This window comes from Mobula birostris, chromosome 5, assembly GCF_030028105.1.
Source record: "Mobula birostris isolate sMobBir1 chromosome 5, sMobBir1.hap1, whole genome shotgun sequence".
Lineage (NCBI taxonomy): Eukaryota > Metazoa > Chordata > Chondrichthyes > Myliobatiformes > Myliobatidae > Mobula > Mobula birostris.
In genome coordinates this window covers 162,542,241-162,614,329 of record NC_092374.1, presented here as the reverse complement: position 1 = coordinate 162,614,329, position 72,089 = coordinate 162,542,241, and positions in this window count along the sequence as shown.

Below are 72,089 nucleotides of genomic sequence, written 5' to 3'. Positions count from 1 at the left end.
AGAAAGGAAAGAGAGTGTCTAAAGTGGGAGGGGTCATTGATAATGCTGGCTGCTTTCCCAAGGCAGTGAGAAATATAGACAGTGTGCCTGGAGGGGAGGCTGCTTCCCATGACAGCTATACTGGCCTTGGTGAATTTCAGAAGTGGTAAGCAAAAGGACATTACAGAATCAGGTTTAATATTGCTGGCATATGTCATGAAATTTGTTGTTTTGCAGCAGCAGTGCAGTGCAATACATAATAAAAAAAACCTATGAATTACAATAAAGCCTCTGGCCTGGCACTTGAATCAGTCAAACATCATCTTATTCCTTGCTCTAAGACAATGGGCCCTGCCACTTTGATTCTGCTTTGCCTTGGATCTGACGCTTCGAATTGGCTCCAAGTCTGCTCTCGGGCCAAGCCGCACTGTCAATTCAGCCAGTACAGACTATGCTGCAGCCATCCTGCAAATTCAAGGCTTCAGTTCACACTGCAAAAACGCCAGGTCACACAGGCGATTCAAAGGCTAACTCCAAAAAGGAAGTGACAGGTTATTGTAATAATTTTCCAGAAAAAGTGTGATTAATAAAGAAGTTAGTAGTTTTGTTTGCTGCCAGTAAGTTGTCACTGTGTTTCACCAGCCCAGCGTCATTTAAACTGCCATATTAAAAGTGACTGGACTGTTCATTCTGTGTCTGTGTCTCTCCCCCTGTACTAGGGCTGCCATTGAACTGTTGTCACCTCACGTAGGCATAGTTATTGTTCAGGTAGTCCAAGGCAAAATGGAGAACCAGTGAGATTGCATCTGCTATAGACCTATTCTAGTGATAGACATATTGAGAGTTGATTCCAGCCATGACCAACCTCTCAACGCACTTTATTACAGTGGATGTAAGTGCAACTGGATGATAGTCATTGAAGCAGCTCAACTTGCTCTTCTTGGGCATGGTAATGATTGCTGCCATAATGATGCAGGTGGAACCACTGACCTCAGCAATGAGAGGCCGAAGGTATCCTTGAGCACTCCTGCCAGTTGGTTGGCAGAGGTTTTCAGTGCCCTATGAGGTGCACCATCATTGCCTAACATCTTGCGAGGGTTTATCCTCCTGAAAGATGTTTGAACATCGTCATCTGAGACAGAGATCACAGGGTCACCAGATGCTGCAGGGATTTAGAAACATAGAAAATAGGTGCAGGAGTAGGCTATTTGGCCCTTCGAGCCTGCACCGCCATTCAGTATGATCATGGCTGATCATCCAACTCAGAACCCTGTACCAGCCTTCCCTCCATACCTCCTGATCCCTTTAGCCACAAGGGCCATACCTAACTCCCTCCTAAATATAGCCAATGAACTGGCCTCAACTGTTTCCTGTGGCAGAGAATTCCACAGATTCACCACTCTCTGTGTGAGGAAGTTTTTCCTAATCTCGGTCCTAAAAGGCTTCCCCTTTATCCTCAAACTGTGACCCCTCGTTCTGGACTTCCCCAACATTGGGAACAATCTTCCTGCATCTAGCCTGTCCAATCCCTTTAGGATTTTATATGTTCCAATAAGATCCCCCCTCAATCTTCTAAATTCCAACGAGTATAAGCCTAGTCAATCCAGTCTTTCATCATATGAAAGTCCTGCCATCCCAAGAATCAATCAATCAATTTGCAATGGTACAGTTTTATTCTCTATATGAAAGTGTTTATTGAAGGCATTGATCTCATCTGCCATTCATGATGTTAGCTTTCATCTTGTAGGAAGTGATGGCCTGAAAACCCTGCCAGAGTTGATATAAATCTGATTCCATTTATAATTTCAATCAGAATTATTTCTATCACTGTTAAAATTTCTTCAGCAGTCGAACGGGGCACGACTGCGCAAGTACGTGTAAGTTGGACTGTGAGGCAGCGGGAGTGTTTAAACGTGAGAAGATTAACTGACTGGGCAATGTTGTAGCAGGCGATGGAGTAGAGGGAGACAGGGTAGGAGGGCTTTGGTTCGAGAGGCTTCGGTGAACAGAGGCTAGAGTACGAGCTTCACTCCAAGTGAGGTAAGGCCGGGTAAACAACAGGAAATCTGCAGATGCTGGAAATTCAAGCAACACACATCAAAGTTGCTGGTGAATGCAGCAGGCCAGGCAGCATCCGTAGGAAGAGGTGCAGTCGACGTTTCAGGCCGAGACCCTTTGTCAGGACTAACTGTCCTTCAGTTAGTCCTGATGAAGGGTCTCGGCCTGAAACGTCGACTGCACCTCTTCCTACGGATGCTGCCTGGCCTGCTGCATTCACCAGCAACTTTGATGTGTGTTGCTAAGGCCGGGTAAGTTCCTTTAATAAATCTAATTACCTTAAGAGTAGGTAATGGAGGCAGCAGTTAGGGCAGTTGAGTGCTCTGTTTGCAGTATGTAGGAAGTCAGGGCGAGCACAATCATCCCTGATGACTGTACCTGTAAAAGGTGCATCCAACTGCAGCTCTTGACAAACCGAGTTAGGGAACTGGAGCTGGAACTGGATGAACTTCGATCATTCGGGAGGCAGAGGCAGAAATAAACAAGAGTTACAGGGAGACAGTCACCCCTAAGGGTCAGGAGACAGGTAGTTGGGTGACTGTCAGGAGAGGGAAGGGGAATAGACAGAATGAGCAGAGCACCCCTGTGGCCGTTCCCACCAATAATAAGTATATCATTTTGGATACTGTTGATGGGGACGACCTACAAGGGACAAGTTGCAGTGGTTGCATCTCTGGCACTGAGACGGGACCCTCAGCTCGGAAGGGAAGGAGGGAAAAGAGGAGAGCAGTAATGATAGGGGATTTGATAATTAGAGGGACAGATAAGAGGTTCTGTGGAAGAGATCGAGGATCTTCGGATTGTCTGTTGCCTCCCTGGTGCCAAGGTCCGCGACATCTCAGATCGAGTTCTCAGTATTCTCAAGAGGGAGCAGTCAGATGTCGTGGTCCATGTAGGGACCAATGACGTGAGTAGGAAGAGTGAGGAGATCCTGAAAGATGAGTTGAGGGAGTTAGGTGCCAAGTTAAAGGACAGGATCTCCAGGATAGCAATCTCAGGATTGCTACCAGTGCCACACGCAGGTGGGTTTAGAAATAGTAAGATAGCGCAGATCAACACACGGCTGAAGACATGATGCAGGAGGGAGGGCTTCAGGTTTATAGATAATTGGGCAGTTTTCCAGGGAAGGTGAGACCGGTTCCGGCGGGACGGTTTAAATCTGAACTGGAGAGGGACAAATATTACTGCAGGTAGGTTTGCTAGAGAGGCTCCAGTGGATTTAAACTAGATGGGGTGGGGGGTGGAACCAGAATGTAGGAACAGATGTAGGGGAGAAGGAAGAAAAAGAAAATAGTAAAGTTGTTTGCACCGTTAGTGATAAACAGAGAATAAGAGGTGGGAAATTTCTTAAATGCATTTATTTTAATGCTAGGATCATTATAAGGAAGGTGGATGAGCTTAAAGCATGGATTGATACCTGGAAGTATGATGTGGTAGCCACTAGTGAAACATGATTACAGGAGGGGTGTGATTGGCAACTAAATATTTCTGGATTTCATTGCTTCAGGTGTGATAGAATCAGAGGGACAAGAGGAGGAGGTGTTTCATTGTTTGTCAGAGAAAATATTACAGCAGTGCTCTGGCGGGATAGATTAGAGGGCTCATCTAGGGAGGCTATTTGGGTGAAATTGAAGGATTGGAAAGGTGTAGTAACACTTATAGGGGTGTATTACAGACCACCAAATGGGGATCAAGAATTGGAGGAGCAAATATGTAAGGGGATAGCAGATATTTGCAGTAAGCACAAGGTTGTGATTGTGGGAGATTTTAACTTTCCACACATAGTATGGGAAACCCATACTGTAAAAGGGCTGGATGGTTTGGAGTTTGTAAAATGTGTGCAGGATAGTTTTTTGCAGCAAGACATGGAGGTACCAAATAGAGAAGGGGCAGTGTTGGATCTCCTGTTAGGGAATGAGATAGGTCAGGTGACGGAGGTTTGTGTTGGGGAGCACCTAGGGTCCAGTGATCACAATGCCATTAGTTTCAATATAATTATGGAGAAGCATGGGCCTGGACCCATGGTTGAGATTTTTGATTGGAGAAAGGCTAACTTTAAGGAGATGCAAAAGGATTTAGAAGGAGTGGATTGGGACAATTTGTTTTATGGGAAGTATGTAATAGAGAAATAGAGCTCATTTAATGGTGAAATGTTGAGGGTACTGAATCTTTACATTCCTGTTAAGTTGAAAGGAAAGGTTAAAAGTTTGAGAGAACCATGGTTTTCAAGGGATATTGGAAACTTGGTTCGGTAAAAGAGAGATATCTGCAATAAATACAAGCAGCAAGGAGCAAATGAGGTGCTCGAGGAATATAAAGAATGTAAAAAAGAATCGAAAGAAAGAAATTAGAAAAGTTAAAAGAAAATATGAGGTTGCTTTGGCAAGTAAGGTGAAAATAAAACCAAAAGGTTTCTACAGCTATCTTAATAGTAAAGGGATAGTGAGGGATAAAATTGGTCCCTTAGAAAATCAGAGTGGACAGCTATGTGTGGAAACAAAAGAGATGGGGGAGATTCTGAACAATTTCTTTTCTTCGGTATTCACTAAGGAGAAGAATATTGAATTGTGTAAGGTGAGGGAAACAAGTAGGGTAGTTATGGAAAGTATGACAATTAAAGAAGAGGAAGTACTGGCACTTTTATGGAATATAAATGTGGATAAGTCTCCAGGTCCGGACAAGATATTCCCTAGGACTTTGAGGGAAGTTAGTGTAGAAATAGCAGGGGCTCTGACAGAAATATTTCAAATGTCATTAGAAATGGGGATGGTGCCGGAGGATTGGCATATTGCTCATGTGGTTCCATTGTTTAAAAAGGGTTCTAAGAGTAAACCTCACAATTATTGGCCTGTGAGTTTGATGTCAGAGGTAGGTAAATTGATCGAAAGTATTCTTAGAGATGGTATATATAATTATCTGGATAAACAGGGTCTGATTAGGAACAGTCACATGGGTTGGTGCGTGGAAGGTCATGTTTGACAAATCTTATTGAACTTTTTGAAGAGGTTACTACGAAAAGTTGACGAGGGTAAAGCGGTGGATGTTGTCTATACGGACTTCAGTAAGGCTTTTGCCAAGGTTCCACACGGAAGGTTAGTTAGGAAGGTTCAATCATTAGGTATTAATATTGAAATAGTAAAATGGATTCAGCAGTGGCTGGATGGGAGACACAAGTGAGTAGCGGTGGATAACTGTTTGTCAGATTGGAGGCCGGTGACTACTGATGTGCCTCAGGGATCTGTACTGGGTCCAATGTTGTTTGTCATATACATTAATGATCTGGATGATGGGGTGGTAAATTGGATTAGTAAGTATGCTGATGATACTAAGATAGGTGGAGTTGTGGATAATGAAGTAGGTTTTCAAAGTTTGCAGAGAGATTTAGGCCAGTTAGAAGAGTGGGCTGAAAGATGGCAGATGGAGTTTAATGCTGATAAGTGTGAGGTGCTACATTTTGGTAGGACTAATCAAAATAGGACATACATGGTAAATGGTAGGGCATTGAAGAAAGCAGTAGAACAGAGGGATCTAGGAATAATGGTGCATAGTTCCCTGAAGGTGGAATCTCATGTGGATAGGGAGGTGAAGAAAGCTTTTGGTATGCTGGCCTTTATAAATCAGAGCATTGAGTATAGGAGTTGTGATGTAATGTTGAAATTGTACAAGGCATTGGAAAGGCCAAATTTGGAGTATTGTGTACAGTTCTGGTCACCGAATTATAGGAATGATGTCAACAAAATAGAGAGAGTACTGAGAAGATTTACTGGAATGTTACCTGGGTTTCATCACCTAAGTTACAGAGAAGGGTTGAACAAGGTGGGTCTTTGTTCTTTGGAGCGTAGGAGGTTGAGGGGGGACTTGAAAGAGGTATTTAAAATTATGAGGGGGATAGACAGAGTTGACATGGATAGGATTTTTCCATTGAGAGTAGAATGATATTCAAACAAGAGGACATGAGTTGAGAGTTAAATGGCAAAAGTTTAGGGGTAAAGTGAGGGGGAACTTCTTTACTCAGAGAGTGGTAGCTGTATGGAATGAGCTTCCAGCAGAAGTGGTTGAGGCAGGTTTATGTTGCCATTTAAAGTTAAATTGGATAGCTATATGGACAGGAAAGGAATGGAGTGTTATGGTTGAATGCAGGTCGGTGGGACTAGGTGAATGTCAGCTTTCGGCACAGACTAGGAGGGCCGAGATGACCTGTTTCCGTGTTGTAATTGTTATATGTTTATATGGTTATATGGTAAAATAGCATACCATAAGTTATACCTGGACTTCTTGTATAGTTCTGGATCACCATTCTTGAATGCCACAGATATAGCCCTCAGCATAGAACATAGAAAATAGAACATAGAAATCTACAGCACATTACAGGTCATTCGTCCCACAGTGTTGTGCCAACCATGTAGCCTACTCTAGAAACTGCTTAGAATTTCCCTAGCACATAGCCCTTTAAGCTCCATGTACCTATCTAACAGATTCTTAAAAGACCCTATTATATTCCCACTGAGGTGGTGAGAGTCTGCAACTGGAGGTTATGGGTTAAGGGTGAAAGGTGAAATGTTGAGGGGGAACTTCTTCAGTCAGAGGGCGGTGTGATTGTGTAGCGAGCTGACAACAGAAGTGGTGGATGTGGGGTCGATTTCAGCATTTAAGAGAAATTTGGATAGATGTCTGGATGAGAGGGATATGGAGAGCCATGGTCCAGGTGCAGATTGATGGGACTAGGCAGATTAATGGTTTTGAACAGACTAGATGGGCTGAAGGGCCTGTTTCTGTGCTGTGGGGTTCTATATCCTCATCCACCACCGCCATCAGCAATGCATTCCACACATCCTCCACTCTCTGTGTGAAAAATTTACCCCTGACATCCCCTCAGTAGCTGTTTCCAAGCACCTTAAAACTATGCCGCCTCATGTTATCCTTTTCAGCCCTGGGAAAAAGCCTCTGGCTACGCACACGGTCAATGCCCCTCATCATCGTATACACCTCTATCAGGGCACCTCTCATCCTTGATCACTCCAAGGAATAAAGCAGACTGAGAATCTCCAGGATCAGCTATGGTCTTGGTTTGGCTAAGTCTGGGATGTTCTCAAAGGCACACATGCATTCATAAAGGACTTGATGAAGAAGGTAACATCTGTGGTGTATTCAATCATATATAATGTTGAATCCCTGAATATTGTCCTGTCCACCAATTCAAAGCAGTCCTCTAAGTCCTCCTCCACCTCCTTTAACCTCACCACTGGTGCTGTGCTCCTCAGTCTCTACCTGTACGCCTGAAGTAAAAGTACAGCCAGGTGATGAGACTTTTCAAAGTTTGGGGGTGTGATGGCACAATAAGTGTTCTTAATGGTGGTGTAACCATAGTCAAGTGAGTTGACTCACCTGCTTCTGTAAGTGATATGTTGGTGGTAGTTGGTCAGATACTTCTTCAAGCTGGCCTGGCTGAAAGACCCTACAATGATCAGGGAGACATCAAGATGCACTGTTTTGTGTCTGCTCATCACAGTGCTCAGCTGCTTCAGTGTCTTCCTGATGTTGGGCAGGAGTGGAAAGTACATCGCTATTGGGATGATAGTGGAAAACTCTCTCAGCAAATAAAATGGTCAACACTTGACCAGTAAGTGTTCCAGGTTGGGTGAGCAGGACTGCTATAAAACCACCTCATCTGCGCCCCATGATGAGTTATCCATGAAAGACGATCCACCTCCTCTGATTCTACCGTCTGGTTTTTACAGTGGATAATGAAGTCCCTGGGCTGCAGCACTGCACACTGCATCCAAAATGTTGGGGGTGAGCCAAGTTTCCGTGAAGCAATGTATACAGCAGTCCCCGACGTCTCTCCGATACTGCAATCTTGCTCTGTGGTCTTCAATTTTATTTTTCAGAGACTATATTCGACAGAGGGATAGTAGGAAGTGGGTATCTAAGGGCCTACATTTCAATCTTACCTGCAGCCAGCAAGTTTTGTGCATTTCTTTTTATATCTAGAAGCTGAGGATTTCTTGGTCGGTGTTATTATGAGCCTGTAATAATCACATTGATGTAAAAAGATCAGTCAGGTCAGGACACTGCTGCCAAAGACTGTGAAGACATTTTGATATTAAAACACATATTGGTAGCAGCCCTCCAGGACGGCTACTGCAGAGCTGCTGAATTCTACAACAGTAACATCACAAAATGCTGATAGCACTGATGATTAGATTTTTATTATTTCACATTTACATTTGTAATTAATTTACAAGTAGTAGACACATGCTTAATTATGATTGAAAGAGTCAGAAATGCCACAATTACTCATGAGTGGAATAGTCAGAAATACCTAAAGGTCTGCTGCATTTAAGAGAAATTGCAAATAATTCAACTTAATGTATTCCATTTGCTTCTGGCTTCAGTGACACAGTCATAATTATTTCAATGCTAATCAAGGATCAATTGGATCAATTCCAAGGTACTTACATACCAGTGTACATCCTTGAATATATTTCAGTGCTAGGTCCATTATATTAGCTTAACTCATTTTAAATATTTATATTTATAAAGAGGCCATTCAGGTTATCTTGTCCTTGCCAGCTCTCAGTATCCCATTTTTCTCTTCCTTTTCTTACTTTGCAACCTATTTTCCTTCTCACAGATACCCATCAAACCTCCTCTGATTACACTTGCAACTTACTTCTCCTAACAAGTAACTGGCAGTAGTCAATTAAGCCTTCAGTCTGTCTTTTTGGATGTGTGTGGAAAGCAAGGGACTCAGCAGAAAACCATGTAGTCATGGGGGGAGCAGGTAAACGCCACACAGACAATACCCGATGTCAGGATCAAACAGGTTCAGTACAGCTGTGAGGAGCAGTGCAAACAGCTGTCAATATCTTGAGGTATAAATTACTGGCAGATATTGAAAAAAATCCACAATTCAATTTTATGCCAAATTTAAGTCAGAGAAATATGAATCAGGAGAGATAGAATCTTCTCCAGTTCTTATTATAGAACAGTGCATGTACAAATGAAATGAAGGTCATATCTGAATTCAATTATTTATTGAATAGGACAGTCTTATAAGTATCCTTAATACAATTATGTTTCACATCTAGAACATTATGGAGACAGAGGAAGCTACTGCCAGTTTATTACAAGGAGACGTCTGCTCTTATTTCAGTATCATGATCCTTATTAATTATCTAAAAGTTCAGGGAATCAGATATTGGAAAAGAAGAGAAGTATTTGTTTGGAGAGTATCCTATTTGATGGAAAATCAAATACCAATTCCAACATATTGTCATTTTATTGTGACAACAGCGTTAGTTCTTTAATATTATCTTAATGTATCTTGAATAATTATATCTGTAAAGAAGCCTTCAGCTCATTTGATCCATATCAGCTGCCAGAGGTTTGGGGGGTTGGAGGCACAATAATCCCTTTACTCTCTCTTCTTTCTCATTATTTTTCTGTGCGTTTGCAACCTATCTCTCTCACATATGTCCATCAAACCCCTTTTGATCTCCCATTCAACTTACTTGCTTACTGCCCAATACTCCACTGGCGTTTAGGGCAGCAGTGCAGGTCCTCCATCTCTGTCTGTCATTGGCTCATTTTGATCTTGGTTTTGGTGGTGTCTAGGGCTTCCTTCATTGTGCCAGTAGCTTCCTCTCAGTTTTCACTACTGTCAGTCATACAAGTCTTGGGTGGAGCCTCAGGAATATCGTCAGGAGCCTCAGGAATATTGAAGGATTCTTTACCTATTTTTCCATAACAGGTTTGTTTGACCAGTCGGGGTTGTTAGCCCAGAGCTGAATCCTGAACCCAGCAGACTGATAGATCACTCTTAGTTTGGCCTCTACCCTTTGACTTGTTTGGCATGGGTGACCCTACCAAGAACCAAAGCACAAAGTTCCGACTCCAGCCTACATAGTTCTCTGGGTCATTGAGGCATGCAAGCTTCCAAATCCTATGACAAGGCTGTGGTTTCTTACACTAACAAGCAATTTACAGTAGCTAATTTACCCACCATCCTCTTTCTTGGGATGTGGGTGGGAAATGGAGTAATGTTTCATGAGATCATTAAAGGGAGGCCACTAAGATCATGGTAACTCAATTTGTCCCAAGATTCCTTTTTAGCCCATTTGTTTCCTTAAGTATTAATCCAAATATCTTTTGGAAGTTACTTCGATATAACTTAATTTGATCACCTAATACAATCTTAAAATGTGATTGGCAGAAGTATGAATAGAAGGGGTGCCTATTAGTGGCCATGGAAACAGAATGGCAGACATTCCCTGTCATGCAAGGTTGTTGACCCCTATTGCTGTAAATGACTGAGATTGATTTATTCCACAGAATTTGGATGTTAACTATTCTCCACTCACTGCATTTTTTACTGCTGAGGATAACTGTGAGAGAAAGTGCTATCACTTCTGACATAAGCAATGTTCTTTAAACAGAACTGCTCTGGATAAATTGACCTGGTTTGCCATATAATTACAAGTTACAGCAAGCCCAGCCCCACTTTGAACACCTTAGCAATACCTACAAGGAGTGTGGTTAACTTCAGCTGTATTAACAGAGTTGCTTGGCTGCACAGAAAAGCCAGTTTGAGACCCAGAAGTCCAAAAGGTGACGAGATGTGTAATATTCCAGCTTGTCGTGTATGACCTGTAAATGTACAAGCTTCAAGAACACTGAGCAGAGGGACATATAAATTGGTTTATTGTTGTCACGTGCCAAGGTCTTGCATTCTATTCATATACATGTAGGTCAATTTATTACAATGGTGCATTGAAGTAGTACAAGGTAAAATAGCAGTGTGCAGAATGAAGTACTACAGTATGGAGAAAATGCAGGTAGATGTAAGGTGCAAGATCACAATGAGGTAGATTGTAAGATTGGATTCACTTTATGGCACTAGGGAAACATTCAACTGCTTTATAAGTGTTTTGTTTTCACTTTCCACAAACTATAGATTTCACAATAGGTCATAAAATAAGCTAATTCAATAAAATAGCCAGAAGCTGTTGCAAAAAAACATCAGAAGAAGCATTTGAGTCAACAAGCAAACAGCAGCCCTGTTGCCTGCCTGAAGGACTTAATTTGTTTAAAATTCTGCATTTCATGTTTGTATGTGGTTAGCTTCAACAGGCAGACAGTAGGTTTTGCAAAGATGTAAACTTCATATTTTCTCAACCTGAAATAAAATTGTAGTTATATTGAAACTAACTTCCCACTTGAAACCCTAGTGAAAAATGCTTTCCCATTAAAATTGAGGAAATTATGATTGACCACAAAGAACACAGAATTGACTTCATAATATAGTTGAAGTGCATTCAATAGTTGATGCAGCAAACAGCAGAGAGAAAATGATATGAGTTAAGTCCTGTTTGTTCAGGTCAGAAAGGGCATGGAGTGTAAAGTGCAATGTTAAATCAAAGGGAAGACTTAATATAAACTAGGAGCACATGAGAATGCAAAGGCTGTTTCAGAAGGGGTAAGGTTAGAGTGGTTGAAGAGAGTGCAGCATTTAAATAGGTTAATATCACAACGATGTCCTGATGCAAGGTTTCAACCCAAAATGTTAACAATTATTTCCCCCAATAAATATGACTCGACCTACTGAGGTCTTCCAGCATATTATTTGTTGATGCAATTTAAACAGTTTATGCTCATGGGATTATACCTAGGAAATAAGATGCCTCAGCAGTAAAGGTACTGTAGTCTGAATAGGGTGACCTAGTCAGTCACTGCATTTTATCAACTGAGAACTGATTCCAGGAATGTTCATAATTAGGCAAGAGGGTGGAAAAGAAAGCAACATTCACTAAAGTTAATCTAATTGCTGACACTGGTCTCATTACCTCAAGTCAAAGTATTTTACATAGGATAAGAAACTGTGCTACTAAGAGGATCTTAACCTTGTTGTGGTATGGAGGCTTGATGCCTCGATGGCCTGAAGAGCTATGTTGGCTAGAGGTGCAGCTTTATGTTCTGGCTCTTTGCAGGGCCACCCTCACCAAACAGGTCAAATGGTAGAGGCCAGACTAAGCAAACATGAGGAAATCTGCAGATGCTGGAATTTCAAGCAACACACATAAAAGTTGCCGGTGGAACGCAGCAGGCCAGGGAGCATCTATAGGAAGTGGAACAGTCGACGTTTCGGGCCGAGACCATTCGTCAGGCCAGACTAAGTGTGGTCCACCGGTCCTTCAGGTTTGGGGGAGTCAGCTCAGGCTAACAACCCTGACTGGTAAAACAAAATTATTATGAAACAACATGAAGAATCCTTCTACATCTGCATGTGGCAGCTTCCTGAGTCTCCACCCAGGACTTGCATAACCGGCAGTAGTGAAAACCAAGAGGAAGCAACTGACACAAAGATGGAAGCCTTGAACACTGTCAGAGAGATGGAGGACATTCATAGCTGTCCTAAACGATAATGGTGTAACGAGCCGTAAGTAAGTAAGAAACTTTGGTTCCTCAGGCATCAGCCAGTCCAGATGAAGAGTCTTGTCCTGAAACATTGACTGTCCATTCCTCTTCGTAGATGCTGCCTGACCAGCTAGGTTAATCTGGCACTTTGTGTGTTCCTCAATATTTCCAGCTTCTGTAATTTCTCTTGTATGTCTGATTCTCTCACTTATGCAATTCCTTGGTCAGGATAACTGCACAAACAGTGGCATTAGGGAAAGACACACCTTGACACACCTCTGCTTACATTACTGTTGGCAATTACTCATTACAGTTCACGTGCTACTGCAGTTAGGAAACATTTTTTACAAGCTGTTTATCTGTGAAAGGCAGAGAATTAGTCAACAATTTTGGGATAAAAGAGGGAGCAAAGCGTATGCCTATAGAAGATTATTCCAGAAAGAGCAGTGTTGAATTAGTATTAGGAATCAAAGATCCAAATTAAAGCTAAAACTAGGAGGTCTGCACATACGTGTGTGTGTCTCTCATTGCATAACAGTTTTCATCATTTATTGCATATATGTACATGCTTGTATACATTTGCTGTTATGTACCTTTGTGTGTGTGTGTGTGTGTATGCATGGATATGCAAATGAGCATTTTATTCACTAAGTGTAAGTATGCATCTGTTCTGTGCGTGCACATGCAAGTGTGTGTTATGTGTACTTGTGCACGTTTAAGCTTATGTGTTGGACAGATTAATATGGAACTACATAGCTACTTGTCTACTCACATGTGCAAGTACAGATGTGCATGTGAGTGCGCAGACGTGCTTCCCCATGCACATGCAAGTTTGTTTCTGTGTGTGTGTGTGTGTGTGTGTGTGCGTGCATGCTCGTGCATGCGTGCACGCGCGCGCACAGGATTATGTCAATTCTGTTTGGAGATAAGCAAAGCCAATGCATTTGGCTTCTCATTCATATCAATATATTCCTCATGTCTCATCACGTATAGTTGTTAAAACCTGTCTTTTTATATGGTGTGAAAAGCCTTCAGACACAAATTTAGATTTAGCTCCAGTACCAACTACTATGCTGCGTAGTTTACTCCAAGAGGAGATAAAGTAATATTAAAAGTCATTGCCACATTGTTCCCTGAAGGCACATGTCCAAAAACTAATAATAGAATGCTTGGTGAAAGATTTCGATGTTGACATTAATAAGATTCCATGGAAGCATCCCTGGATTAGGGGCTATGCAGGTTGCTTAAATGTACAAGTGCAGTTAATGCAATTGAAATCTAATGTGGAGCCAACAGCAGTCTCTCTAAACTTAAGCAATTTGAAAAATGCATAAACTGTTGAGCATCGAATCCTTGGGACAAAAGGTTAGTTGTTAGACATACAGTATACATTGAAGAGGAACCCAGTCTTCAATCGACTCTCGCAAAATGGAACAAATTATTTGTGCTGCCTCTTTAGGCATGAGAGAATTACGTGGACTAAAACTGTGAAATGGAGAGGATCAAAAGGAATACTAATGCTCCTTCTGCTGAGCCTTAGAAGAGGCATATGGATTATTATGCAGCCTGTGAATGATAACAATCTTCAAATTACAATGAATAGCTTTCACTCTTCATAATTCAAGACAGATCATAATTGGATTGAAGCCATTGACTTCATGATTCCCTGGTACATTTCTCTATCTGCTGTCAGTGTTTCAATCTGATTTGTGGAACCTGTCAACATCTACACATATACATCTTGGGTGCCATATATTCTTAGCTAAAACTAACAAAATTTGATTGCAGATTTAGAAACAAATCTTATTACAACTCTGCAAAGAAAATTTGTATTTCTAATTGGAATTGAAGATGAAATATAAACTCATTGTTACAGAAATTTGTGTGAATACTCTGATAAATTTATGCACAGATAATATTAAAGGAAAAGATTGAAACATTTGCTTTATGCATTGTTGCAGCTAAATTGTAATTTAGTTCTTTTAAAACATTTATATGAGTTTATTTTTGTAGGAAACAATGGAACTCTTCCACTATTGTTAATTAAATATTTCATTATAGATTTCATTGTCATTTCATTTAAAATAGTAACTCCTTTCTGCACAGATCCAAAGGAGTAATTGGAACAATCTAGAGTAGGACATGACCTCAAACTTTAATTGAGTTTGTATTCATGAATTTATTAGGAGATAGTAAGAGATAAATGTTGTCTTGCCAATGCAGTGCAGTTTGGAGAGAGTAACATTAGTAAAACCGTTAGTAGACAAGATCTTGCAGCCATCAGTAAAGGCAAGGCATTTGTTTTTAATGTGAGTTCTTGTGCCAATTAATGGTGTAAGGAGTTCCCGTTTCAAAGTGGTGCTGTACACATAGAATTGTGAAATGAATGAGTATCTAACCAGCAAATTCCTGACTGAGGTTTGCAGAAGCTGAAGGAGAAAGTAAAAATTATAATATTCCATTGCAGGAACATATTATATATCATGAGGCATTCAATGTGATGTCCAGCAGTGAAAACAGAGAGAGAGAATAATATGATAGAGATTGATAAGACATGTTATTTCCAGTTCATGAACAATATTTGAATTCTGAACATATGAGAAACAGATAGAAACATTTTGATATTGAAGATATCTGTTCTCCTCAAGTACATATCAAGATATGTGATGAGGATTTCTGCCTCTTCCTCATTTCAGACAGTAAGCATAGGACCAGAGCCATCAGCTAGGTTAAAAAAAGAGTTTTCCAAAGATCTCTCCTAAATTTTAGGACTCTTAATTTGGATCCATGCATCCTCATTGTTCACAAATTACCAAATGGAAATACATCACTCCTACTCACACTTTCCTGAACACTTATAATTTGCTATACTACAGTTTTCTCTGTTCTGTCTTCTTTGTTCCAAAGAGACAACTGTGGTACTTCCAATGATTCACAGCAGTTATAGTTTTTACTCTTCTTCATAACATTTTTCTGCATTATTTCCAGTGTATCAAATCTTTCATGTTATGTGAAAGTGTGTATATATAGAGTAGTTGTTTACAGTTCAAGTATAACTGCATTTTTTAAAAAAATTACATTTATTTTTAAATCTGAGTGTCACTTGTAAGGCTATATATGAAGTCCTTCTGGTGAGGGTATCCCACAGTTGGGTAAGAAATTCCAGGATTTTGACCCAGCAATGACACTGGGGTTGTACAGGATTTCAAATCAAGATGGTGTGTGTCTCTTATACTCCCAGGTACCTGTTGCCCTTTTTATAAGGTCATAAAGTAGTAGGGAACAGCAGCACAAAAGCAGGTCCTTGGCTCCTTCTAGTCTGTGCAGACTATTATTCTGCCTAGTCCCATCGACCTGCATCCAGACCATAACCCTCATTATCACTCCTGTCCATGCACCTGTTCATTTTTTTCTTAAATGTTGCAATCAAACTTGCATCTGCCACTTCCACTAGCAACTTGTTCCACACTCTGCATGAAGAAGTTCACCATCATGTTCCCCTTTAACCTTTCACCCTTAACCCAGGATATCCAGTATCACCCATCCTCAGTGGAAAAAGTCTACCTGCATTTACCCTATCGACACAACTCACAATTTTGTATAATTCTATCAATTTCCCCTCATTCTCCTGCTTGCTGGTAGGGATTGCAGGTTTGGGGTCTGATGTCAGAGCAGTCTTGGTGAGTAACAGCAGTGCAATTATTGGATGCTAGACATTGCAGATGGAGAGAATAAATATTAAGGTGGTTGCTGGTTTGCAAATCAAGAGGGTTGCCTTGTCCTAGAATGGTATTGAGCCTTGTTGCTAGAAATGCAATGGTCCACGTAAGTGGAGTGTTTTTCATCACATTCCAGTTGTGCACTTTAGATTACAGAAAGGCTTTGGTGTGATGGGAGCAGAGTCATTCACTGCAGAATAATGTTCTTCTAGTCAAAGGATTAAGCTGGCTAGTCAGACTGCATTTCCAGTTAATGGAATCTAAGAGTAGTGACAATGGAGAACCTGGTAATTATATCACAGTTGAATATCACAACTAAGGTATTGGAGTCACTTTTTCAGAAACTGATCATTATTTGTCACTTCTGTGGCACAAATCTCATTAGCCATTTCCAGATCTTACTGTATTTGGGATGAGCTCAAGACACAGTCCAGCTGCTGGAGATCCAGAGCAACACACACAAAATGCTGGAGGATCTCAACAGGTCAGGCAGCATCTATGGAGATGAATAAGCAGCTGATGTTTCGGGCAAAGAGCCTTCTTCAGGACTGTGAAGGAAGAATGAAGACACCAGAATAAATATGGGGGGGGGGAGGGGAAGGAGGATAGCTAGAAGATGATAGGTGAAGCTGGGTGAGTAGGAGAGGGAAAGGGCTGGAGTAGATGGGGCGAGTAGACCATTGGAGAAAGGGAAGAAGGAAGGGCCCCTGGGGTAGGAGATAGGCAGGTGAGGAGAAAAATTTTGAGGACAGAGTGGAGAATAAAAGAAAAAGGAAGTGAGAGAGAAAAAAAAAAACTCCCAGAAGGAGAAATCAATTTGGAGAACCCTAGACAGAATATGAAATGTTGCTCCTCCATCCTGAAAATGGCTTTATTGGTGCAAGTGAGGAAGCTATGGACTGACATGTCGAAACAGGAATGGCGGAGGAATTAAAATGGGTGCTCAGCAGGAAATTCCACTTTTAGTGGATGCAGTAGAGGTGCTCAACAAAGCAAACCCCAATTTATGCTGGATCTCACCAAGGTAGAGGTGACGGCATTGAGAGAACCAGATACAGTAGACAACCACAACTGATTTGCAAGGGAAGTGTTGCACTGCTTGGGGTCCTGAATGGAGGTAAAGAAGGAGGTGAATGGGCAGATGCGGTATTTCTGTCACTGGCAGGAATATGTTTCAGATGTTTCAGGAGACAGATTAATGGGGAGGGATGAATAGACAAGGGAATCATGAAGAGAGAAATCTCTGCAGAAAGCATGGCAGTAAAGATATGTTTGGTGGTAGGATCCCATTGAAGATGGAGGAAATTGTGGAGAATGATGCATTGGATGCAGAGGACCATGGGGTGGTAAGTGAGGCAAAACAAACTCTTTCCCTGTTAAGGTGGAGGACAGCGAGAATGTCTGGGAAATGGAGGAGACATGAGGGAATCATCAGTGGTGGAGGAAGGGAAACCCCACCCTTTCAAGCAGCAGACATTTCTGATGTCTTGAAAAGGAAACCCTCATCTTGGGACAGGCTTGCTGAAGATGAAGGAAGTAAGAAAAGAGAATAGCATTTTGTTCAAGACAGGGTGGGAAGAGGTATATCAAGAGATCCATGGGAATCAGTAGGTTTATAAAAGATGTTGGTAGACAGTTTGTCTCCAGAGATGGAGACAGAGAGATTGAGAAGGGGGAGAGAGGTGTCAGAAATGGATCAAGTGACATTAAGAGTAGGGTGGAAGTTTAAGGCCAAGTTGATGAAATTGATGACCTCAGCTTGGGTGCATGAAGCAGCACCAATGCTGTTATTAATATAATGCAGGAAGAATTGGATAGCGTTATCAGGAAAGGCTTGTAACATGGACTATTCTAGCTTGCCAATAAAAAGGCAGGCATAGCTGGGTCCATTCAAATGCCCATGGCTACCCCTTGGGTATGGAGAAAGTGGGAAGATCCGTTACAGGTGAGGATCAGGTCTGTCAGCTGGAGGAGGGTGGTGGTGGAGGGGAATTGGTTGGATCTTTTGTTGAGAAAGAATCAACGACCTATAAGGCATTCCTTATGGTGGAAAGAAGTGTGTAGGGACTGGACATCTATGGTAAAAATGAAGCAGTCAGAGCTAGGGAATTGAAAGTTAGTGAGGAGATCAAGAACGTAAGAATTGTTGGTGATGAAAGAGGGAAGGGATTGATCCAAGAGGGATAGAATGGAGTCAAGCTGTGAGGACACTAGTTCAGTGGGGCAGGAGCAGATGGACACAATGGATCTACCCAACGGGTCAGATTTTCATATCTTGGGTAGAAGAAAGAAGCAAGCAGTGTGGAATAAGGAAACGATGAACTTGGTGGCAGTGGATGGGAGTTCTCCTGAGTTGATGAGGTTGGTGATGTGTCGGAGACAATTTTCTGATGCTCCAGGGCAGGATCCTTTTCAAGGGGTAAGAGAATGGAGGGAAGTGCATTCAGAGGGGTAGGGCTTGAGGAGAACAGAGGAGTGCTGAAGTCAATCTGGTTGATGTCTTGTCGGCAATTAGAGATGAAAAAATCCAGAGCAGGCAAAGAACCAGAGTAGGGGTGTTCAAGAAGAGGAGGAAGGTTGGAGATGGGAGAATAGTTCATTGGAACAAGGTGGGGAACTCTTGCCAAACAAGTGGACTTGGAAATGGAGGTGATAGAAGAAGAGCTCAGTGTCATGGTAGGCACAAAACTCACACAGGTGTGGGTGATGGCTAAAGGCAAGGCCCTTTCTGAGGATAGAACATTCTGCCTTAGAGAGAAGAAGGTCATAGGGAATGGTGAAGAAATATTAGAGACTAGAGCTGGGATCAAAGGGAGGAAGATAGTTGGTGGCATCAGAGGAGAGGGGAGGGAGGGTTGGGCTGTACAGGAAAGGGAGGGAGGGAGGGAGATGGAGGCTTTGAGGACCCAGGAAGCGACAAGGTAGCCTGAGAGACACAGGGTTTGAGAGAGCTGGGGGGGGGGGCGCGGGGAGGGGGGGGTAGGGAGGAAGAGGAGCTTGGGGGCCCAGTGGTAACGAGGAAGATCTTGGCCTGAAGGCGATGGTAGCTGAGGTCCGGGCTGGAGCTGGAGGTAGAGGCTGCATAATTTGTGGTCCGAAGGCATCCAGGGTCATTGGAACCAGAGTTAGTGATGCTGGGGTCCGCAGTTTGGAAACACCTGAGTTCATTGAATCGAACGATGGTATCCACAGTCTGGAGACATCCAGGACCATCAGAACTGGAGTTGGAGACAGTGTGATCCACATCCTGGAGGCATCTAATCAAATTGACATCTGAGTGTGAGACAGCAGGGACCAGTGTCTGGAGACATCTAGGACTTGGAGTTAGAGCCAGAGACCCACAGTCTGGAAATGGGCAATCTTCCAATTCTTGCAGGACATGAAGAAGGTGAAGAACTGGCAATTGAAAATGTGAATCCAGCAGAGGATGAAATATCAGGGAGGTTCATGACAGGCGGAGGAGAGAGAGGCCTAGAGCAGTGGCAAAGTCTGTGACAAGGCCCACAGGTATCTGGGTGTGAACTGCTTTATTTACTGAGGAATCTGCAAGTGGAATTGAGCATTGTGCAATCATTAACAAACATCCAGTCAGAGCTTATGATAGAAAGAAGAACATTGATTCAGCAACTGAAAATGGTTTGGCAGAGGACACTGTCATGAAGAACTCCTGCAGATATTTCCTAGGACTCGAATAATTGACCATCAACATCGATATCCACAACCATCCGGGGTCAGCTGACAAAGAGCAGGAGGATTGGCTAATATCAAAACCTTTTTAAGGAAGCAGGATCAGAAAGGGACATAACCATCACAAAGGGTAATTGAAATTCCAGGTAAACTGCTCTCGCATTGTGTTTACTTTGTTTATGCCTCTTTCTTATAATTTGAATCTGCTCATTGTTGGGCCTTGGAGTAGAAATTTGAAAGAAGCTCTTGCTATATGTACACTGTCATATACAGTAAATCTTATGGAAGTGTAGAAAATCAGGAAGAACATAGATAGAGTGAACAAACCCAATAGTTTTCCCTGGGTTGGGAATCAATAATGAGAGGGCATAGGTTTAAGGTGAAAGAGGAGAGATTTAATAGGAGCATAGAGATTAGAGGTAAAAGGTTACATGAAACCAGACAGAGAGGAGCAAAGATGAATTTTAAGGATGTGATGTGCAGAAGTTCAGAGCAGTATGCTTGGCTGGCACCATGGCATAGCCATACCACAATGCCATTATAATGTCACTGGCATGGATTCAATTTCACCACTGTTTATACAGAGTTCATACATTCTCCCATAACTGCATGGGTTTCCTCTGGGTGTTCTGAATTCCATGCATATTCCAAGGACCTATAGGTTAGTAGGTTAATTAGCCATGTGGTGTAATTGGGTTGTGTGGGCTAACTGGGCCAGAAAGGCCTGTAGCATGTTAAATCTCTAAATAAATTAATAAATGATAGATAGATTAATAATAGATAGATACATAAATAAATAATGAAGAAAGAGATAGACAGACAGATAGATAAATAGATAGATAAGTGTAGAGATATGATTGGTAAAGGTTTAAGGGTTACTGTGAAAACAGTGTTGAAGAAAAAAATAATCAGCCATGATTGAATAGTGGAAAAGACTCGATCAGCCAAATAGCCTGATTCTCCTCCAATTTGTTCTGAGGACAATGAGCAATTAAATATAAGAAAGAATCAAAATATGAAACCATAGGCACTGGGAAAGTGTGGGGATACTGGGTAAACAGAAGGGTGTGAGGCAGGTTGCAGAATTTTGAATCACTTTGAGTTTATGCAGGGTTGGAGATAGGAGACTATTCAGAAGAAAGTGGGAAAGGTGTAAATTTTGTGTGCACAAGCATGATGGAGATTCCAGCAGAGAGGAGCTGAGGTGGGGTGGAATTGCATAATGTTTTGGATGAGTGGTTATCTAAATACAGGGGTGCCATTAAGTTGGCTACTTGTGCGAGCCCCTCTGATGGAAATCATCAGATATTCCTATTTTCGACTGCTACAGCTGAAATCTACAGCTATAGACTATACAGGAAGTAACAATGTTTTAAGGAGCTTAAAAAACCTATCGCCACTCAAAGTCAATAAATCTTGGATGGATTCTAGTCACTGATGCAGTTCCACTTTAAGAAAGCAGAAGAGAGGATGCCACTTTGGTTTAAAAGTTTATTTAAGGAGATGAAACTTCGAGCTCCCACTATCGATTATCCTGCTGGCAAACATACCTCGTACAGTCTCTGGCAAATAAAATCGAAGAGCAAATTTGCTGTACCAGAAGGACATTAAGACCTGTTGTGTTTTACAAAAACTTGGGCGTTCCCCCGCCATTTCCAGATGGAGCAATACAGCTCATTGGCCTCACAATTCACCGCCAAGATAGGACTGCTGAATTTTTCAAAGGCAGAGGAGGTGAAGATGATCAACTCCTTGTGGTATACAAATGTGGTGGTTCTGTCTCAGTCCTGCTCACCCGACTTTGTGATCAAGTATCCCCCATTTTATCTTTCACGGGAGTTTTCAGCCATCATCTTGGTAGCGGTTACAGCCCATCTCTGGCGCTTGACAAACAGACTCGAGGTGAATTCAGCGACATAATCAGGCATGAAATAACGTCTCCTAATTCCTTCCCCATCATTTTGGACAATTTTAACCAGGCTAGTTTGAAAAAGTCTTAAAATAATTATTACCCACATATTGCTTGTGGAACCAGAGGAATCAACACACTGGACTCCTCTTACACTACCATCAAGAATGCCTACTGTACCATCCCATACACGCACATTGTAAAGTCTGATCACCTGGTTCTACTTCTACTCTCTGAGTATAGGCAGAGACTGATGACTGAAGCACCAATAATGAGGAATTTATGGACAAGGGAGGCACAGGAGCGCTTACGGGACTGCTTTGAGTCGCTGGACTGGAGTATATTCAGGGATTCACCTTTGAGTCTGAATGAGTGGGCCACTATTTTCACTGACAGGAGCGAGATTTGTCAGCTAGTTGAATGATGTTGCAGCAACAACCTTGCTCTGAATGTCATTAAGACCAAAGAACTAATTGTGAACTTCAGAAAGGGCACGACGGGGAACACACATCAGTTTTTATCAAGGGATCAGAAATGGAAAGAGTTAGCAATTTCAAGTTCTTGGGTATCAACATCTCTGTGGATCTATCCTGGACCTAACATATTGATGCAGTTAAAAAGAAGGCATGACTGCGGCTATATTTCATTAGGAGTTAGAGCAGATTCACACTCACAAATTTCTACAGCTGTACCACGGAGAGCATTCTTATTGGTTGCATTCCCATCTGGTCTGGGGGAGGGATGCACTGCCCAGAATCGAAAGGAGCTGCAGAAATTTATGAACTCACTCAAATCCATAACGGACATTGGCCTCTGCAGCATCCAGGATCTCCTCAAGGAGTGATGCCTCAAAAAAGATGCCATCCATCATTAAGGACCCTCTTCACCCAGGGCATGCCCTGTTCTCATTACTATCACCAGGGAGAAGGTACAAGAGCCTGAAGCCACACACTAATGATTCTGGAACAGCTTCTTCGCCACCGCTTTCTGATTGGACATTGAACCCATGAACCCTATCTCACTACCAGATTAATACCATCTACAAACACACAAGGAAGGTCAATGGGTCAAAGCCAAGCTAATGGCTTTTGAGACCGCCTGGTGAAGGAGGCCATTAAAATAAAACTAAAGGAAAAGCACTTTCATCAAGATGAAGGTGTCACTCTAAGTAAGAACTGGAATTCAATTGTAAGCATGGTGGGACAGCAGAAACCTGATTGAATGGAGATTAACCAATCAGAAGGGATGGACAACGTGGATTTTAAATACCACTGGACTGGACATGCCAGACATGATCCCTGATGAAGATGACAGGGTCTGTCATAGAAACATCAGTTAAAATCCATAGCTGTACCCGGATGAAACCCTACAGCTTCCATTGTTGCGTATTGCAATATGCTGCTGCTGCATCACCACAAATTTCATGACAGATGCCAGTGATATTAAATCTGATTCTGATTCTGATACATGGATGAGAATTAGGAAGGAGGACCGAGGAGTGAACAAATATAACAGTAGATGGTAGAATGAGATGAATAAGAATCAAACATTACCATTATTAAGTTGAACTCATGATGGCTAATGTGTTAGGCCTGGCTTATTGATTTCCAGATTGGTCATATGGTCAGATTATTAAATTGAAAGATCAATTACAATTGGATCACTTGGCACTTTCGAAGGTTGAGAACTAAAGCCATAGTCAAGGTTTAGATACCTGCAGTTTAGGAACATAATAGCACTGGTGAGACCTCACATAGATTTTTGTAAGCAATTTTGGGCCCCTTATTTTAGAAAGGATGTGCTGAAATGGGAGAGGGTTTAAAGGAGGTACACAAAAAAGATTCCAGGTTTGAAAAGCTTATCATATGAAGAACATTTGATGGCTCTGGGCCTGTAATCACTGGAATTCAGAAGGATGAGGGGGTGATGAAAGACCTTGAAAGAGTGGATGTGGAGAGGATATTTTCTATGGTGGGACAGTCTAAGAGCAGAGGACACAGCATCAGAATAGAAGGACATCCTTTTAGAATGGAGATGAAGAGGATTTTTTTTAGCCAGAGAGTAGGGACTCTGTGGAACTCATTGCCACAGCAGTGGAGGCCAAGTCTTTATGTATATTTAAGGCAGATTCTTGATTGGTCAGGGCATGAAGGGATGCAGGGAGTAGGCAGGAGATTGGGGCTGAGAGGAAAAATGGGTCAGTTATGATGAAATAGTGGAGATGACTTGATGAGCCAAATAGCCTAATTCTGCTCCTATGTCTCATGGTCTTATAGTGCAGAATGTACAGAAGCACAGGCACCAAATCCAAGGAAGTTCTAGTTCCTTATTAAAACCATTATTCCTTCCTGAATAAAGAGATGAGTCTTTGGAGAAATGCTTAATATGATTTTGTTCTGCAACTAGATTTATTAAATATCACCCTTTAATGTTTGAGAAAGTACAACAACTCAATGAACCACTTTGAGAAACAAAAGACTCCATTTGAAACCTATTCCTCTGCCCATAGAGCAGGTTCAAGCTCATGGTGGAGATGTGTTGGTTCTGTGCCAATGCAGTGCAATAGATTGACAAATGCAAGATGGCAGAGCTTCATTCTGGACTTCCCATTGGCAATACTTTACAGACATCACCTGCACTTGCTCCATTAAATTAGCAATGATAATAACTTAAGTATGCCAGCATTGAAATATTCTTCAATCATCGTTTCTCTCATTTCACGAGCCACTTACTTGAAGGGCAATTAGTTTCAGCCAGATCTTGCAAGCACCCAATGAAAAATATAGTATACTTTAATAAATTGAAGTGGTGCGCACTGAGAGCAGTGTTATTCATTATTTTCTGTCTTGCATTTACTTTTATGTTGGCGTTTGATAGTTTATAGACTGTTAAAGCATCCTTTCCCTTATGCATAAGGGGACTTAGGGTCAATAAAAGGAATAAAATATCAGTGTTCGAATAAGTACTCTATTAAACTCTTTCTGCAACCTAAGACAGAAATGCAGTAAATCTATTCACAGTTGCTGTCCATTGTAGAAAAAGCAATAATGCAAAGATAACCATAAATACAAGAGATTCTGCAGAGATGTCAGCTGCTGACTTTCCTCTTTAGATGCTTCTTGCCTTGTTGAGTTGCTCAAATGTTTTTTGCATGAAGCAGTGATAATCTTAACATTTACTTTTGAAAATATTAGCCACACCCTCCACAACCTGCATTAGAGATAAGAATGTAAAGGATGTTGTTCGTCCATCATCGTCAATGAAGACCTCGACACCATTAATAATGATGATGGTGTCGAGACTAGCGCTTGATTTGGATTTAAGTGAGAGAAAGTTGCGCAGCGTCAGCCTCGCTCTCTCTTCCAATTCCCATATCGATCTAGCGGCAAGACAAGAGTCGAGCCGGCTGGAGATGGGACTAGGCGCAGTAGATGACCAGGACATCCTCTCTGTCTTGTCTTGCTCTACACGTTCCACAACACTCGCAGAGACTGCCTTCTTGACCGTTGGACCTTCCGTTGGTCTCATTCGCTTAATCTGCCGGAGTCTGTCTTCACATGCCTAGATAGACAACTCCCTATCTCACCAAGGGTTTGAGACCCGTCGGCTACCCTCACCTGGTTTAACCAGCTTGTCAAAGCCGTTGCCTGGGGCATGCAAACAGCTACGGGGAGCCACAGGTGAGAGCTGAGTGCCAGGTGGGGACCAAAGGTGGACAAACCGCCTGAAAAAGATGCGATATGTTCCACCACCAGAGTTGCTACCCCTCCCTGTCACCCCATACACCCCAAGATAGCCAGTATAAACAGAAGAGAGGGAGTAGTAAGACAATAGCTTCTGAGTGATAGGTGGATCTGTGTGAGGAGAGTTAATGGGCATATGGAGCTGGTGTGAGGAAAGAGGGATGGAGTTAGTGACAGAGGTTGGGTGGTGTTAGTAGAGGCAACAGACATTGTGGAATTTAAGAAGTGAAGGCTCTACTTCATTCAGACTTTAAGGGGATCTGGTCTTTACAAATTGTTATAGGTATACAGTGGAGAGCATTCTGACTGATTGCATCACACCCTGGTATGGTGACTCCAGTGTACAGGATTGCAAGAAGCTGCAGAGGGTTGGAAACACTGCTGGCTCTATCACAGAGGACCCTCACTGCCTGGACATGCCCTCGCCTCTTTGGGGAGGAAGTACAGGACTCTGAAAGCCCACATTCAAAGATTTAGGAGCAGCTTCTTCCCCTCCGCCATCAGATTTCTGAATGGTCTATAAACCCATAAACACTATTTTGTTATTCCTTTTATTGCACATTATTGTTATGATTTACTGCAATTTTTATGCCTTTACACTCTACTGCTCTCACAAAACAATAAATTTCACACATGAGACTGGAGAGCGGAACCAGATAAGGGGTGGGGGTGGTGAACGGATGGGAATAGTGAAGATGGATAGGGATATGAGTGGATCGGATCTGTGGCGGAAGCTGAGGGCCTGGAAACGCAAGGTGTGTGCTAAGAAGGGAGTGTGCATAAAGAGCTGGGTGAGTCAGCAGGCCAGCGAAAGGGACAGAAAAAGTGAACAGAAATTTGGTATTTTCAGTTCAGTTTCAAAAGGGTTGCATCAGATTCATCCAAATACCACCATATATGAACAGTTTATTCATAATGAGTAAACCCATTTCTGCATGATAACATAGTGAAAACAGTACCATTTGTGTGTTTCTTTTTGGGAACTTAATTGTGAAAGATGGGCTTAAATAGAAGAGGGAACAGATGCAAGGAGGATTCTCAAATCTACTTTTACCTGCTATCAGCTATAATGCATGGAGACATTGCCACATCCAAATACAGTGACTCCAAGTAAATAAAAAAATAAATCTTAAGAAACTTAGAAACCGTTATAGGCCACACAGTCCTTCAAACATGATTCATGGACACTGTGATTCACCCAGATTCCCATTCAGTTCCCTTATTCTTGATTTCCTTAGACTCCAAAAAAAACTGCATGGTCAAATCTACTCAATAAGTGAATATCTGAAGTAAGGAATCATCAAAATTCACAACCTTCAGAGTGAAAATTTCTCCTCATCACAGAGCACTGGATCTTAGCTCTCTAGCAAGGGGATAGTTTGCAGTTCTATTATCTCTCATTATCTACTTTGTGTTAAATTCTTTCAGAAATCTGTATATCTCAATGGCACTATGCATCTAGCAAACTCTAATGAATACAAAAAAAAAGCATTCTTTGTAACTTAACTGGCAAAGTGATGCGCTTGGATGCAGTAAAAATCTCACATTGTCTAGAAAATTGAAGGTGAGGTAAATTCAATGAAACTACAAACTGTATTTAATTAATTGAAAGTTGAATATTGTTGACAAGAGTGACATCTAAAGTTGGGAATCAGCAATGTTTAGGTCCAAGCAGAGTGACGTGTCTGAGAAGATGGAAATAAAACAAATTATATTTCAGGGCTGTGTTTGGGTATTTGTTAAAATTCAACAGTATACTACTCCCAATTTTCCAAAAGAACTGTGAAATCAAAATTAATTGATACAAGCTTGCACAACATTTTATCAGTAAATGCACACTTGAAAATAATGCTTTCATCTCTTATTCACTCTCCATACGTTTGGATTATGTATGCCGCAGTACTGCATAAAACCCATTAATTTAACTGCTAAAGAGGGTCTTATTTGTCCTGGCAGTTTAGTTTCAATTCCGTAGGGTACCAGGCTTTTATTCTAATCTATATTTATTCATAGAATGAAGCATATTTTAAAATTCAGAGAGTATTTTTTGAATCAGAAGTTGAATCATTAACACAATGTGGAGAGGAATACATAGTGAAACAGCAAGGCATTATTTTGATATTGAGAGCATTTAAATATTATTGCAGCATAGATAATTGAACTGACATATCTAATGTTTTTTCTTGCATCACTAATATTGCTTTCATCTAATGGATGATTTCATGGCAATAAGATGGCAATTACAAAGACATTTATGTGGCAGGTGCATTAACCTCATATACCGAACGCTACAGGTAGCTAATAGAGTAAAGCAGTGTTCTTCTAACTTAACGGATGGAAGTAATAAGTTATGAACAGAATAAATACTGGAGGATATTTAGCAAATGCTCCTGAAGTGAAATGTTTTGAGCTAAAGCATCAAAGATACTGCAGAGGATTAGGCCATGTAAAATCCCTACAGCACGCACTGCGCCAAATTCAAAGTTCAAAGTTGAAAGTATATTTATTATCAAAGTATGTATAAATTATACAGCCTGAGGATTCACCTGCTTACAGGCAGCCACAAAACAAAAAACCTGAAAGAACCCAATTAAAATAAAAGAACAACATCCAATGCACAGAGAAAGAAGAAAACAAAACATAAATCATGCAAACATTAAAAGCAAACAACAGTATTCTGAACCAAATTGAGTCCAAGGATCTGAGTATGCTGTTGCAAGGCCTGGGCCCAGTGCTTGGACAATTAAAATGCTGAGTGATGTCTGTGAGTTTCACTGTGATTTGCCCCGCTGCATGATGAACTGAGACCGAGGCTATGGGCCTACTCTGCCTACTCTGGAATTCAGCTTGTGGTATTCCTCAGTTTTCACTAGGATAGGAATAAAAGGGGTGTGGCCTGGAAGGAAGTCTGCCGTATTCCCAAGCACCAGAGATTTATGAACAGGTGCAATAGCAGATTGCCTACAGTGCCTCAGTTAGGGCTGTTGGATGTGGGCTGATCTGATTTAACACAGTGGTTGTGTGGTATACAACGTGACCGAGGGACTCAGTGTGAAGAAGGAAATAAATTAAGGCTGGTGCTGTGATGACTCACTTCAACCAGTCAGGCACAGATGCATCAATCTCATATTGATTGCTAATGATAAGGTCAAGTACTCTTGCCCCTCAGCCAAGCCAGGCCCAAAGTCATAGCTCTGGCTCTCAGATGTGAGCTGGCAGGGTCGATTGTGATATTAATGAGCCAATCTTGATGATGAACAGGTCTTATGCCAGTGCTGGTCTCAGAGCTTCTTCCAAATGATTCAAGTCAAGTCAAGTCACTTTTTATTGTCATTTCGACCATAATTGCTGGTACAGTACACAGTAAAAACGAGACAATGTTTTTCAGGACCATGGTGCTACATGACACAATAAAAAAACTACAGTGAACTACGTAAAACAACACAAAAACTACACTAGACTACAGACCTACCCAGGACTGCATAAAGTGCACAAAACAGTGCAGGCATTACAATAAATAATAAACAAGACAATAGGCACAGTAGAGGGCAGTAGGTTGGTGTCAGTCCAGGTTCTGGGTATTGAGGAGACTGATGGCTTGGGGGAAGAAACTGTTACATAGTCTGGTCGTGAGAGCCCAAATGCTTCGGTGCCTTTTGCCGGATGGCGGGAGGGAGAAGAGTTTGTATGAGGGGTGCGTGGGGTCCTTCATAATGCTGTTTGCTTTACAGATGCAGCGTGTGGTGTAAATGTCTGTAATGATGGGAAGAGAGACCCCGATGATCATCTCAGTTGACCTCACTATCCACTGCAGGGTCTTGTGATCCGAGATGGTGCAATTTCTGAACCAGGCAGTGATGCAGCTGCTCAGGATGCTCTCAATACAACCTCTGTAGAATGTGGTGAGGATCGGGGTGGGAAATGGACTTTTCTTAGACTTTGCAGAAAGTAGAGACACTGCTGGGCTTTCTTTACTATGGAGCTGGTGTTGAGGGACCAGGTGAGATTCTCTGCCAGGTGAACACCAAGAAAGTTGGTGCTCTTAACGATCTCTACGGAGGAGTTGTTGATGTTCAGGGGAGAGTGGTTGTTCTGTGTCCTCCTGAAATCAACAACCATCTCTTTTGTTTTGTTCACATTCAGAGACAGGTTGTTGGCTCTGCACCAGTCCGTTAGCTGCTGCGCCTCCTCTCTGTATGCTGACTCATCGCTCTTGCCAATGAGACCCACCACGATCGTGTCATCGGTGAACTTGATGATGTGGTTCGAGCTGTGTATTGCAGCACAGTCGTGGGTCAGCAGAGTGAACAGCAGTGGACTGAGCACACAGCTCTGGGGGGCCCCCATGCTCAGTGTGATGGCGTTGGAGATGCTGTTCCCGATCCGGAATGACTGAGGTCTCCCAGTCAGGAAGTCTAGGATCCAGTTGCAGAGGTAGGTGTTCAGGCCCAGAAGGCTCAGCTTTCCAATCAGTTTCTGAGGAATGATTGTGTTGAATGCTGAACTGAAGTCTATGAACAGCATTCGAGCGTACGTGTCTTTTTTGTCCAGGTGGGTTAGGGCCAGGTGGAGGGTGATGGCAATGGTGTCGTCTGTTGAACGGTTGGGACAGTACGCAAACTGCAGGGGTCCAGTGAGGTGCCTCATGACAAACCTATCAAAACACCTCATGATGATGGATGTGAGTGCAATGGGACGGTAGTTGTTGAGGCAGGACACTGAAGACTTCTTCGTGATGTTCCATTGGGAGGGGTACTAATTCATTAACCAAGGATGGATGATAGGGGAAGGAATTTTCTTCTCCATGAGACTTTGTAGGAGTTTCATAGAACAGACATTATGGGGCAACTGCATTGTTTCGATGATGTCAGGACAATCTCCAAGCAGCTGCTTAATGCCATCCAAAGACTCGTCTCATTTTATTCTCCCCACGTGCCCATCAATTGCTCTCACCTACACTCTAGAACAGGGGCTCCCAAACATTTTTATGCCACAGACCCCTACAATTAATCAAAGGGTCCATAAGATCATTAGACATAGGAGCAGAATTAGGCCATTCGGCCCATCGAGTCTGCTCTGCATTCCATTATGACTGAACCCAGATCCCGCTCAATCCCATACACTTGCCTTTTCACCATATCCTTTGATGTCCTGATCAATCAGGAAACTAACAACTTCCACTTTTAATATACCCATGGACATGGTCTCCATCACAGTCTGTTGTACAGCATTCCACAGATTCACTACTCTCTGGCTAAAAGAATTCCTCCTGATCTCACTTCTAAAAGGTCACATTTCAAATTTGAGGCTTTCATTTGTGATAGTATTTTGAGGTTTTCATTGTGATAGTATTTAACTCCATTCTTTTCATCATAGTGCTTGTTGAGACTTGGACACAGCACAGCAATGCTTCGCTGCCTGCTTGCATTCGGCCTTGCCTGAGAAATTGGATTGTCAAATCAACTGACTCTGAAGACTAGTGGTATTCATTTTATATTTAATTGTTCTTTTCAGCTGCACTGTAGACTTCATTTTCCATTTGAGAGCTTTAGTTAATGGCCCTGTTTGGCCTAGCGTTTATTGTTTTCTTTTCCCTTTAACACTGTTCACATTAAAGTCTGTGAACTATTGACACGCTTCAATGTCTCTCTCTCCTAACTTGGGCCATATCCGAACCAGATGACACATTCAATTTATCTAGTCTTTTCAACATTCAGTAGGTTTCAATGAGATCCCCTGCATTATTCGAAATACCAGTAAGTACAGGCCCAAAGCTACCAAATGCTCCTCATATGTTAACCCCTTCATTCCCGGAATCATCTTTGTGAACCTCCTCCAGACTCTCTACTTTCTGAGAGCTGGGGCCCAAACTGTTGACAATACTCCAAATGCAGCCTAATCAGTGTCTTATAAAGCTTCAGCATTATCTTCTTGGACTTATATTCTATTCCCCTTGAAATAAATGCCAACATTGCATTTGCCTTCTATACCACAGACTCAACCTGTAAATTAATCCTCTGTGAGTCTTGCATGAGGACTCCTAGGTCCTGCCCCTCTGATGTTTGAATTTTCTCCCCATTTAGATAACAGTCTGCACTATTGTTCCTTTTACCAAAATGTATTATCATCCATTTCCCAACACTGTATTCCGTCTGTCACTTTTTTGCCTATTCTTCCAATTTGTCGAAGTCCTGCTGCAGTCATTTTGCTTCCTCAGCACTACCTACCCCTCCACCTATCTTCGTATCCTCCACAAACTTTGCCACAAAGCCATAGGTCTGTTGACTACAGCCTGGTAACCCCTGCTCTAAGGATAATTCACAGTAACAAATTAGCCTGCCAACCTGCGAATAGGATGTGGGAGAATTAGAATCAGTTTTATTATCACTGACTTATGCTGTGAAATTTATTCTGTCATAGCAGTACAATTCAATAAGTGTACTGTAAGTTAGAACAAGATATATATATACACCAAATCGGAGCATCTAGGTGAAGCTCACATAGTCACAGTGAGAGCACGCAAATGCCATACAAACAAACTCTGGCCATCAGGACTGAGAGCAAGTCTTTGGAGCTGAATCGCAGCACCACTGTCCACACCAATACAATATAACTGAGCTGGCTGGAGAAAATATATCCTGGGATTGTAATAGATGGTCCTATGACATTGGCTAGTTTCTCAACCTGAGAGAGAAACTGCTGCTTGTTAAGTCAGTAACACATTTGTCATAATAATTCCATTACTGCCACGACTGACACTGATTAACATACAATGAGTGCTTGTTGTCTCTGAGACTTGTACTTAATGGAGCTCGGAGTATGAGTGGGTGATCTCATTGAAATTTTCCAAATACTGAAAGGTCTGGAGACACAAAAGATTCTGCAGATGCTGGAAGTCTTGAGCAACATGCACAGAATGCTGGAGGAAGTCAGCTGGTCATGCAACATCTCTGGAATGAATGCCAAAATATCAACTGTTTATTTCCCTCCATAGATGGTCAGCATGGATTCATTGTGCCAAAGGACCTGCATCAGTGGTATATTGCATTATGATCCTATGATTCTGACATCCCCAAAATGAGTTCAACTGGCGAATGTAAGTTGTATGTAATGTAAATATATGTTGTATAAAGTACACGCACTACTAAAATATACTTTGAACTTTATCCTTTTGTATTAGCAAGTGACAAAAAATTAAAAAAGAATGTTGATGAATATTGAACCATAGAGTCAGACAGACCAGAAATGGACCTTTGAACATTAATCCTCACAAAGCACTGACGAGGTCCCAGAGGCACTTGCAAGTGGCTAGTGAGGACTGCATGCTCTGTACCTTCCCCATTTAAGTGTCTGCTTAAATGCCTCTGAATCATAGTGAACATACCCAAAATATATGAGAAAGCAGGGCTACAAGGAAATAGGAAAGGAGGAAATGGAACTGATAAAATTAAGGTACCAGAAGCTAGCATAAACTCAGCAGACTGAATAGCCTCCTGTTGTGTCATAATATGATAGGAAGTGGTGAAGTATGAATGAAGAATCTATCTCCTATATTCTAGAAAGAAAGTGCAGGAGGGTATCTGCTGGGTGGCATTTTCATTTTCATTCCCTTGTGCATTCCAATCTCTGGAGTAAGGTATCAGGAAAATTGTCCTAATAATATTACCACGCCCCTCCGTTTTGATGGATGAATGTTTGAAATTGCATAAATTACAGAAAACTTAGAAAACACATAAATGCGTCAATAACCCACTGTAAATCTGTAAATTGCATAACTGCAGTCTAAAACAACATAGAGTAAGTTGTAAGCTAAAGAGATTCAGCAGATGCTGGAAATCCAAAGTAGCACACACCGTAGTTATGACGGATCTCAGCCCAAAACTTCGACACTTTATTTTTCCATAGATGCAGGCTGACCTTCTGGGATCCTGCAGCACATTGTGTGTGTTACTGAATGAAGTTGAAAAGTGACCCTGCTTTTGAAAAGCTGAAATTGCTCCAGAGTCCTTCCGTATAAACATTGTATTTCTACGAAAAGTGAGCAGAAATAACTACTTGTAATCGAATCTACATGTAATCAAAAATAGATTTTTTAATCCAAACTATGTTTGTATTGAGAAGAAAATGCAATTGTAAACCACTAATTAGTTCTATGTCAACTGAATGGAAAGGTTTATGACTTAATCTGATACACTTGTCAAAAGGATTGTAGTAAAATTTATTGAATCCAGATCAATATTGGTAAGAGCAGAAAGGAACTACCCTTTAAAATTTGACGTAATACACTACAGATCAAATGGTAATTATGGTGATTAAAATTAATTATAGAGTTCACGATAATTCAATTGGTACATGAATTAAACAGAATAGTTTTATTTGTAAAATATAAACTTTTATCCCCCATCCTTGTTTAATATATCAATTTGTATTTGATTACAATAAACATTCTGCCCCTACCATCAATGCAACTCAAAGATATTAAAAACCTTCATTTATATTATCTAACATATGAACAATGAATAATAATAAATTCTATTCTATTCAATCACCAACAATCCCTGTCGAGAAATTTAACTAAAATATCTTCAACCAATAAACAATTAGGAGTTCAGAACAACAAAAAAACAGTTGCAGTAAATGCAAATAGAGAAACATAATAAATAGGAGTAAGGGGACATGATATGTCCACAGTTCCTCATCAGTCAATCTGATAAAGACTGTTGATCTCGGCTTCTTTTTCATGGAAGATTGCCACAATCCTCGATCAATGATGAATGAGTCTCCAAACTCAGTTGAATGGGTGTCCTCAAGGGAAAGGGAGAGGAAAAGTACAAGAGAAAAGTATTCTGATTGAGAAAAGTAAGGAGATCTAAAATAGCTTAAATGATTGTTCAATTGCATGGTCTAATGGCCTGTTTCTATTTTGGAAAAATGCTTTACAGAGTTTGCAGAGGAACTTTATCATGATGCAGTCTGGATTAGACAACAGGTCTAAGGAAAAGTGGAATAAGCTAGGGCTTTTCTTTTTGGAGCAAAGGAGGATGAGAGGTAACTTGATAGAGGTGTAAAAGATGATAAGAGGCATAGATAGAGTCAGCATCCTTTTTCCCAGAGTGCCACAATCAGAGGATATCCTTTTAAGGTACTGGAGGGTGAAAGTTCAAAGTTCACTTATTATCAAAGTACTGTATGTATGCTATATGCATCCTTGAGATATGTCCCTGTACAGATAACCATAACACAAAGAAACTCAATACAACCCATTTAAAAAAAAAGACTGTCAAACACACAATGTGCAGAAAAAGAAACAATTTGTGCAAACAATGTGAGTAAGCAAGTAACATTCATATCTGAAGTTCATGAAGATGAGTCCACAGTCGTGAAGCTAGTTACAGCCGATCCAGGAGCCCATTAGTTGCAGGCTACACCCTCAGGTCAGTGTTCATTTCAGGTGGCAGAGTGTTTTGGAGAGATGTCAGAGGTAGGTGTTTTACACAGTGAATGGTATGTGCCAAGATAATGGTTGAATCTGATTCATTAGGGTCATTTAAGAGTCTCTTCATTAAGTGCATAATTGAAAGAAAAATGGAGGGTTATGGGCTGTGTAAGGAGAAAAGGATTAGATTGATAATTGAGTACATGAAATGGTTGGCACAATATCATGGGCTGAAGTGTCTGTACTGTGATGTACTGTTCTATATGTTCTATGTAAGTCCTCCGATCCCACTATAGACACTGACATCCCATCATCTGCCAACTCTCACTTCTGGCCTGTCATTTTAAAAAAGAGCCAAGATTTAATCCAACCAATGCTTTAGAATGAAGTTCCCTCTGAGAATTCCCTCATTAAAAGCCGACAGGATGGTGGGAGATTAGTTAGTTTTGTTGCAGATTTGCGCTTAGACTATGTTAGGTAACTGGAATTTAAATGTGCACAAGAGAAAATCCTTTGTTCAAATTCCCCCACGGAACTGACTTCCAGTGTTATAGAAGACTCCATTTCAGGATCTGAGACCAAAAAGTATATCAGCGTCTCGACTTCTTCAGGAAGCTATGGAAATTTTGCCTGCCTCCTTTGACTCTCACCAATTTTTACAGAATGTTCAATCATGCTTGATCTGGCAACTCAAATTTCAAAGTTTAAAATTCAAAGTAAATTTACTGTACACGTCACCACATACAAACATGTGATTCATTTTCCTGTGGGCATACTCAACAAATCTATAGAATGGTAACTATAATAGGATTAACGAAAGATCAAGTAGAGCATGGAAGAAAGCAAACTATGCAAAAGCAAATAGAAATAAACAGCAATAAAAAAACAAGAGAATAAAATAACAAGATAAAGAGTCCTTGAAGAGAATCATTGATTGTGGAAACAGCTCAATAGATAAGTGTAGTTATCCACTTTTGTTCAAGAGCCTAATGGTTGAGGGGAAGTAACAGGTTTTGAACCTGGTGGTGTGAGTCCTGAGGCCTTTGTACCTTCTACCTGATGGCAGCAGTGAGAAAAGAGTATGGCCTGGGTGATAAGGATCTTTGATGATGGGTACTGCTTTTCTGCGACAGTGTTTCATGTAGATATGCTCAAAAGTTGGGAAGGCTTTACCCATGATGTACTAGACCGAATCCACCAACTCTTCCTGGAATTTCTGTTCAAAGGCATTGGTGTTTTCATACCAGGAGGTGATGCAGCCAGTCCATACACTCTCCGGTACACATCTATAGAAGTTTGACTAAGTATTTGATGTTATATCAAATTTCCACAGCCTTCAATGGAAGTAGAGGTGCTATTATGCTTTCTTTGCAGAGGTCCAGGACAGGTTCTATTAGATAGTAATACCCAGGAATTTCATTATTGACGCTCTCCTTCTCTGATCACCTGATGGACCTCTAGTTTCCTTCACCTGAAGTCTATAATCAGTTCTTTGATCTTGATGACATTGTGTGAGATGTTGTTGTTATTACACCACCCAGCCAAATTTTCAATCTGCCTTCTGTATGTTGATTAATCACCACCTTTTATATGGCCCACAATGGTGGTGTCATCAACAAACCTGAGTATGGTGTTGGGACTGTACTTAGCCACACAGTCATGATTGCAAAGTGAGTAAAGAAGGGGGGCTAAGCACACAGCACTGTGGTGCACTTGTGCTTATGGAGATTGGGAAGGAGATGATCTTGCCAATCCAAACTGACAGGGATCTGTGAGTGAGGAAATCCAGGATCCAATTACTCAAGGAAGTATTGAGGCCCAGGCCTTGGTGTTTACTAATTAGTTTTGAGGTGATAATGGTATTAAAGGCTGAGCTATAATTGATAAACAGCATATCCTGATGTATGCATCTTAGCTGTCCAGATATTCCAGAACCACAAGAAGCAGCAGACAGTTGTGGACACAAATTTGCACATCACTAAAACTAGCTGCCCCTATGTAGACTCTGTCTACACTCCTTGCTGCCTTGGTAAAGCAGCCAGTGTAATCAAAGTCCCCACACACCCTGGACATTCTCTATTCCTCTCACTCTCATCAAGTGGAAGATATAAAAGCCTGAAAGCATGTACCACCAGGTTGAAGGATGGTGACAGACTAATAAATGGACCTCTGACCTTACAATCTATCTCATCATGGCCTTGCCATTTATTGTCTTCCAACACTGCACTTTCTCTCCAACTGTAACATTAATATCAATCAGAAGTTATGAAAGATAATGCAAAGAATGAAAGGCTGGCTGAGAAACAGTGATGGTGGCTTAACAGTATGTTAATTTATCAAATATGCTTGATTCATCAACAATTACGATCATATAGTGAACTCCACTCACATATAAGTTTACAAAATTAGACAAGGGGTGAGTGGGGAGGGACAGAAGGCAAAAAGAAGGAAGAAGGGAGGAGAAAAAGACTGGGAAGGGAAGAATATAAAGGGAATTCTCTAAAGGAGAGGAAAGGGTAAGCAAAGGGAAGAGTGGTAAGGGAAAGGTTAAGGTGAGAGGCCAAGGGAGACAGGGTGTGGCTTTGTTTTAAGGAACATTTTAGAGAAGAATGGAAGGATTGAGAGGCAAAGGTTTGATGAGCAAAGGAAGAAGAAAAAGCAATGACTGGATGGATAATATCTATTAGAACTTATGAAAGATAAAACACAATGAAGGGCTGGATGAGAAACAGTGATGTTGGCTTGAACTGAACAATGAGTTGATAGTAATTAGGAGGAAGCTGTTTATGTTGTTTCTAAATTACAGTGCATTCAATCACAACAAAACATAAAGTAATAACAAATTACAATAGCATTAATGCTTAATAACATTTTCTATTAAAAGAGCTCTGGATGGAAAATCAATAGAAAGTGTATTTCCAATGATTGATCACATGTTATTTACAACTAATGGTATAAGTGATGATTGGTCACTCTTTGGTAAATTTCACACAAGTAGTCCTGCATCAATTATTCCTTTGTCTCCCTTCCAAATAGTAGCATCATAATTTGCATCAAGCTGTGTACGAAATCTCTTCAGATTGATATTCAAGCGCCATCTGCAAAGTATGACATGTCCGAAACCCAGTTTAAAAATTTCAGTTAGTCTACAGTAGGGCCTGTTACTGCACTTGACTTTAATCCAAGCACAAGTGACTATTCGCCTCTTGGTTCTGTACAAGTGAAATAAAGCAGATCCTCAAACCGCTGAACTGAATTTTTTGAATGTTTTCTCAAGTTTTCTTCACTCCCATTTAAGCTTCTCTCATGCAGTCTAGATAGAACTCTTGTATTTCAGGATAAGCCAATTTATACATGAATGTCTCCACAACTCTGAGCACAAGTAATTTTCAGAGCAGAATAAAAAAAATGGATAGTTTCCCACTGTGATTTGTATCCGTCGGTTTTAAATAAGCAACACTTAATCACTGATATGAAAGACAAAAGTGGTTGGTTATTCCTGTAATCCAATTGTTTTGTGTGGGAGAAAAATAGCACAATGACATTCACCACCATGAATAATGGGCCACAAATCTCTCTTGTCTTTCCATTCTATTGCCATGGATTAAAAGCAAGAGTTTGTGTGCAGTTACATGAAATTAAATGTGTTTTTGTAGAGATGAATCAATTGGGGAACAAAAAAAAGATTTAGTTGGATGAAGTACAATATATATACAAAGAAGACAATCTTCTGCTCTTGAAGGAAATGACAGTTTATTTTACAGCTGTAATTATGCATAAGTTTTTATAAAGGTATGACAGTTAACTCTTTCTCCACCATATTTTGTGAGGAATTTTGAGGCAGCACTGTAGCATAGTGGTTAGCATAATGCTATCACAGCACCAGTGGCCCCCGTTTAATTCTCGCCTGTAAGGCGTTAGCACATTCTTCCTCATGAACGTGTGGTTTTCCTCTAGGTGTTCCAGATTCCTCTCACATTCAAAAGACAACCAGTTCAGCAGGTCAATGGGAGTAATTGGGTGGCTTGCGCTCACTGGGCTGGAAGGACCTGTTACTACACTGTATCTCTAAATCAAACAACCTAAAGTATTGGGCTGAGTTATGGTGGCTGAAGCTAGCCACAAATCACTTGTAGTAGTCACAGGCCAGCGTGAAGTATTCGCCCTCCTCATCCTGAAGTTGGGCAGTGAGCTGGAACAAGGCCCCAATGGCAACTCAGCCTCAGGCCAAGGCCTCAGCTCAGGAAGCCCAAAGCAACTTACGGGCTCCAGGGTAGAGTAGTAGTTAGCGCAACGCTATTGCAACTTGGTGCATCGGAGTTCAGAATCATTTCTGACATCATCTCGAAAGAGTTTGCACGCCATCCCTGCGGGATGTATGGGTTTTCTCAGGATCCTCCGATTTCCTCTCACATTCTAAAGATGTACTGCTTAATTGGTTATTGTAAATGTTCCTGTGATTAGGCTAGGAGTAAATTAGGGGCTGTTGGACAGTGCAGTTCAGAGGGAAGGAAGGGCCTATTCTGCACTGACAATCTAAGCAATAAAAAAATTTCATCAGAAGGTGAGTCCACAGGTCCCTGGTTGCTGCAAATGACATTTGTCATTTCATCTGTCACTCAGCTCATTAGTGTCCAGGTAGAATCCAGCATTACTTTGGGAAATTCACCTCTCTCCACACAAACCAACCACTGATAGTTTCAAAGTCCACAAGTGTGGGGATACACCTGCTGATTAGGAAGAATAAAATCATTTCAACTGATTATTGTTTATTTTAGATACTCTAATGACTTATAAATTATAATCAGCGTTCATTTTTTTTTAATCTTCCGCTTTATTTTCTTAGCATTTTAAAGCAATGTTAATAGCCTTAAAATGTCTCTAAAATTTGGAATCATTTATAAATGCTTGGCAAAGACTCAAAGACTCAACACTTAGTCTGGCCTCCTGCCAAAAGCTGCCAGTGTATTTGAGGATAGGTCTTAATATTGATTCATCTGCGGTCCAGTTGCTATTGTTGCCCTGGCTGTTTGGATTGGAGGTCCATGTGTATTCAAAGTCAGTGGAAATGTACAGTAACCACAGGGATAACAAATATGGATTATGGACTCAATCAACCACATTGTATCTTTCAACATACACAAAATGCTGGAGGAACTCAGCAGGCCAGGCAGCATCTAGTAAAAGAGTAACGTCGACTATATTCTTTTCCTAGATGCTGCCTGGCCTGCTGAGTTCTTTCAGCATATTGTTTGAGTTGCTCAGATTTCCAGCATCTGCTGATTTTCTCTCATTTGAAATTGTATCTTTTACTTGTTTGCCAGCTTTTCAAATCTAGTTTTGCATCAGTGACCAAGACTTAAATGTGTTGGTAAATCATAATATTTTAATGATATTGCGACAAACATCTATGAAATTTAAAAAAAAATTAAATGTTGGATGTTCTGTTGAAAGGTCATCAACTTAAAAGGTTCACACACGAACGCAGCAGGCCAGGCACCATCTATGGGAAGAAGAACAGTGAACGTTTCAGGCCGAGGCCCTTCGTCAGGACGAACTGAAAGAAGAGCTAGTAAGAGATTTGAAAGTGGGACCAGGAGGGAGAGATCAGAAATGATAGGAGAAGACAGGAGGGGGAGGAATAAAGCTAAGAGCTGGAAAGTTGATCGGCAAAAGGGATACAAAGCTGGAAAAGGGAGAGGATCATGCAATGGGAGGCCTAGGGAGAAAGAAAGGGAGAGGAGGGCACCAGAGGAAGATGGAGAGCAGGCAAGGAGTTGTTGTGAGAGGGACAGAAGGAGAAAAAAAAGAGAGAAAAAAAGGGGGAAATAAATAAACAAACAAACAAACAAACAAACAAATAAATAAATAAGGGATGGGGTAAGAAGGGGAAGAGGGGCATTAATAGAAGTTAGAGAAATCAATGGTCATGCCGTCAGGTTGGAGGCTACCCAGATGGGATATAAAGTGTTGTTCCTCCAACCTGAGTGTGGCTTCATCTTGACAGTAGAGGAGGCCATGGATTGACATATCAGAATGGGAATGGGACGTGGAATTAAAATGTGTGGCCATTGGGAGATCCTGCTTTCTCTGGCAGACAGAGCGTAGGTGTTCAGCGAAACGGTCTCCCAATCTGCATCAGGTTCAGCGAAACGGTCTCCCAGTCTGCGTCGGGTTCAGTGAAACGGTCTCCCAGTCTGCGTCAGGAGAGTTAAACTTAAAGGTTGATTTTCTTTCTCTCTCCTAACTTGCTGAAACTGCTATCATTACAGTCATAGTCATAGACATAGGCATAGAGCATGAAAACAGGCCATTTGGCCTAACTTGCCCACGCTAACCATGTTGCTCTGCAAGTGTAAAGGCGTCGAGGGTAACAGAGGCATTCACCTGTTGTTTGGTTTGATTTTAAAAACTTCTCCCGGTTCTTTTACAAGGCATAATAAGTAGCTAACCATGAACTGCAAAGCAATAAGACAGATTTCAGTAAGGCATACCACCTTTGTGGATTTGAATGTCCAAAGAAATCCTTTAGTTGATTGTGAATTTGATAGTCAGGTTACAATTATTTGGAGTTCGCAGTGAAGAGGGTGATTACTGATGAACCAGTCATTTCAGCTACAGGGTTATACCCAAGAGGCTAGCATTGTTTGTCTTGAAGAAGGTTGAAAGGGAGTTACGTAAAGGTTGGGAAGATCATGACCAGTTTGATGGACTCAGTGAAGAAAAGCGATTTCCTGTTAACAGGTGGTTCAGGCATTGAAGAGATTGATTTAACATTTTGAGCAAAGGATATAAGGGAGTTCAAAATAAAATTTCTAATCCAGAGGGCAAGTTCTAACAGATGATCTGGTAGATGGTATCTATTAAATTGATAGAATCAGTCAGGGCTTCCCCAAGGGAATTATGTGAACTCTTGAAAGAATGTGATTTGCAGAACTCCGGGAAGTGTGGGTGAATGAGAATAGACAGATTACCCAAGTTGAAGCAATGGACTCAGTCAGCTGCATTGGATCCTTCTATGCCCAAATGATTCCAAGACAGGTTTTTGACGCATTGGATCACAGGAGACAGGAGAGGAAGAACTTTATTTTAAGCAATATCAACACACGTCTCAGCGTAGCAGTGATTTAAGTTTAAAGCTCTCATGCACGTCCTTACACCCCTACCATCCTACCCCTCCCTATGCTCTATAATCTCAATAACCTCTTGCCTTCTCTCATTTTTGACCGCCATTAGCTGAGGTCATCATGACAGACCAAGCTTTTCAAAGTTTCACTCCTTACTTCTCCTCCTCAAGCCACTTCTTAAAACCTACTTCTGTGAGCAAGTTTTAGTTGTCTGACCTCACATTGCTCAGTCTGATTAAGATTGTCCCGTTAGAGAATAATACCAGGAGGAGATTCATTCCATCATGTTCACACTCGCCTTTTGCCAGAGAAACTGTCCAGTACTACAGACAGGGCCTTAAGTTTTTTTCCCCACCATCTATTTATCTCATTCTATCTTGAAAACTACAATAGATTTTTCCTCCAACGAGTGCCTTCAAGATCCCAACCACTCACTGCATTAATGTGTTTTTACCCTTGTCACTCTTACTTCTCTTATTTTAAATATCATTCCTTGTGCGTTTTGAGACGTTACAGATTGTTTATAAATTTGAGGACACAGATTTAAAGTAATTGGTAGAAAGATTAGAATAAAGAAAATATCCTCACCCAAACGATGATGGAGATGCAGAAGTATATGCACAACAAGGTGGCAGAGATAGAAATACTTATGGTTAACCATGACATAGATGAAGATTCATAGAGTTGTACAGCATAGAAAGAAGTCTTTTGGCCCAACTTTTCCAGAATCAATCAGAATCATGTTTAATATCACCAGCATATGCTGTGAAATTTGTTGTTTTTGTGGCAGCAATAGAATGTAATACATAAAAATACAGAGAAAAACATGCAAATTACAGGAAGTTTATATATATAAAACAGTTAAATAAGTGGGGCAAAAATTAAAAAAAACATTAAAAAATGTAGTGAGGTAGTGTTTATGTGTTCAACGTCCATTCAGAAATCAGATGGCAAGGCAGAAGAAGCTGTCTGTCCCTGAATCATTGTGTTTATACATTCAGGTTTCTGTACCTCTTGCCTGATGGTAGCAATGAGAGCAGGACATGTCCTGGGTGATGGAGTCCTTAATGATGGATACCATCTTTTTTGAGGCACTGCTCCTTGAGTATGCCCTGATACTACGAAGGCAAGTGCCCATGCGGACAAAGATACCTTTCCACACTAATCCCATTTGACTGTGTTTAACCGATATCTGTTGTAACCTTTCCATTCCATGTTTGAGTCTAAATAGTGTTTAAATCTTTTGCTTATAGCTGTCTTTCTCACCTCCTCTGACAGTTCATTCCAAATACCCAGAACAAAAGCTTGTTCCTTAGATCTTCTTTGAATCTTTCCTCTATCAACAGAAATCTTTAACTTTATACACCCCTACCCGGGGAAAAAGACTGAGATTATCTCCCCTATCTATGCTTCTCAAAATTTTATAAACCACTATAAGGTCATCCCTTAGTGAGGTCTTCACCTCAGGGAAAGCAGACCTAGCCTATCAACTTCTCGTTTTAACTCAAGCCCTCCATCCAGGCAAGATTCCTGTGAATCCTTTTTGCCCACTCTTGTATGTAATTATATACTTCTGTAAGGGGGTTTCGACTTTTATGTTACTGCGGAGGCTAATTAAAATGGCGTCTTTGTTATGTTAATCTGGGGAATGCGGCTTTGTTGTCTTAAACGCTGAGAAAGTTTGCGCTAGCAGCTTGTTTTTCCTTTACAGTGTGATAAGTAAGTGCTATTAACCAATTGGGATAGTTGTTATGGTTTTGGTGTATTTGAAGATACTGTATGCGCGGAGTTTTGGGGCAGAAGGCGGGATAGCGAGACAAAGGATGGACCAGGTGCTGTGAGTCCGCTAACGGGGTCAGACCCCGAGCGGGACGTCCGGCGAGGAGACGGAGACGGACTCGTGTGGAGCATCTGGTCGACCACCGTTGTTGGTCCCAGGCGGCCGGTCGAGGTGGTCCGAGGGGGTCGCAAAGTGAAGAAGGAGGTCCTTGAGCTCCAACGGTTTTTGTGCATGAAGAGATTGAACTTTGATAAGTGTGGCGCCTTTTATTTTCCTTTCATATTTTGTTCTCTTTTAATTATATAGTTCCAGTAATATCTATAAACTGTAAATCATTTAATTGCATCTGGTATATTGTCTGTTATTTGGGCAGGATCCACACAAACGAATTACCCAGTTTGCCGGGGCCGAGGCTGTTTCCCGAGACGACAGCGAGCCAAGCGAACCTGAGGGTGGCCAGGGGGAGCTACACTTCCAATAGCCTGATGATGAGAACTGCACATAGTCCTCCAGGTGCAGCCTAAAATTTGATTTGTACAAATGTAACTAGGCAGCCCAACTTATTATTCAATGTTCCAGTCAATGGATGCAAGCTTACCACTTTTTCACCACTCTGTCTACCTGCATTACTACTTTCAGCTGCATATTTTGCCCAAAAGTCCTGCTGTTCCACAACACTCCCCAGGGTGCTGCCATTCAATGTGTATGTCCTGACTTAGTTTAACTTCCCAACATACATGTCTTCACACTTCTATGAGTTAAGTTCCATAAGCCATTTTTCTTACCCATTTGTTCAATTTATTGTTACGTACCCCATAACTGGGTTGCCAAACCAGCAGAAATGGATCACTCAGTTGGAGTCTGGATTACTAGATCTAGAAAGTTTTAATAAAGAAACAAGCAACACAGTAATCGAAAGGATAATAAATGCAACAGTTCAGCAATGATAAACACACATGTGCACAGAATTAAGATAACAGGATCAATCAAGCTCTATCGTTGTCTAAGGGTAAATGACCAATTTCAAAGTGACACAAAGTCCAGTTCAATTTAGTTTAGTTCGCAGTAATCGTTGCCATGGCGATGGACAATGTGGGGAGAAGGAGAGAGAGAACAAGAACGAATGATCATTCAAAACGGTTTCCACACACAGACCTGCGATATTGCTCACAAGCAGCTTTCGGGTGAGTCCTTTGTGATGTCACCTGAGGTCACCGACTGTGACCCCTCCTCCAGATGCGGTCGATCCTCTGCAGTGAACCCGGCACCCAAACAAGGATGGACACACACCGGGTTCCCGCTGATCATACATTTCCACCCTGTGCGTTTATGGCCCGGTGCTTCCCACCGACTCGTGAGAGGCGCACCGCTTCCAGAGTCTCGTTACCTCGAGTGTCGTGTGTGTCCTGCCTTAGCGAACCTGTCCCTTTTTATCCCCCTGCTGGGGTATCACCTGTCCATCACTTCAAACAGTTCAGGGTTCAAAGGGGGAGCCGATCTTGACAATACCCAGACTGATGGCTCCTTCATTAACATCTCCAAATGCTGCTTCATTGTTCCTTATCTCTCCCTCCCCTGAGGACAGGTGGCAGACCAACTAACTGCTGATGCCACTGGTGCTAGCCCAGGCCAGCAAACATCTTAATCTATGTGTATTCTCATCACACTTCCCCCCTTTAAGGATTTTTACCGGGGTAAAAATTACAAACATGAGTACATTATTTGATACACATAAATATACATCTTTATCAGCTATTTGGCTAATACAGAGAATTTGAAGTTGTCAGCACCTTGACAGACAGTCAGCAATCACATTTTCTGTTCTTTTATATGTGTTATTTATAATCCCTTAGACCAGGCTCCAATTTAGCAAACTTCATAATGGCCAAAAACACTGATGAATTGCGATCAATGTAACCTCTCATTTGGTTTTGTCCCGGACCACAATAACAAGGGTCGTCCCATTCTGACCTAGTTTTCTCTCGCAAGGGCTTAGTAGGAGGGGGAGGGGTAGTGACTGCAGAGTTATTGCAAAACTTCCTACAGTACCCCACCATCTCCAAGAGCCTTCTGAGGCCCCTCTTGTCTGTCGAGGTTGGGAGGTCAGCGATAGCCTGCACTGTAGCTTGCATCACTGCCAGCTGCCCCTGTGTCACCACAATTCCCAGGTAAGTGACCTTCACGTGGCTGAACTCATTTTTTTCAAGGTTCACTATCAAGCTGGCTTCAGACAGCCGTATTAAATTGCCAATACACACCTCTGTGTTCGTCAGCCCTTTAGTCATGGAATTACTCATTCTATATGAATGTTGTTTACTAGGCTGGCCTATTGTAATGGACACCACCCAACGTCCCAGTTCTTTGCATCGCCTCGGGACAATCAAACACACGGGTGCGAGTCATTTAATTACTTCTCCTAAAGAGTTGCTTTGTTCGGGGATTAAGTGAGAGACTTTATCAGCAGACCTGGCCAAAACAATAGTCTTCTCCCATCTGATCGATACTATACTCATCTTTTCACAATGGTTTTTCTCTCTTATCGGGGGGACCCTAGCTTTATTGATTTCCACGCTAACCCCGACTAGGTTTGTTAGCATATCAAAAGCCTGTGACCGTCTCATTTTGCGTCGGCCATAATCAATAACATCCTCCCCCCTGGGCAGCAGGTAAACCTCTTTCATGATTCCACCAACTGTTTTCTCCAGCACCGCAAAATGTCCACCGGGGGGTACCTCGTGGGCCAGGTTAAAAACCTCATCCCCATAACTCTTATGCACCACCCCCCACTCCTCATCTGCGGGCACGGTACTTGGTCTCCCTTGCTTCCTTAGCACTTCCTCCTCCACACAATAGCCTACTAGTTCCCTTGTCAAGTCTGTATCAGAGAGAGCTGTCTCTGCCAAAACCATCAGCCCCTCGTCCCGCTCCTGCGTCTGCACAAATTCTTTCCTGGCTACTGCTAAGTCTGTCTCAGCTCCCTCACTATCTCTTGTCTCACTACACTCCTTCTTTTCATTTTCTACCCCCGTCTCGTACAAGGTTGGCAGAAACGTGTCAGCTAAATTCACTACTGCAGCCCCATGATGAACCTGTGAGTCCATGGGCGGGGCCTCACTGCTGGCAGGCTGACCTGTCAATCTCACGACTGGGAACACGATTCCCCCGGCGATGTCATTACCGAGCAAGACTTCCACGCCTTTCATCGGTAATTCGGACCTCACCCCGATCGTGACTAGTCCAGAGACCAGGTTGCTTTGTAAGTGTATCTGGTGCAAAGGGACTGACTCTGTCCCTTCCCCAATACCTTTGACCTCTACCTCCCCAGTCTGGGTCTCTGAGCTAAACTCTAATACACTCTTCAGTATTAGTGACTGACACGCTCCCGTGTCTCTCCAGATCCGCACTGGAACTGGTTTTAACCCCTTCTCCACCGACACCAATCCGGCCAAGATAAACCTCTCGCGCCCTTCCTGAACTTTGGCAGACCTGTCCTTCCCTAGCGGTTCGTGTACCAGCTCGATACAGCCAGTCAAAATCGCTGTTTTCCCTTTTCCCGTCTCCTTCTTTGGGGCAAAGCACCTGGACGCAAAGTGTCCTACTTTCCCGCAATTATAACAGACGACCCCAGGAGACTTCCTGCCAGACTGCTCCCGGTCTACCTTATCCTTCTCACTAGTCCCCGGCTTACTTTCTGACTTTTCCAGCGGACTGTCCCCACCGTCCTGACTACCCTTTTGGTAGCCTTTACTCAGGGCAAACTTCATTTTATGTGTCAACGCATACTCATCCGCTAACTTAGCAATTGCAGCTAACGTGGCTGCCTCTTTCTCATCTAGGTAGGGTCTCATACCCTCAGGGACACAACCTTTAAACTGCTCAATCAGGATCAGCTGCAGCAGTCTGTCATAATCCCCCTCTACCCCCTTTGAGGCGCACCAATGCTCATAATATATCTGCATCTCACGGGCAAACTCCAAATACGTGCGGTCCCACTGCTTCCTCGCATTCCAGAACCTCTGCCGGTATGCCTCCAGGACAACTCATAAATCCTGAGGATGGCCTCTTTCACCACCTCATACCTCTGGGCATCTTCCGCGGACAAAGCTGAGTAAGCTTCTTGGGCTTTCCCTTTCAGTACACTCTGAAGTAAAACAGCCCACTTATCACTCGGCCAGTCCTGACTTATAGCCACTTTTTCGAAATGGAGGAAGTACCGATCCACGTCGGTATCGTCAAATGGGGGAACCAGCCTAACCTCCTGGGTCGCCCGGAACCCTCCACTTTGGTTCGGCACGAGCCCTTGCTCTGCCCTTAATCTTAACTACTCCAGCTCGAATTCCCTTTCCCTCTGTTTCTCCAACTGCCTCTCTTCTCGCTCCAACTGCCTCTCTCTCTCTTGCCTTTCTAACTCTCTCTCCTGCTCTTCTCGCTGTAACTGTCTGTCCCTCTCTTTCTCTTCTCGCTCCAACTGTCGTACCCGGAACTCGTGCTCGAGTCTCAGTTTTTCAAGCTGCACCTGTACCGCGTCTCCAGCAGGTTTTTCAATAGACACCACCTCCAGCTCGCTTTGGGGAAACACACCTTTTGATACATAGTGCTCTACGATAGCTCTGTGTATCTCCTCTCACCTCATTGCCGACTTCCCATTAGCAAGATTCAACCGTTTGGCCACAGCTACCAATTCCGATTTCCTGGCATCCTCTAATGCCTCCAAGGTCGGCGCCTTTATAAATTCCTCAGCCTCCATTTCTGCTGTTTGTCTTTTCTTTCTTTCGGGAATTTTGACCCAATCAATTTACTCCGTCCCAAATTTAGCGTTCAAAATCGCGGATGAGAACCCCACTTATGTTACATACCCCGTAACTGGGTTGCCAAACCAGCAGAAATGGATCACTCAGTTGGAGTCTGGATTACTAGATCTAAGAAAGTTTTATTAAAGAAACAAGCAACACAGTAATCGAAAGGATAATAAATGCAACAGTTCAGCAATGATAAACACACGTGCACAGAATTAAGATAACAGGATCAATCAAGCTCTATCGTTGTCTAGGGGTAAATGACCAATTTCAAAGTGACACAAAGTCCAGTGCAATTTAGTTCAGTTCGCAGTAATCATTGCCATGGCGATGGACAATGTGGGGAGAAGGAGAGAGAGAACAAGAACGAATGATCATTCAAAACGGCTTCCACACACAGACCTGCGATATTGCTCACAAGTAGCTTTCGGGTGAGTCCTTTGTGATGTCACCTGAGGTCACCGACTGTGACCCCTCCTCCAGATGCGGTCAATCAGTGAACCTGACACCCAAGCAAGGGTGGACACACACCGGGTTCCCGCTGATCATACCTTTCCACCCTGTGCGTTTATGGCCCGGTGCTTCCCACCGACTCGTGAGAGGCGCACCGCTTCCAGAGTCTCGTTACCTCGAGTGTTGTGTGTGTCCTGCCTTAGCGAACCTGTCCCTTTTTATCCCCCTGCTGGGGTATCGCCTGTCCATCACTTCAAACAGTTCAGGGTTCAAAGGGGGAGCCAATCTTAACAATACCCAGACTGATGGCTCCTTCATTAACATCTCCAAATGCTGCTTCATTGTTCCTTATCTCTCCCTCCCCTGAGGACAGGTGGCAGACCAACTACTGATACCACTGGTGCTAGCTCAGGCCAGCAAACATCTTAATTTATGTGTATTCTCGTCACATTATCTACTGTATATCCTGTCTGGTGACCCGGCTGGTGGAGTAGTTGCATCAGCGTCGGATTTTGGGACGAAAGGTCCCGAGTTCGAAGCCAGCTGTCTCCCCCACACACTTTCCATCCATGCTGGGTTACAAGCTCGCAATCTCTATGGAAACTCACCCGGCAGAAGGCAATGGCAAACCACTGCTGTAACTTGCCTGGTACACGGTTCCCCACTACGTCAGAGAGGCGTGGAGGGAAATCGTCCGCTAACCGGAGAAACTCAGGAAGTGATGTACCTTTCCTTTCCTTTATATCTTGTTTAAATTTGATAACCTTCTTCCTGTGATCGTCAAAGCTATGGGATTCAGTAAGATTAGGCTGAATAGGTTTATTTAGTGGGGCAGACACAATGTCGGAATGCCCTTCTTCTGCTTGGCAAACTTCTAAAATTCTGTGAAGATTTTGAAAACTAATAATAATGAATTGACTGACATCATACAGCCAACTACTTTCTTTTCTTCTGATTAAAGTCAATGCATAAGTAAATTGGATAATAAGGATAATAAGCACGTGATTTATTTTCAACAGAAAGTATTCAAAAATACTCACTAGTTTGATTTAAATACAGGAAGGTTAAGCCTACTGAAGAATTCTCTAAGCATGTTTAATTCTGAAAAACAATTCTGACAGAATTTGCCTACACCAATCTTAAGCTATAAGATCACTGTGGTGGTTGCCAGGGTAATTTTCCACTTCAACAAACTTTAGAGCTACTGCATTGTAAAACTTGTAAAATTCATTTTCTTTGAGTCTTTCATAAAGTACTGAGGTTGATATAAATGATAGCTCAATTACATTATTAAATCTGATTTTTGTCTTTAATCATTCATTAAATATAGATGCAGTTAGCAAATTGCATGCGTGATTGAACTCAGAGACTTGCAAGGCTATTGTTAGGAGGTTTTAAAATATAATCACACTCTTTTAGATTAAATATTTTCTGTATAAAAAGAAAATAAATTCACTCTCATATATTTATCCAAAACTTTTAGTGTCATTCTGTTCTTGAACTATCTATAACCCGAAGTGGCTTCCATTGACAAGATTAGAAAGGTAAGGATGGCAGATATTGTTCCATGAAGGACATTAGTGAAACACATTTGCAACAGTCCACTGTAAATGATACAAGTTCTTTCGCTTTATCAGCTGAAGTTAAATTAATCAATTTTTGTAGCAAAACTTGAATCTATATTTCTGGATCATTAATTCAACCCAATTGATTTTTTTTATTTTACCCTTAAGTTGTTAGTTGCTCACATTTTCACACTTGCTCATATCATGTCAATTCACAATACTCCTCATCAGTGAAGTGTGGTATTAGATAGAGATGACAATTTAGTGGCAGTGGTGAATACCACAGCTTAAAAAACAGTCCCTTATCTGCTTGGCATGTCTATAATTCTCTGCCTGATAGATATTGTTTTTGCCTTTGATTAACAGGTTGGGGAAGTGAGTTTGAGGTTCTGTCTCCATCCGTCTTTAGTGGACACATTTTCACTGCTCTGCTTATCAGCAACATCCATTATCGAATATTGCCACTATCCAGGCCATGCGCTCTTCTTCTGCTACCATCAGGCAAAAACTACAGAAACCTGAATCCCACACTACAAATTTTTCCCACATCCATCAGGCTCTTGGACCATCTTGGACCTTAATTCTACCACAGTAACAACAACACTGAGAGACTACCTCTGATACTACCATGTACTTGTCTCCTGTTGTGCTCTGCACAGCTTAACCCAGTCTTTTTCTTTACTGACTTGCACAGTTTAAGTGCAAATTATGGATAATTTATGTCCTGTGTATTGTCTGAATCTGTGTGACAATAAGACCATAAGACATAGGAGCAAAATTAGGTAATTCAGGTCATCGAGACTGCTTCACCATTCCATCATGGTCGATCCCGGATCCCACCCAACCTCATACACCTGCCTTCTCGCCATATCCTGACCAATCAGGAAACTATCAACTTCTGTTTAAAATGTCCCCATGGACTTGACCTGAATCACGCTCTGTGGCAGAACATTCCACAGATTCACTACTCTCTGGCTAAAAAAATTCCTCCTTAGCTCTGTTCTAAAAGGTCACCACTCAGCTGACCCCTTTAGTTCTGAATACCCCCACCATAGGAAACATCCTTTGCCCATCCACCCTATCTAGTCCTTTCAACATTTGGTTAGTTTCAATTAAATCCCCTTACATTCTTTTAAATTCCAGTGAGTACAGGCCCAAAGCTGCCAAATGCTCCTCATATGTTAACCTCTATATTCCCAGAATCATCCTCATGAACATCCTCTGGATTCTCTACAATGACAACACATCCTTTCTGAGATACTGTATGGGACCCAAAACTGTTGACAATACTCCAAGTGCAGCCTAACTAATGTCTTATAAAGGCTTGGCAATATCCTCTTGCTTTTATATTATATTTTCTTGAAATAAATGCCAACATTGCATTTGTCTTCTTTACCATAGATTCAACCTGTAAGTTAAACTTCTGGAGTCTTGCGAGGACTCCTACGCCCCTCTGTACCTCTGATGTTTGAACCTTTTCCCCGTTTAGATAACAGTCTCACTATTGTTCCTTTTACCAAAATGCATTATCATACATTTCCTAACACTATTTTCCAATCTGCCAATTATTTGCCCATTCTTCCAATCTGGCTAAGTTCTGCTGCAATCGCATTGCTTCCTCAGCACTACCTACCCCTCCACCTATCTTTGTATCATCCGCAAACTTTGCCAGAAAGCCATCAATTCCATTATCTAAATCATTGACAAACAATGTGAAAAGCAACAGTCCTAATACTGACCCCTGAGGAAAACCACTAGTCACTGGTAGCCAACCAGAAAAGGCCCTGTTTATCCCCACTCACTGCCTCCTGCCTGTCAGCCATTCCTCTATCCCTGCCAGTATCTTTCCAGTAATGCCATAGGATATTATTTTGTTAAGCAGCCTCACGTGTGGCACCTTATCAAATGCCTTCTGAAAATCCAAGTAAATGACACCTAGTGTCTGTCCTTTGTCCCCCCTGCTTGTTATTTCCTCGAAGAACGCTAACAAATTTGTCAGGCAAGATTTCCATGTTGACTTTGACTTATTTTATCATTAGTCTCCATGTACCCAAAAACCTTATGCTTAATAATAGACTCACTCATGATCCCACCCACTGAGGTTAGGCTAACTGGTCTATAATTTCCTTCTTTTACCTTCTTAAAGAGTGACACTTACAATCTTATAATCCTCTGCGACCATGCCAGAATTAAGTGATTCTTGAAAGATCATGACCATCCATTATTTCTTCTGCAACCTCTTTTTGGATTCTGGAGTGAAGTCCATCTGGTTTAGGTGACTTATCCACCTTAAGACCTTTCAGTTTGCTGAGCACTTTTCTATATGTAATAGCAATGGCACTCACTCCTGCTCCCTGACATTCACAGTTCTCTGGCACACTGCAGGTGTCTTCCTCTCTCTCTCTCCAGCTACCGATCCCATAGGATGATGATGGTTCCCTTCAATCAGTTAGTTGGGTTGACCCCACTCCTCAGAAAGGAACAGCATGTGTGAGAGTGGATTTTAGGTGAGTAGGCGGTTGCACAGGTCCAGGCCCATCTTCTCGACATCCCCTCCCGGAACCAGCGGCATGGTGGGGTCCAAGACAGCTGGGGGAAGTTCTGTTGCAGTGAATGGCCAGATCAACCTTCGACGCAAAGGATGCCCTTTCCGTGCTTCACGGCACGTGTTTGCTAGATGGCCATTGAACCTACGAGAGGGTTCACCCGCCTTTTGACAGGTCTTGTTTTACATCCTGCAGGGTGTCTAGCCACCCTCTTCTCCAGGCAAGCCTAGTGGGGGAGCCGGTTTAGTCACCAACCACCAGACCATGCAACAGGTAGTGCTTGGTTACATGGTACCAGTAGCACTCAGACGAGTGACATGATGCGTGAGGTGTCTTCCACATTGAAGACTGATGCAAAGTACGCATTAAGTTCATATACCATTCTTTCTCCCCGATTACTACCTCAAGAACATCATTTTCCAGTGGTCCAATATCAATGCTCACCTCCCTTTTACTCTTTATATAACTGAAAAAGCTTTTGGTATCCTGCTTTATATTATTGGCTAGTTTGCCCTCATATTTAATTTTATGCCTTCTTATAGCTTTTTTTAGTTGCTCTTTGTTGGATTTTAAAAGTTTCCCAATCATTCAATTTCCCATTCACTTTTGCTAGCTTATTTACCCTTTCCTTGGCTTTTATGCAGTCCTTAACATCACTTGTCAGCCACGGTTGCCTACTCTGTCATTAAAGAATTTCTTCTGTGGGACACATCTATCCTACACCTTGTGAACTATTCCCAGAAACTTCAGCCACCTCTGTTCTGCTGTCATCTCCTCCGGTATGCATCTCCAATCCACCTGGGCAAGCTCCTCTCTCATTCCTCTGTCGTTCCTTTCATTCCATTGTGATACTGATACATGTGAGTTATGCTTCCCCCTCTCAAATTTCAGTATGAATTCAATCATATTATAATCACTGCTTCCTAAGGGTTCCTTTACACTAAGAGGCCTAATAAGATCTGGGTTATTACACAACACTCAACCCAAGATAGCCTTTCCACGAGTAGGTTCAAGCAAAGCTACTCTAAAAAGTCATCTCATAGGCAATCAACAAATGCCCTCTGTTGGGATCCAACGCCAACCTGATTTTCCTAATCCCCTTGCATATTGAAGTCCCCCATTACAATTCTGACATGCCTTTTCCAACTCCCTTTGCAACCTTAACTGCTCATTTTGGCCACTATTTGGAGGCCTATATATGATTCTCATAATGTCACTATATATGATTCCTATGTCAACTCTTTCTAAAGATGTAATTCTATCGCTTACCAACAGAGCCACACCACCACCTATGCCATCCTACCTGTTTTTTCGATACAAAGTATATCCTTTGATGTTAAGCTCCCAGCTATGGTCTTCTTTCAGCCTCGACTCAGTGATGCCCACAACATCACACTCACCAATCGCTGTTTGCGTCACAAGTTCGTCCACCATATTCTGAATGCTTCGCACATTTAAATACAGCACCTGCAGACCTGCATTCTTCGCCCTTTTAAATTATACCTCTGTGGTACAATTTAACTCTTTGCTCTTGTATCATTTGCATTTGTATCATTGTCTCTTCTTTCCTTATATTCATGTTACATCCATTATCTACTTGAAAACCTGCTGATTCATCCTTAGCTCTATCATACTGGTTCCCGTTCCCCAGCCAAATCAATTTAAACCATTCCCAACAGCTTTAGCAAACCTGCCCACAAGAATATTGGTTCCTCTCGGATTCAAGTGCAACCCATCCTCTTTGTACAGATCCCACCTGCCTCAGAAAAGGTCCCAGTTATGCAGAGATCTGAATCCCTCCCCCTGCTCCAATTCTTCAGCCACGCTTTTATCTGCCACCTCATTCTAGTCCTATTCTCACTGTTGCACAGCACAAGCAGCAATCCCGAGATTACTGCCCTTGAAGCCCTGCTTCTCAGCTTCCTTCCTAACTCCCTGTATTCCCTGTATTCCTTTCAGGACCTCCTCTCTTTTACTACCTATGTCATCGGTCCCAATATGTACCACGACTTCTGACTGCTCACCCTCCCTTTTCAGGATATTGTGGACATGACTGAGCCATCACAAGCCTGGCACCTGGGAAGCAAACTACCATCTGTATTGCTTTTTTTATGTCCCCAGGATCACCTATCTGTCCCTCTAACTATAGCGTCACCTATTACAGCCGCCGTCCTCTTCAGTTTCCTACACTTCTGAGCCATAGGGCCAGACTCAGTGCCAGAGGCATGGCTGTTGCTGCTTCCCCTGGGTAGGTCATCCCCCCAACAGTACTCAAATGGAGTACTTATTGTTGAGCGGGATGGCCCCAGGGATGCTGTCCATTATTTTGCATTTTCCCTTCCCTCTCCTGACAGTCAGCCATTTATCTGTCTCCTGTAGCCTTGGGGTGACTACTTCCCTGTAGCTGCTGTCTACTGTAGATAACACTGTAGGTCATCGAGCAGAAGGTTCTGTTCCCCAACACGGTCTCTAAGGAGCTGCATCTCAATGTACCTGGTAGTCTCCCAGAAATCCCACATCCGACATCCAAAACAGATCACTGGCCCTGTAGACATACCTGCTATTCTCTCGAGAGTTAAATAAGAAATAAGGAATGAACTTACCTATTTACCTTGCCTCCGCCTGTTGTCACTGAAGCTCTGTTGAGCCAAAGCCTTCATACTCTGACTCAGATCACTCCCATGATGACTGCTCCCTTGATGACCGCTCTGCTGCCTCTTTTATAGAGACTGGGTTTTTAAAGCTCTTCACTGGACTTGCTTGGGAACACTTGTACTGTGTATGTGCAGCACTCCAGTCAACGACTCTGAGATGGGACTGCAAGCAAGTTCTTCACGGTACCTGTACCTTACTGCAGTTATGCACGTGGCAATAAACTTGGCCTAGAATGTAAAGCAGCACAAAGCTTACAACGAACCTTTGTAATCTGAAATAAAGCACTCCAGAATCATCCTTGGATGCAATATTCGATGTTTAGGGCACATTACATTGAGTCTAAATGGGAGAAGGAAATGTTGCTAAAAGCTATAGGCTGAAGAAACACCAGGAGTATTGCATCCTGTTCTGGTCACCACGCTTTGAGCAGGGTGTGAAGGTCCTGAAAGGTGCAGGAAGGTGTCCCTAAAATTGGCCTGAAAGCAAGAAATTTCAGCAGCAAAGTTAGAGCCCAGAAACTAACAGTTCTTCTTGGAGTAAAAGAGGGTGAGAGATTTGGCAGAGATGCTAAAGATCTCTCCAAATTGATGGAAGGTGTGTCATCGTATGGCTGGTTCAAGAACCTGATTACACAGATTTAAAGAAAAAGGATCTGGTGCCTTTCCAATGTATATGACAGATAAACTCTACTTGGGCTTCCAGCTGGCTACAAATATTGATTATAACTAACATTTGGATGACAAACCCTGCCATCTTCATTAGGGACAAGCCCTAGGCATGGCTAGTCTGGTGGTATATACTTCGTATATCCCCATCATCCGTCCCTCCTGATAGGTTAGACCTCACCCAATCAGGTTTCTGCTGTCCCATCCTGTGTACAATCACATAGATCACATTTCTTCCTCATGATTCCTGATGATTAGTTAGAACAACAAATGAACCTCTTGACTTTGTTTACAATTGGGTTACCTGGAGAAGTCGGCGGTATCAGAACATTGCATTCACAATGGCCATAGGATTGTCTTCAATGGCATAAAACTACTGTGCTACGCCAATGACTTTTGGGACCGCCTAGTGAAGGAAGTAATCAAAATGAAACTTGAGGAAAAAAGTTTTCACAAAGATGAAGGACTCACTCACTCTAAGTAATAACTGAAATTTGATTGTAAATAAGGTGGGACAGTGGAAAACTGATTGGATGAGGATGGACAATGGGTTATATATAGCACTGCACTAGACATGCCTCAGTATTATCCCTGATGAAAATGGCAGAGTATGTTGTTGAAACATCAGTTAAAACTAATATGTGTACCCAGTTGGAAAAGCCCAAGAAGAGTTTACCTGACAGATTGAAAGCTTTGAATAAAAGTATAAAACTGACTTTTTTTTCATCTAGATATACTTATGACCTGAGGCTTGCAACCTGTAAAGATAATAGGAATAGATTTAACAAAGAATTTTGATAGGAATTGGATAGTCACTTGTCAGAAAGAAACATGCAGTCTTTTGGGGAAAGCTTGTTAAAGCAATGGTGAGGCCTCACTTCAAGTATTGTGAGCAGTTTTGGGACCCTTATCTTAGAAAGGACGTGCTGAAACTGAAGAGGTTTCAGAGGAGATCATCAAAAATTCTTGGACTGAATGACTTGTCATATGAAAACCATTTGATGGTTCTGGGCCTGTATTCACTGGAATTCAGAAGAATGAGTGGTGATCTCATTGGAACCTATCAAATGGCGAAAGGCCTGAGAGAGTGGATGTGGAGGTCGTGCTTCCTCTGTGGGAGAATCTAAGACCAGAGGACACAATCTCAAAATATAGGGGTGTCCATTTAAATGGAGATGAGGAGGAACTTCTTCAGCCAGAAAGAGGTGAATCTGTGGAATTGTTTGCCACAGGCTGTGGAGACCAAGTTTTTATTGATATTTAAGGTAGAGATTGATAGATTCTTGAAAGGAAATTGGGAGAAGGCAGGAAATGGGACTGAGAGGAAAATTGGATCAGCCAGGAAGAAATGGCAGAGCAGACTCAATGGACCAAATGGCCAAATGCCGCTCCTATATCTTATGGTATTGTCGTCATATGGAAAGAAGAGGAGTGATGTAATTGCAGTCCTGCTTGCATTTGATGGGATGAGTGAGTTACTTTAATGCTGGAACAGTTCTATTAGTCTATTCCATAGAACGTTCACCATCGAAACAGTCCATTCAATTCAACTTGACTGTGCCTTACTGGAACATCAAAACACCTTAATTCATCGTAATCTTGCAGTAAACCCCTACATCTATTTGATTGTTTTCTTTTAAATGTATTATATATAATCTACTTCATGTGGTGTGGATATTGATTTTTCTAAACTCTCTTCAAGTCTAAATTTACATTCCTTCTCACATCTGAACAATTTCATTGAATCCGCTTTGTCAAGTCCCTTCACTCCTGTGAAGATTTCAATTACATTATTTCAGAACCCGCACATTTCTGGAAAATATATGCTCACTCAATTTAGTTGTGCCTTTTCATTATACCCCACTTACAAAATGCTAAATTTCAGAAGCTGGTTAAATTATTATGTTGTTTTTATATTAGAAAAACTAATTAAAGATATACTTCTGTTATTTGAAAATCATGGAACTGCAGATGATAGAAATATAAAATAAGGGAAATGAATGCTGAAAAATCTCAACAGGACAGGCAACATCTGTCAAGATTTAAATACAATGGGTTGGGTCCATGACACTCAAGTCAAAAAGGGTTACTTACCACAAATTTCTCTTTCACTGTCATATATAATTTATATTCCGTCTGTTGTCTGAACCCATATGCCCGTGATACTGCTACATGCAACATTTTTCACTGTACCAGTACCTTTCTGTGCTTGTGCACAGGATAATAGACTTGACTTCACTTGGTTAATTTATACTGCAATTTATATAGGCCTCCAAACACTAGCTGGGATATGAACTACAGATTACAATGGGAAATAGAAAAGATGTGTCAAAAGGGCAATGATATGACAGTCATGGGAGATTTTAACAAGCATGTAAATTGGGAAAATCAGGTTGGTAATACATCTCAAGAAAATTAATTTGTTGAATGCCTATGCAACCCGGGTTAATTAAACCCAAAGATGTAATGTTAGGAAGCCCCACCTGTGGAGGGATGAAAATGAGGTTTACCAATTTTTTTAAAAAAAGGTAACTTGGAAGAAAAAAGCTATGCAAGAACGAGGTGTGGCTGACGCAGGCATGGACAAATGAGAGAAATGCAGCAAACTATTAGAAACTAAAGATATAATCTGTTAGAAGTGGAATCCCTTAGATGAGTATCCCTACCCTAGTTACTTGAAAACCTTTGGGTGAAACCACTGGAGGAGTGACAATATCTATAAAAGATTTATTGAAGCTACGGCTATAGCAGGCAGCTAGAGTGAGATAATATCGGCAGAAATGAGTGTCCGAGATCTCGACTGTATAACCTGGAATTAGCTCTGTTAAAACATACCAAGGGATTTGATGAGTTAAAACACTTTTACTGTTCCGATTGTACAATTTGTGTGTGAAATATGTTCAGTAGTGTTGTAAATGACAATGTAATATTGAGTTATTTTGAAGTAGAAAACAGAATTAATGTAAGAACTTACGGATTGTAATCCTGTTGTATACAGGTCAGGTTTATTTTATATAAGTTTGTGAACTGACTTTCTGTGGATGACCCACTATTTCACCCAATGAACCAAGATTCAATATGGTAAGCCACCCAAGATCGAAGAACCAGCATGGAAACGAAATGTTCAATGATGTAAAGAATTTAATATGGTTCAATGTATAAGTCAATTTTTCATTTGAAAGATCTGAATTTGATTTTCTGTAAGAACTGATTATTTTTGAAAAGACTTAAAAGACTTTGATAAGTTACTGAATGGGATATACTTTGTTTAAAATTTGTGATGTTGGAGAATTGCTATGAAAGGAGTTGAGGTGTTTATATATATATATATATATTTTTTTTTTTTTTTGAATTTGAATTTGTAGACATATTGACTTGAGCTGAAACTGAAGTTAATCACAATACTTAAGAATAGCAATTCAGTTAGTTTCTAACTAAATAGGGATTAGTAAAATAAGGAAAATATAGCCTGTAAACTTTTAAATTGGGAGTAACACCTGAGACATGGAACCTAAAACAGAATGTTGGAATTTTGAATTGTTCTTACTCAGGTAAATATTTTGTATATATTGCTATTTTTATAAACAAAATTACCTCCAGAAGTGTGTGTTTTCTATTCACTGCCTCCTTCTGATACCTAGAGCTTCTGATGGCTCACTAGCACCTAGTGTAGTACTATGTAATTTGATTTTCTCATAATGAATGTGGCGACTAGTCACATGAGATAAGACAAGTTCCACCTACAAGATAGTTTTTTAGAGCAGTTTGTCATTGAGCCTATTAGGGGATCTGCTATACTGGATTGAGTGTTATGTACTGAACCAGAGGCATTTAAAGGAACACTTAGGAGACAGTGATCTCAATATGATTCAGTTCAATCTGAAAGTCGATAGAGAGAAAGTAAAGTCTGACATGGCAGTATTTCAGTGGAGTAATGAAAATTACAGTGGTATGAGAGACGAGTTGGCCAAATTAAATTGGAAGCAGATGCTGAGAGGGATGACAATAGAGCAGCAATGGCTTGAGTTTCTGAGAAAAATGAGGAAGGTGCAGGATAGATGTATTCCAAAACAAAACAAAACACTCAAATGGCAGAATAGTCCAACCATGGCTGGCAAGGGAAGTCAAAGGTAACGTAAAAGCAAAAGAGAGGCATACAACAAAGCAAAAATTAGTGGGAAGATAGAGGATTGGGAAGATATTAAAAACCTACAGAACACAACTAAAAGAATCATTAGGAGGGAAAAGATGAATTATGAAAAAAAGCTAGGAAGCAATATCAAGGTGGACAGAAAAAGCCTTTTCAAGTATATTAAAAATAAAAGAGAGAAGAGAGTGGATATAGGGCCACTAGAAAATAAGGCCAGAGAAATAATGTGGGACAAGGAGATGGCAGATGAACAAAATGTGTATTTTGCATCAGTCTTCACTGTGGCAGCATCAGGTGTTGAAGGATGTGAAGGAAGAGTGAGTGCAGTTACTATCACAAGGGAGAAGGTGTTCTAAAGGCTTAAAGACTCAAGGGTACCACCTGGACCTGGACCAAATTAATTACACCGTACGATTCTGAAAGAGGTAGTGGTAGATTTGTGGAGGCATTAGTAATAATCTTGCAAGAATCATTGGACTCTGACGTGGTTCTAGAGGACTGGAAAATTGCAAATGTCACTCCACTCTAAAGAAAAGAGGGAGGCAGCAGAAAGGATTTCATAGATCAATAAGCCTGACCTCAATAGTTGGGAAGATGTTCGAGTTGTTACGCGTTCACAGTTTTGTTTTCTTGGGAGTCCATAGTTTCGTTTACTGTGGGAGTCACGTGTCCCCAGTTTCGTTTTACTAGGGGTCCACAGTTTTGTTTCTGTGAGTGTTACCTTAGGACATATGCCGATGGTATAAAAGAAATGTTGTCATAAGTGCTTGGAAGGAGTTGAAGGAAAGAGAGAGAGAGTGAAGACTACACTTTGAGCTATCTGGGAACAGCTCATGATCGAGAAGGGTAAAGTCTAATGCTTACCTAGACCCAAAGGATTGGGTTAATCAGCGGCACACTGTGCATTGTGGAGACGTGTCTGTCCTTCGTATGATCCATGGGTGTGGATTTCATGACAGTCACTTTGTGAAATCGCTCTTTGTGGACTTCAGAACAATATGCCTCGGCTGGGATCTTCGGTAACCATTTCTTCATTCACTAGCCGTGGAATCTTTGGAATTCGTCGTGAACACCTCATCGCTGCATTGTGAATCCACAAGTCTCTCCTCTCACCTAAAATGTGAATTATTGGGACTCTGAACTGCCACTTTAAGACTGTGCTTGAGTAAGATTTGTTAAGAATGGGTTCTAAGTTTGACTGTAAGGGAGCTATAGACGCATAAAACTGTTAAATTCTGTTTAAGAAAGTAGTTTATTTAATTTTCTATGTTTTTGAGTAGATGTAAGTAAATATAGTAAAGGCATCCGTTAGTCTTGCAAGACCATGGATCCACGCCTGGAAAGTCTTCACTCTCCACGGCGCAGGCCTGGGCAAGGTTGTATGGAAGACCGGCAGTTACCCATGCTGCAAGTCTCCCCTCTCCACGACACCAAAGTTGTCCAAGGGAAGGGCATTAGCACCCATACAGCTTGGCACCAGTGTTGTCGCAGAGCACTGTGTGATTAAGTGCCTTGCTCAAGAACACAACAAACACGCTGCCTCGGCTGGGGCTCGAACTCGCGACATTCAGATCGCTAGTCAAATGCCTTAACCACTTGGCCATGTGCCCACACATTAAATAAATATAGTGGTTTTAATATTAAAACCCAACTCAATTTGTCATCTCTTGCGGCTGGTACGTTACAAAGTCATAACATAGTCAATTATTAAGGATGAGGTTATGGAGTACTTGATGATACAAGACAAAACAGGACAAATTCAGCATGGTTTCCTTCAGGAAAAATTTTGCCCGATGTACCTGTTGGAATTCTCTGAGGAGATTACAAGCAGGATAGATAGGGAAGCAGTGGATATTGTATACTTGGATTTTCAGTAGGCCTTTGACAAATTGTCACAGATGAGGCTGCTTGCCAAGCTTAGAGCCCATGGCATAATAGGAATATAACTAGCATTGTTAGAGCATTGGCTGATTGGTAGGAAACAGCAAGTGGGAATAAAAAGATCCTTTACTGGTTGACTGTCAGCAACCAGTGGTGTCTGCAAGGGTCATTGTTGGGACCACTTCTTTTTATGTTGTCTGTCAATGATTTATATGATGGAATGGATTTGTTGCCAAGTTTGCAGAAGTTTTGCGGAGAGGCAAGTAGTGTTGAGGAAACAGGAAGGCTGCAGATGGACTTAGATAGATTTGGAGAATGGATAAGAAAATGGCAAATGAAATTCAATGTTGGAAAATGCATGGTCAAGCACTTTGACTTTGAAGAAATAAATGTTCAGAATATTTCCTAAATGGGCAGAAAATCTAACAATCTGAGATGCAAAGGGATTTCAGAGTCCTTGTGCAGAACACCCTAAAGATTAACCTCCAGGTGGTGAGGAAGGTGAATGTAATGGAAGCATTCATTTGAAGAGGTCCAGAATATAAGAGCAGAGATGTGCTGCTCAGGCTATATAAGGCATGAGTGAGGTCTAACCTTGACTATTGTGAACAGTTTTAGGCTCCTTATCTAGGAAAAGATGTGCTGGCATTGGAGAGAGTTCAGAGGAGATTCACAAGAATGGTTCTGGGAATGAAAGGGTTATCATATGCGTAGCATTTGATGGATCTGGGCCGGTACTCACCTGAATTTAGAAGGATGAAGGGGGATCTCATTGAAACCTTTTGAATGTTGAAAGGCCTAGACAGATTAGATTTGGAAAAGATGTTTCCCATGGTGAGGGAGTCTACGACAAGAGGGCACAGTCTCAGGATAGAGCAGTGTCCATTTAGAACAGATGTGAAGAAATTTCAGTAACCAGAGGGTGATGAATCAGTTATGGTGGCCAGTTCATGGGGTGTATTTAAGGTAGTGATTGATAGGTTCTTGATTGGCCACAGCATCAACAGTTATGGAGAGAATGCTGGGGAATGGGACTGAGGAAGGGAAAAGGAAGAATCAGCCATGATTTAATGGTGGAGCAGACACAATAGTCCAAATGGCCTAATCCTGCTACTTTGTCTTGTGGTCATGTGCTGTCAAACTCTCTCCATTGTTATTCCCTGAATATTTCTAGCATTCCTATTTTTAGTTCTTTCCTTGTTTACTCTGATTTCAAATTTGCCTGGATATATTTGAATAAACAACATTAAAGTGTGCTGTATCTGCCCATTATTCCTACAATTCCTGTAAAATGCCAAAGACACAATATCGTTGTGTAAGCAATCATACAATTTTATTATAAGTTGACATTAGTAGATTGGTGGATGTTTTACAATTAAGACAAGTTATGTAACAGCATTTAATTCAGTAAATTGCCAAATACATGTAAACAGGATTTACTGAATTCAAATTTCCTTTCAACATTTCCATTGCATAGTTACCTTCAAATAATGAAGGTTAACCTAAGTAAATTGACAACATTACCAAATTAACTATTACTTTTGTGTCACCGGATGCGGACATGGCCCAAGTGTGGAATGAGAGACACTGAAGCAGATCAAGAGATCAGACTTTAATGTGAACACTGTTAAAGGGGAAGAAAACAATAAACGCTAGGCCAAACAGGGCCATTAACTAAAACTTGCAAATGGAAAACAAAGCCTACAGTGCAGCTGAAAAGAACTGAGAATTAAATGAATACTGCTAGTCTTCAGATTCAGTTGACTCAACAGACCAATTTCTCAGGCAAGGGAGAATGCAGGCAGCAAAGTGTTGCTGTGTCCGAGTCTCAACAAATGCTACGACGGAATGAATGGAATTAAATATGATCACAATGAAGCAACAATTAGCTGACATGTGCATATTCACGAGCGTATTTGCCGAATCTGATGTGCTGCTGAATCTGTGGTTATGACACTTTTGTATCATTAGCATCGTTTGTCAGGGCTGTTTTATGACCATATTGCTTAAATCATTATATGTACACTAAATACAGATATAATAGCCAATAGAGAAACGTGGGGTGTTGCCTTCAAAATGCTTGAGCAACACATAAACACTGATGGAACTCAGCAGGTCAGGCAGCACCCATGGTGGGAAATGGACAGTCAACATTTTAGATTGAGACCCTTCATCAGGACTGGAAAGAAAGAGGGGAAATAGCTGGTATAAAAAGGAATGGTAAAGGTGATCAAGAGCTGACAGGTGAGAGGTGGATCCAAGGGAGGAAGGGAGAGAGTGCGAATGATATAAGAAACTGTAAGGCGGTTTGGTATAGGTGACAAAGGGCTGAAGAGAGTGGAATCAGATAGGAGAGAACAATGATCCAAGGAACAAAAGGACAGAGGTGAAGAGAGGAACCAGAAGAAGGAATGTGTGTGTGATGGACAAATTGAGAATGTGAGAGAGTAGGGCCAGAGAAATAAAGGTAAATAGAGGGGGAACAGAATGGATTAGCTCCCATAAGTTTGAGGAAACGATGTTCATTCATTTTGTTTAGAAATCACCAAGACAGAATATGAAATGCTCTTTCTTAATCTGTGTTTCTAGATTTCCAGAATCTGCAGTCTTTCTTCTGAATTCAAAATGCTTGGTAGCTCGATCACTGTCAGGACCAATACAGGGTGTCAACCCAAATCAGCGGCAAGTTCTTTCTCCCACTGATTCTGCTCAACACTTGAGTTCTTCCAGCTGATGTGCATTTTGGCATCATCAAGCCCTTGCGTCTTCAGTGTTTATTCAATTTGTGGAACACTTGATGTGGGATTATTTTGTTGTGGGTTCGAAGACAACTTGACCAAAAGTATCAAGGCTGGTGTTGCAGGTGTTATCTTAAGGATGAATTATTAAAGTAAGGCCTAAATCTGAAATGTCAGCTATTTGTTTGCCTCCCCAGATGCTTGATAAGCTGCGGGTCTTCAGTGGTTTGTTTTTTACTTAAAGTAAGACCATCTGTTCTTGAAATTTTGTTCCATAAGATTTCAATTGAACTGGATTCCAAGCAGAGATTCCAATGTCATGCTGCTCCTATGTACTAGTAAATGAATTGCTGCTTTATTTACAGCTACGTTACTGAGGAGCCTAAAGAAGACATAAACAAAGAAGAAATAGAGTCAGCACCTTGGGGAGCTAGGATCCAACTATAGAAGAGACTCTTTAACATCATTTCTTGATCTCCAAAGCTCGGAGATGAAAGAGGAATATAAGTGCGTTTCAAAGGAATCCTTAGTGATCCCATTCCAGAACAAAAGCAAGATTTCAACCATTTAGGTGACATCCAAAAACAAGGGGACAAAATTGCATTGGATCAAAAGAGGCTTGCAGATTATTTCATTGTTTTCCATCATTATGTTAATGTCCCTCTTCCAATCTCTTTAAGATGTATCACTAAACATACCTCCTTCATAACAAGAAGCAGAATCAAGTTTACTATCGTTGACATGTGTTGTGAAATTTGTTGTTCTGTGGCTGTAGTACGATAGGTACATTTAATGTTAGCAAAATGTATACATTATACATCCTGATTTTTTTTTTATCTTTGCAAACATCCATGAAAACAGAGGAGTGCCCCAAAGAATGAATGACAGTTAAAATGTTAGAACCCCAAAGCCCCCCAGTTCCCCCCCCCAAGCGCAAGGCACCGACCCACCCCCACAATTCCCACCAGCAAAAAGGCATCAGCATCCTGAAAGTTCCAGTAGTTCAGCAGTTTCTGAGATACTCAAACCATCATGGCACCAAAAATAATTCCATGGTCAAAGTCACTTCTATCACATTTCTTTCCCATTTTGAAGTTTGGTCTGAAAAACAACTGAAACTCTTGACCATGTCTGCATGCTTTTATGCAATGAGTTTCTGCCACATGATTGGTTGATTAGATATTTGCATTAACAAGCAGATGTACAGATGTACCTTACAAAGTGGCCACTGAGTGTATATTGCACATAGCGTTATACCACACAGTTAATAAAACACTATGCAACACAACAACAAGACACTAGTGCACAAAAAAAATGGCAACCAACAACAGAAGTCTGTGGAAGTGAATAAGGCAGTCCATAATTTTCCATTGTTGAGGTAGGGTTAGAGTTGTGCAGGTACATTCAAGAGCCTGATGGTTACAGGAATATATCAATAGAGGGAGGGAGGAGAAGTTGGCAGTGCGACACAGTGCGCGCAGCTCTCCGGTGAAATGATATCGTATTTGTAAGTAGGATGCCATGCACAATTCTGATTTGATGGAGACAGCCGTGAGAGCACGGAAGAACATCTGGAATAACTTCTGAAATTCCCAGTTCGCTGCCGCTGCTACTGTGCGATCGAGAATCTACGGAGGGAAGGCCCCAAAATCCCTGGCTTTGCCTGCTGCTGGCGACTGGGGCTGGGGTCAAAGCGTTCGGCAGAGATGGTGCTCGGTGCTCGGTGTCGGAGGGCTGGTCGGAGCTCGAAGTTTTCGGACGACTCAGACTCGGACTGTGGTCAGGTATGGCAGGAAGAGTTTTCTTCCTTCTCCCATCTGCGTGAAACATGGGACTTTCGAGAGACTTTGAACTTTTTACCATACACACGGCCTGTTCTTCATCAAGTTACGGTATTGCTTGCACTGTTGTAACTATATGTTATAATTATGTGTTTTTTGTCAGTTTTTCAGTCTTGGTCTGTCCGGTGTTTCTGTGATATCACACCGGAGGAATATTGTATCATTTCTTAATACATGCATTACTAAATGACAATAAAAGAGGACTGCATGTCCTCATAAATCTAATCTAATCTAATCTAATCTAATCTGCTACCCTACAATATTTCTACCAGCTGGAAATATATTTCAAGGCTGTCTTTGCTAATTTACATATTTTCACATGCTTGACCATACATGGACTTTCATTTTCTGTTTTGTGCATTACTGGAAAATGGCAGTGGACACATGGCTGAAACCCTGCTGCTGTGACTATCTAGAAGACCCACTATAGAGTGCGCTCGAATTTCTAGGCCATAAAACTTTATGTTTATCCTTGCAGATGGCATCTCCAGAACTGATTAAAAACAGCTGAGGTAAGCTGCTAAGCAACGGCAGAATGCCAAACTTCTTAAAAAAGGCTAATAGATTGTGCCTTTGCACTGTTGCCTCATTAACTCCAATTACAGGCAACCAGATGTCAAGATGTTGATGCAGAATTTTCCTTATAGGCCATCGTGAGGGATAAGTGCTGCGTAAATGTGCATCGTTTTCCCTGTAGTGTCCTTAACAGAAAAAAAAATCTCCATTTGTTTTAAACGATGATCTGCCAGAAGATCCCTGGCAGCATGACCATTTAGAGAATTCCACAGGATTACTTCAATTTTCCTTACTTGTCATTAAGTTTCAAGTAGAGCAGAGTCATTGAATGGAAATTTGGGTAATGACATTCTTCAGCATCTTGGAAAAACATTGCCAAGGAACAGCTTGGGAATTTTTCTTAATTTGCAATATAAGACTATTTTGTGACTTTATTACTAGTGGAGTAAAACATCTTGTCTAACTTTTGGCTCCAGTGAGCCAGAAAGTATTTTGTGCAAGATAACCAGTCACTTGTAGGCACGTGCAAATGCGCTACTAAAGAAACACACAGAGGCAGAGGAGCTGAACTCAGAATGCCTTTACTGATTCAAAATTGCGCGCTTAAATCTCCCCTCCCATGGGCGCCTGCAACCTACGGGGTGGACATGACCTCAGACTATCCGCAGAAGGTCCGCCCCGAGCGGGTAATTCCAAACGCGCTATCGCGTGTCTGTCCATGGCTCCCGATGGCGGTTTGAGTCCAGCGTGTGCGGGCTGCCACACCACCGCCGCCCCCCCAGAAACATCCAGCGGGGGAGAGGAGCCCCCGGTCTGTGTGGCTTGCCTGGGTGGCCGGCCCCGCTGGCACGGTGCAGGTACCCTCAAAGGTTGCTCAGGCTGAACAAGGGTCTCATGATGTGTGCCACTGCCGACACGAACCGATGATAAAAATTGACCATCCCTATGAACTCCTGTGGGCCCTTGACCGTGCTGGGCTTGGGGAACTGGCGGATGGCCTGGACCTTGTCCGGTAGGGGAACTGCGCCATGTCGGTTGACTCTGTGGCCCAAGAAGTCGATCTCCGTCAGCCCGAACTGGCACTTCGCCGGATTGATTGCCAGTCCGTGGTCGCTCAGGCGTTGGCAGAGCTGGCGCAAATGTGCCACGTGCTCTTGGTGCGAACTGCTGGCCACCAGGATATTGTCCAAGTAAATGAGAACGAAATCCAGGCCATGTCCCACTGAGTCCATGAGGCTTTGGAAAGATTGGGCTGCATTCTTGAGACTGAAAGGCATCCTCAAGAATTCGAACAAGCCGAACGGGGTGATGAGGGCTGTCTTGGGCATGTCGTCATTGGGGTGCACTGGGATCTGATGGCATCCCCTGACCAGGTCGGTTTTCGAGAAGGTGGTCGCTCCATGCAGGTTCGCCGTGAAGTCCTGGATGTGGGGTACTGGGTATCTGTCGGTGGTTGTGGCGTTGCTGAGACTTCTGTAGTCTCCGCAGGGCCTCCATCCTCCTGCGTACTTGGGCACCATGTGCAGCGGGGATGTCCACGGGCTGTCTGAGCAGTGTACCATTCCCATCTCTTCCATCTTACGGAACTCCTTGGCGAGGTGGAGCTTGTCGGGTGGGAGCCTGCGAGCTCGGGCGTGCAGCAGCGGTCCTTGTGTGGGGATGTGGTGCTGCACGCCGTGCTTGGAGAACTGCGGGGTGACTATGGAGGGGAATTCCGCCAACACCCTGGCGAATTCGTTACCCAAGAGGGTCACGGAATCCAGGTGGAGGGCCGATAGCTTGGCTTCTCCGAGCTGGAAAGTCTGGAACGTCTCGGCGCAGACCAAACGCCGGCCTTTTAGGTCGACCAGGAAGCAGTTGGCTCGTAGTGGCTGTGACACTGCTGCCAACATGAAAGTCCAAGTGAAACGGCTGGACCCAAAATGCAGTGAGATAGTTTGCGGTCCGTACGTCCGAATACTGGTGCCATTTGCAGCGGTGAGTTCGGGACCTGGGACCGCGTTACGAGTGCCCATGTTCGAGGAGGGGAGTACGCTGACTTTGGCCCTGGTGTCTACTAGGAAGCGCCGGCTGGAGTGTCGGTCCCAGAGGTACCAGAGGCTGTTTCGGTGGCCAGCCGACATAGCCATTAGCGATGGCTGGCCCCGGCATTTCCTGGAAAAGCACATGGTGGACGGCAGTGGTGCGTGCATGAGCCCCATCTTTGGTGATAGAAACACCATTGTTCCGAACTTTCGTCTTTCTCCCCCGTGGGTCTCGACAGCTTCGGTTGCGGGGCCTGGTCTTTGGTGCACGCGATCATGGCTAGGCCAGTGGAGGCTGCTCCACGTTGCTTGCTCTGCCAAAGGACAGCTGTTTCAGCCGTGACCCTGCGTGGGTCGCTGAAATCCTCACTCGCGAGGAGAAGGCGAATGTCCTCTGGCATTTGCTCGAGGAACAACTGTTCAAATAAAAGGCATGGCTTATGGCCGTCCATGAGCACCAGCATATCATTCATGAGCTCGGATGGCGTGCGGTCGCCCAGGCCGTCCATGTGTAGGAGACACGCGGCCCGTTCGCGGCGGGAGAGTCCGAAGGAACAGATCAGGAGCTTAGTGTACCTGTCCTCCGTTGGTGGCTGGCATAGGAAGTTGATGATCCGGCCTACCGTCTCCTGGTCGAGCGTGCTGACCACGTAGTAGTACCGTGTGGCGTCAGCTGTAATGTCTCTGATATTGAACTGGGCCTCAGCCTGCTCGAACCAAACGTGGGGCTGAGTGGCCCAGAAAGTCAGGAGCTTCAGAGAGACCGCACTGTGCAAGTTGCTCGAACTCATGGCTGGTCGCTGAGTCGCCGGCTCCAGATGCTGTCTGGAACGTCGGGGTCACCAATGTAATCGCGCGCAAATGCGCTACTAAAGAAACACACGGAGACAGAGAGAGCTGAACTCAGAATGCCTTTACTGATTCAAAATCAGACACTTAAATCTTCCCTCCCGTGGGCTCCTGCGACCCATGGGACGGACATGAAGTCAGACTGTCCCCGGAAGGTCCGCCCCGAGCGGGTAATTCCAAATGCGCTACCGTGTGTCTGCCTGCGGCTCCCGATAGCGGTTCGAGTCCTGCGTGTGTGGGCCATCACGCACTCAACATTTTGGTAGGAGGGATCTAGTGGGAATACTCTTCACCAAAGGTAAACACTGATATAGTGTTGTTACAAGTAAATCGTTTAAAGTTTGGGTTAGTTCATGGACAAAGATCACCTGCATAAATTGTATATACTCTCAATAAGACCTTCACAGTCCATCATTATATGAAAGATAACACATCACAACATTCATTTTATTCCAGAAAATAATAACTAAGTACCTTTTTTTCAGGTTTACTATTACCGACATGTCAAGAAATTTGTTTTGTAGCAGCAGTACAATGTAATATAAAATATTACTATGCATATCAATAAGAATTATTTTTAAAAATATACAAACCTCATTTCCAGAAAAGTTGGGATATTTTCCAAAATGCAATAAAAACAGAAATCTGTGATATGTTAATTCACGTGAACCTTTATTTAACTGACAAAAGTACAAAGAAAAGATTTTCAATAGTTTTACTGACCAACTTAATTGTATTTTGTAAACATAAACGAATTTAGAATTTGATGGCTGCAACACACTCAACAAAAGTTGGGACAGAGTTAAAATAAGATTGAAAAGTTCACAGAATATTCAAGTATCAGTTCAAGAGGGACGTTTCTCAACACAAGATTGCAGAGACTGTAGATCTTTCAACATCTACTGTACATAATATTGTGAAAAGATTCAGAGAATTCAGAGACATCTCAGTGTGTAAAGGGCAAGGTTGGAAACCACTGTTGAATGCGCGTGATCTTCGAGCCCTCAGGCAGCACTGCCTAAGAAACCGTCATGCTACTGTGACAATTATAGCCACCTGGGCTCGGGAGTACTTCGGAAAACCATTGTCACTCAACACAGTCCGTCACTGCATCCAGAAATGTAACTTGAAACTGTATTACGCAAGGAGGAAGCCATACATCAACTCTATACAGAAACGCCAGCGAGTTCTCTGGGCCCGAGTTCATCTCAGATGGACCGAAAGACTGTGGAACCATGTGCTGTGGTCAGATGAGTCCACATTTCAGCTAGTTTTCAGAAAAAAACAGGCGTTGAGTTCTCCATGCCAAAGATGAAAACGACCATCCAGATTGTTATCAGCGAAAGGTACAAAAGCCAGCATCTGTGATGGTATGGGGGGTGCATCAGTGCCCACGGCATGGGTGAGTTGCATGTATGTGGAGGTACCATTGACTCTGAGGTGTATATTAGGATTTTAGAGAGACATATGTTGCCATCAAGGTGACGTCTCTTCCCGGGAAGTCCATGCTTATTTCAGCAGGTCAATGCCAGAACACATTCTGCACGGACTACAGT